This window comes from Bidens hawaiensis, unplaced genomic scaffold (genome assembly GCF_021521415.1).
Source record: "Bidens hawaiensis isolate Kalapana, Puna unplaced genomic scaffold, B.hawaiensis_p1.1 tig00008877_1, whole genome shotgun sequence".
NCBI classification, from domain to species: Eukaryota; Viridiplantae; Streptophyta; class Magnoliopsida; order Asterales; family Asteraceae; genus Bidens; species Bidens hawaiensis.
This window is the reverse complement of record NW_027491642.1, coordinates 842,281-911,194: the sequence shown is the minus strand read 5'-3', so window position 1 is coordinate 911,194 and position 68,914 is coordinate 842,281. Positions and strand designations below refer to the sequence as shown.

General features: G+C 35.6%; 4 protein-coding genes and 1 non-coding gene across 5 annotated transcripts; 1 reads left to right on the top strand and 4 right to left on the bottom strand.

Annotated features, from left to right (window-relative positions):
- Nucleotides 1-26,378: 26,378 nt before the first annotated feature.
- TRNAS-GCU (transfer RNA serine (anticodon GCU)) lies at nucleotides 26,379-26,466 on the bottom strand. Its single transcript has one exon. It is a non-coding gene; the product is annotated as a tRNA-Ser (tRNA).
- Nucleotides 26,467-36,323: 9,857 nt separating this feature from the next.
- Nucleotides 36,324-38,822, bottom strand: LOC143530250 (AIG2-like protein D). The gene is made up of 5 exons (XM_077025840.1): nucleotides 38,634-38,822; nucleotides 37,883-37,955; nucleotides 37,680-37,772; nucleotides 37,529-37,612; nucleotides 36,324-36,641 (listed from the first exon to the last, which is right to left on the bottom strand). Exons 1-5 carry the CDS (start codon nucleotides 38,804-38,806, stop codon nucleotides 36,498-36,500), a joined length of 567 nt encoding a protein of 188 aa, XP_076881955.1. The 5' UTR covers nucleotides 38,807-38,822; the 3' UTR covers nucleotides 36,324-36,497.
- An 877-nt stretch (nucleotides 38,823-39,699) lies between these two features.
- On the bottom strand, nucleotides 39,700-42,425 carry LOC143530265 (uncharacterized). The gene is made up of 4 exons (XM_077025849.1): nucleotides 42,214-42,425; nucleotides 40,716-41,704; nucleotides 40,551-40,587; nucleotides 39,700-40,052 (listed from the first exon to the last, which is right to left on the bottom strand). Exons 2-3 carry the CDS (start codon nucleotides 41,528-41,530, stop codon nucleotides 40,551-40,553), a joined length of 852 nt encoding a protein of 283 aa, XP_076881964.1. The 5' UTR covers nucleotides 41,531-41,704; nucleotides 42,214-42,425; the 3' UTR covers nucleotides 39,700-40,052.
- Nucleotides 42,426-51,621: 9,196 nt separating this feature from the next.
- Nucleotides 51,622-57,709, top strand: LOC143530264 (uncharacterized). The gene is made up of 7 exons (XM_077025848.1): nucleotides 51,622-51,969; nucleotides 53,982-54,121; nucleotides 54,490-54,738; nucleotides 55,004-55,138; nucleotides 56,116-56,298; nucleotides 56,393-56,554; nucleotides 56,977-57,709. Exons 1-7 carry the CDS (start codon nucleotides 51,660-51,662, stop codon nucleotides 57,385-57,387), a joined length of 1,590 nt encoding a protein of 529 aa, XP_076881963.1. The 5' UTR covers nucleotides 51,622-51,659; the 3' UTR covers nucleotides 57,388-57,709.
- Nucleotides 57,710-58,646: 937 nt separating this feature from the next.
- Nucleotides 58,647-59,837, bottom strand: LOC143530249 (uncharacterized protein At4g15970-like). Its single transcript, XM_077025839.1, has 2 exons — nucleotides 59,430-59,837; nucleotides 58,647-59,194 (listed from the first exon to the last, which is right to left on the bottom strand). The coding sequence occupies exons 1-2, from the start codon at nucleotides 59,748-59,750 to the stop codon at nucleotides 58,703-58,705; spliced, it is 813 nt and encodes a 270-aa protein (XP_076881954.1). The 5' UTR covers nucleotides 59,751-59,837; the 3' UTR covers nucleotides 58,647-58,702.
- Nucleotides 59,838-68,914: the final 9,077 nt, after the last annotated feature.

Below are 68,914 nucleotides of genomic sequence, written 5' to 3'. Positions count from 1 at the left end.
AACATTATAGTTAGAAGTTTCAAGGAATGTATACATCTTAGGAGTTATTTTAATTATTTTTATTAGATATTAAATTAAATTTAGGAAAAAATAAATCCAGAATAACTCAATTTGATAACATGAGTTTAATGAATATCGCAAGAGACATTATGTTTGACTCATCCCATTTTTCATGCTCTAGGTTTCTTCTTTATTACTATTATTATAAAGAGCAAAGAAATTGTCATGTCTTGAGGATAATCAAACAACGAGAAGAGCTAAAATTTAATTAAGCTATTTATGAAGCAAAACATATTTGGGTTTAGTGAGTAATGTTATGAGATATTAAAATAATACAGATTAAAATTTATGATCATTAGATTAATGAAGAATGATTTAATGTGAGGATCATTATATTTTATTGAAGATGTGATTTGTCTATTAATAACATCAAACTAATAGACTATAATTAAAATTTCTACTTAAATAAAAAATAAATCACCTTTGGACAGAATTAAAAATTATTTAAGTATGTGTGCAAAACAACTATAACACATCGCCTTTGGGCAAAAGTGAGACAATTATTTTAATTATGCAAGGGTTAGTTTTGCTATATATAAATGTAACGCACCACCTTTGGGCAGAAGTGAGATGGTTGGATCATGTCAGGCAAAACTAACAAAAGCTTAAGTTAGACCTGTATGGTGATGGTTGGTTAATTTGTATATAATTAAGTTTGTTTATTTATTAGTTTTAACTGTTTATTGTGTGAACTTCGATACTTCATACGTGTTTATTGTATTTCATGTCATAGACATTAAAGTACCTAATTTGGACTTATGCGAGCACGAGATGAAGATCCGGTTTGATGTGTGATAGTGTATGATCAAAACTGGAGGATCTGGGTAAAAGTTGGTTTAACATATCATTTGTTGAAATTAGAGTATCTTATGCTATGTAGAGAAGCATCGCACATCAGGAAGTTTTAAAGTATGGTTTGCTGAATTAGAGTATCATACTCTAAAGTTAGAGTACCATTTCTTGAGCCATAGTACCATTTGTTGAAGCTAGAGTATCATATGCTGGACCAAAATAAAACTACGGGAGTCGCTATTTTAAAACCCTATATAAGGATAAAGTTAGGGTTTCATTAAGGGCTTATGGCTGGCAGTTTACAGAGCTACAAGAGGGAGATTCCACCATTCCGATTCATATCGAGATAACATACATGTTCCATATCATCATAATTGAAGATTCCATGATGTCGATGCTCGGCTAACTTCTCTGAATCATACCCGGGATGTAAAGTTTGTATTATTTTCAGTTTTCTCATGTAACTAAGAACGTTTATGTATAATTGTTAATGGTTAATCTATGATTATTGATGTTTAGTATTTATGTGTGTTCAATCGGTTTAGGTTTACGTTGACCTGAAGGATTAGTTACCAGTTGCTATAATAATTGATCATAGGACTGCTTGATTAGGTTGAATACCATAAAACATATGATTTCCCTTAACTGAGTCACACTGGCAGGGACTGTTTGATAACCAGTTCCGTGTGTAAAGCGATTAATGATATCTAAGGTTTTGTTTAGTTGATCAGTCTGTAGTTAACCGTTAATGATTAATCTGTTAGGTTGCATGAGATTACTGTAAGTTACTTACTTGAACCCCGGGTATGATTTGCTTTTATTAATTGATTGAAACTTGTTCACTTTTTCGTTACTTAATTCTAAATTAAAACTAATTGCTTGTGTGATCAGCACTAAAATCTGCTACTTCATAATATTATAAATCTGATACACGATTACATTGACCACATACTCCTGGTGGATACGATACCTTTATTTACCCTATCTACTTAGGTTATTTAGGTTTTTGCATGACTCAAACGACGGTCATCAAAATGGCGCCATTGCCGGGGAGTTAGTGCGATTAGTGTCTTTCGTGTTAATTGATTTTTTGTGTTTATTTTAGTTAAAATTTAGTTTTTAATTTTTAGTTTTAGTTTAAATTTTATTTTTCTGTATTTTACGCGGGTTGTGTTAGTTGTGCAGATTACAGGTTTATGCGCAACTGCCATTCGGGCCGATAGTCTCCATTAATTTACGAGCCCGAAATCGAGAGGTTAGCTCGGCAGAACCGACTACAAAACAGAAATTTAGAGATGGAAGACTAGAACCAAAACCATAACCAAAACGAAAACCAGAACCAGAACAATAATCAAAACCAAGACCCACTCCCACAAAATAACGCGTTTCACCCAGACAACATACTTGACCCACCAAACTTCAATAACCAAAATGACCAAAATCACTCAGCTCGTGCTTCCAGAACCCGAAACCTAAACCTCAACTTCGACCAAACCGGACCATCAGTTCCAAATAATAACCCCAACCGCCGAGTTCGGATAAATATCAATGATTTTCAACCGAGTATTCTGACAAAAGATAAAGACGAGGGGGAAAATAATAATGGGAACGAGGGTTTTCGGACAGTTGATAACGAGGTAGACCGATGGGTTAGAGGTAATCGGGCAGTTGAGCCCGAGAATGAGGGTGTTGAGCAGGAAGATGTGGGTGATGATAATTGGGACGAAGAGGCAGAAGAACCAGTTAATCAAAGACGAGCTGAAGCCGTTAACAGAAACGAGAGGGGTCGAGACAGGGTGAATTGGGCGGAACCTGAAAGAGTTCAGAATATTCAGGTTAACCGGGGCGGTTTGGGAAACCCCGGGGGGCTTAGGAGGAATTATATGGCCCCGGTTCATGGTTTTAACAGTCGGTTCAGACCGGCTATCTCGGACGAAGCATCCCCATTGGTACCACAGGAACGAGTGCCGGGACAACAAAATTTTAAGTCCCCGCCATCTTACATTAACATCGTTCCTCATTTCCACGGGATGGCTTCGGAAGACCCGTACTCTCACTTGACCGATTTTTTGGCTATTTGCGGGTCTATTGGTGATGGTACATTTGATCAGGATGAAGTCCGGTTGCGATTATTCTAATTTTCTCTAAAAGACAAAGCAAAACTCTGGTTTAATTCGCTACCGATGCACAGTATCAGAAATTAGGCCGAGATGCAACAAGTTTTTCTAAACGAGTTTTATTCACAGTCGAAGGCTAGCGAGGCCCGTTCGGAAATTCACAACTTTTCAAAAATATCGGGTGAATTATTTCATAAAGCTTTTACCAGATATAAGGACATGATCAGAAAATGCCCACATTACCAAATTGAACTGTGGGAACTGGTAAAGTGTTTTGTTGATGGGTTGACATACGAGGACCGAAAGCATCTTAAGGCCTCGTGTAATGGTCAGTTGTTGAATCAGCCTGAGGAAGATGATTGGGACTTTTTAGAGTTTATGTGTGAAGATTCCAAGGCAGAAGCAGCAGCTGAGAGACGAAGACGGGGTACTTCATCCAGGTCAGTTAAGTCAGTCACGAGTGAATCTGAGAGAATTGCTGAATTAGAGCGTGAGCTGGCTGGGTTAAAAAAGGGTAAAAAGAAAGAAGTCGGGAAAGTTGGTGTTAAATTCCCGGTTTGTGAAGATTGTGGTGAACTCGGGCATAAGGCAGAAAATTGCCCCGAGTTTATGATGACGAGGAAGATGATACCGAGGAGGTTAATTATGCTTACGGGGATTCCAAAGGCCAAGGGTTCAATTGGAACACATATCACCCGGGCCTGAGGAACCACCTGAACTTTCGTTATGGGAACGCGTCTTCTCAGTTGAACCCGAACTTTCAGGGATCGAGCCAGAACAGATCGCAGGGTAATTACCGCCAGGGCGGTTATCAGCAACAGCAAGGTTCGTATGATCAGAATCGGGGGTATAATTGAGACGGTAACCGGGGTGGAAATTCATCGTGTAATCAGGACCAGCAGAGGGGGTCCTTGGGAAATGCGGATGAGTCGGTGCACTCAAAGTTGGATGCATTGATGATGTTTATAGCAGATCATAAGGCTGAAACGAAGAAACAGTTTGAGTTACACGATAAGTCATTAGAGGCAATGTCAAAGCAGATTGGTCAGCTCGCAGCAGATATGGCAAAGTTGCAAAAGAGCGCAGATCAACTCCCGAGCGATACTACAATCAACCCGAACCATTACTGCTCAAGCTCCAAGAAGGGGAACAATGTGCACATAAACGCTGTAAGTCTTTTACCTTATTTTGAAATTTCTGTTGTTGAAGTGGATTCACCATCACAGTTTGTTGAGGAGGTGGTCAAAGATGTTAGTGGTGAGAGTGATCATGTCGGTCAAAATGAATCAATTTTCCAAAATGAATCAAAACCAAAAACATATTAAATGTCTTTTTGTGAAAATTGCACATGTGAAAAATGTTTAAATGGTAAATTGACCAACATGAGAGATGAGGAGGTGGAGAATAATACCACCTCAAGTAAACTCCAAGACCCAGGAATGCCGCTTTTATCAATTCAAATTGGGAAATTTAATACTAATCGGGTACTTCTAGATCTTGGAGCATGTGTTAGTATCATGCCCGGTAGTTTATATGATCAATATGAATTTGTACCATTAGGAAGGGTAAACACCACCGTGGTGTTGGCAGACCAAACTCCTACACTTCCCCAGGGCATGGTGACTAATGTAATGGTTCAAGTGGAGGAATTTTTCTACCCAGTTGACTTTCTTGTACTTGACTATGCTAAACGTGTGAATAATACACAACCACAAGTCATATTGGGTAGGCCATTCCTTGCCACAGCACATGCGGTAATTGATTGTGTTAAGGGGGTTTTGGGAATTAAGTGTGGAGATCGTGATAAACGGTTACCATTGTTTGAAAATGCTACTAACTATGTTGTTGACAAGTGTAAATCCTTGAGCAAGGATCAAACAAAAGAGAAATTTTTTGTGACTAACAGGAATGAGCTAAGGAGTAGCATGAATGTGAAAGGATGGAATGAGATGTTGCATGGAGTTAGAGTTGGTGAGGAAGCAACAACAAGAAAGGGAAAGAAGACGAAAAAGAAAGAGGTAAAGAAACCGCCAGAAGTAAATGAAAAATGGCAGGATCATGGCGTGCCAAAAGGTTGGGAGGAATCTCTTGAGGAGCGTGCATGTAACGAGAAGGCTGCACGGGGGCAGGCCAGCCCACCTTGAATGTCATAAAATTGTCAAAAGGGTGGTATTTGTACATTTTGTATATTTTTTTTAGTTTGCATTCTTTTTATATTACTAGTTGTATTTCATTCGTACCATCATAGCAAAAGCTATGTGTGGGGATACCGCACCATGAGAAAAGTTGGGATTTTGATGCGTTCGGTAAAGTTATTTTTTTTCCTCGAAAATGAGGTTTTAGTTAAGCGGCCCTGAGTGCTTTCATGTTCATTTTGCTGTGGTTAATCCAGGTACGTGTATATTATGTTGTAACCGAACTTTGTGGGTGTTTTTCACTATAAACCCTCACGAGACCCCACTCGTCCTCCCGGGCTACTAGGAGGTTTACAGGGTTTGTTGCATACGCTAAATGCAATCGTGATTCCTACGAAAGTGAAGGTCTTATAATCTTTTTAATTAATTTAACAGAATTTATTATGAAATGACTTAATTTGGCTCGGTAATTGTTATAATAAAAATATCAGACAAATCATTTTCATAACTCTTAAAAGACCTATGTCTTACACTTGTGAGAAGCTTGCTTCTACACATCTCGAGATTTTGTAGGTTCGATTGTCAGTTTGGTAATTGGATGAGACGAGAATATACAAGTGTTTATGAGAGTTCACGAGCCGATTGGTCCTTCTCCAGTCCCGTTGATATCAGGTGATTTCATTTTCATAATTTATTTTGTTTTTATTACTTTAAACGTTAAAAGTGTAATTGTATAATTGTTAGTTTAACCGCCACATTTGAGCCCGAATTTTAAAATTTCTTATTAGTCAAAAAAAAGTCAATTTCAACCCCGTCCCTCAAATGTTTATTAATCGTTTTATCTATTTTAACTTTGAGGACAATGTTTAAGTATTCTTACATTGAGGACAATGTAAACCTCAAGTGTGGGGATAGGGAAAATTTGAAAAATTTTAGCCTGATAGTACCTCGAAGAGTGTTCAGAAACCAAAGTTGTTAACTGTTAATTATTGCCATTAATGCCAAGTCATAGGTTTCTGGTCATGGTTGGTTTTTCAGCTTCTCATTAGTCTTACTCACAAATGTTTTTATAACGAGAAGTTGAAAATGGGGTCGTTTAGGCGGGGATAACGAGTCATGGGGACATGTACACATGTTTATATCGTCAACCCTATTCCTCCGGTACGTGTGTGAGTTGACCCAAATATATATAATACACATATAATATATAGTACACGGAGTGCTTTCATTGATGATCATGGATTACGGATCGTAGTTGGCAAAATGCAAAAGTGATAGAGGCAATTAGGTTAAGCCTCGTCTGGATGAGCGCGAGTGTGGGTACTGGGGGGGGGGGGGTTGGGCCTCATACATTATACATATGAGGATGGTTAAGGTGAGGGACGGGGGGTTGGGTCCCTTAGAAAACCTTTCTTGGACTTATCTTTCATTTGTTTAACCCCGACATTATGTTACGAGACGATCCGGCTTACTAGGTTTATTTGTAATTATATTTGTTTTTGATTTTGTATTTGTATTTGTCCATTATTAAGCATCACGTATTATGCTTAAAAAATCAAAAAAAAAAACTATGAGGAAAAAGCCAAAAAGATGTATGTTTATATTCAGTTATGTATTCAGTAGTTTGTTTAAGTTCGTTTATGTAAAAAAAATGAAATCAGTATGTATGTTAGTTTGCGTATTTAGAGGTTGTATAATAAGTCAGTCAGCTTGTATAGTAGCTTCGTTTATTTAGATCTTGTGTAATAAGTCGGTCGGATCGTTTGAGCTACTTAAATATTTCCCTTCCATACCCTTACACCTGGCCCCGTTACAACCCTTTTAAGACCTCTTGATTTGCATTTGTTTAAAGCAGCTTTATGGATGAATATTTGCTTATGAGTGACACTGAGAGTAGAGTGATACTAGCACATCTTTTGCTAGTCCAGATATTAAACCGAGAGGAGAGATGTTATATTGTGAGGGGTATGAGCATGTGTGCCTTAACCGGAAACAAAGTACACTTGTCTGGGCGGCTCTATTGTTTTTATTATAGCACTTAACCTTGTTTGTGAGATATCAATCTAAAAACAGTGTCAGTCTGGGAAACTGGGTATGACTTTAAACCTTACTAGTATTAATGGCGATAATCTACATACCTATGATGGAGGTTGATGTTTTCTTTAGAGTTTGCTTGAGGGCAAGCAAAAGATAAGTGTGGGGATGTGATGGTTGGTTAATTTGTATATAATTAAGTTCGTTTATTTATTAGTTTTAAGTTTTAACTGTTTATTGTGGGAACTTCGATACTTCATACGTGTTTATTGTATTTCAGGTCATAGACGTTAAAGTACCTAATTTGGACCTATGCGAGCACGAGATGAAGACCCGGGATGATGTGTGATAGTGTATGATCAAAACTGGAGGATCTGGGTAAAAGTTGGTTTAGCATATCATTTGTTGAAATCAGAGTATCTTATGTTATGTAAAGAAGCAACGCACATCAGGAAGTTTTAAAGTATGGTTTGCTGAATTAGAGTATCATACTCTAAAGTTAGAGTACCATTTGTTGAGCCAGAGTACCATTTTTTGAAGCTAGAGTATCATATGTTTGACCAAAGTAAAACTACGGGAGTCGCTATTTTAAAACCTTATATAAGGATAAAGTTAGGGTTTCATTAATGGCTTCTGGCTGGCAGTTTACAGAGCTACAAGAGGGCGATTCCACCATTCCGATTCATAACGAGATCACATACATGTTCCATATCATCATAATTGAAGATTCCATGATGTCGATGCTCGGCTAACTTCTCTGAATCATACCCGGGATGTAAAGTTTGTATTATTTTCAGTTTTCTCATGTAACTAAAAACGTTTATGTATAATTGTTTATGGTTAATCTATGATTATTGATGTTTAGTATTTATGTGTGTTCAATCGTTTTAGGTTTACGTTGATCTGAACGATTAGTTACCAGTTGCTATAATAATTGATCATAGGACTGCTTGATTAGGTTGAATACAATAAAACATATGATTTCCCTTAACTGAGTCACACTGGCAGGGACTGTTTGATAACCAGTGCCATGTGTAAAGCGATTATTGATGTCTAAGGTTTTGTCTAGTTGATCAGTCTGTAGTTAACCGTTAATGATTAATCTGTTAGGTTGCATGAGATTACTGTAAGTTACTTACTTGAACCCCGGGTGTGATTTGCTTTTATTAATTGATTGAAACTTGTTCACTTGTTCGTTGCTTAATTCTAAATTAAAACTAATTGCTTGTGTGATCAGCACTAAAATCTGCTACTTCATAATATTATAAATCTGTTACACGATTACATTGACCACATACTCCTGGTGGATACGATACCTTATTTACCCTATCTACTTAGGTTATTTAGGTTTTTGCATGACTCAAATGACAGTCGTCATATGGTAGGTTGATGTTACACATCACCTTTGGGCAGAAGTGATACATTAAAAAATTCATTCAAGTTATGCCTTTTATGTTTTGTAAAAATTTATAATATTTAAGGTTTACAAAACATTTAATTAGTTAATAGCAAAAAAATGTTTAGGGGTAAGGATTTTTAAGTTTTCGGTAAAACCTTAGTTGTCGGAATTAGTTCTCGGGAATTTTGGGTTCCCAGGAGTGGTCGGTTTTCGGCTTTAATTAGTGGGTTTTCGGTATTTGGGAGTTTTCGGTTTGTTGGGTTACGGGTTATGACCCCAAACCATTATAGAAAATTAATAAACACCTAGTATCCATAAACTGTTCTAAGCCCTTAACCCCTGATCTTTACTAACTAAATTAATAATGATATGATTTGATTCAAATATTTCAGTGATTAACATATATCTGTTTTCTATTTTAAGTGGATTCAAATCTTTTAAAAAATAATAAAACTTTTAAGTTATCTAAGATTTAAAAAAATTATTTCCCTAAATAATCATTAACGAATTGTAATCTTTATTTGAATCAAAAAATATATAATATTCAAGTATTATGATGAACACGACATCATAAAAATTCTAATAGTTTTGTTTGCTTACAACACATTCAAACTATATATACACATCTATAATTGACTTTCTTGTGATCAATACGTATTATTAAGTATACAAAGAAAGATAACAATTCTTATGATGACATAAGGAAAAACGGCAACCATCAATAAAAGGTTTTGAACACAAATAATTATTATCTAAACAGTATTAAAAACCTGTCTTTTTTTCATTGATGAAAAAAAAGGTTTTAGAACAACTGAAATTGAAAAGGAAAAAAATAAGAAGTTTTTAGTCCATGCCTTCTCCAGATTTATGAAAAACATGAAGAACTGATTAAACAACATCGCTATGATACCACATGTTGATCAATTCTTCATGGTGATAATGGAAAACATGATAATATGATAAACCCATTAATCATATGTGTACATGTTATAGCATGCAGAGTAGTCTCCGCATCGGAGAAAGATGTAGACGACATAGTTGTCAGCTTCATCAAGTTCCCCTTTAGGATGTATGGTTAAGGATGGTGTTAGGGTTCTTGAGAGAAACCCGATTTAGGAGACGGGAGGCACATAAAATTGTATGTGAATGTGATTAGGTTATGATGTTAATATTTATCTCTATTTTTATATGCACCCAAGGAGAAACCCTTTTGTTGGTACATGATGTCAGTAGTTCAGTATCTAGTGTCTGTAATTGTGTTAGTTGGATTTGTATTAATGTTTTGTTAACTTGTTTCACAAGTTCGCCTCTTATAAGCGAACTTGTGGAACAGGCGAAGTTATCAACAACTTCGCCTAACATGTTACGCGAAGTTGTCGATAACCATAAAAGCTTAGCTGCGGCTTGTTTTGTAAAGAATGATTTAGTACGTGTAATTGTGATCGGTGAATCACGTGTTATTAGTTGCAATACAACGTGTTCTTTGTTTATTGTAACGTGTGTTTGCTTGTGTTTAACGTATATCGATTCTACACTCGTATCGTCTTACGTAGGGATTCCGCACCTACGTAGAACGAGATATTTCCATGTAGATCCGGCTGGGAACCTACAATTGGTATCAGAGCATTTGCTCGTGATTGTGTGGTTCGGGATTATCACACGGGTGTAGAAATCGTTCCGTTCGACTATTCGCGGGACGAGTTTACGTTAATATACCGAGTTTTCGTGTCCTACCCTTCTCCCACCATCAAAAACAACCCATTACACCTTCACATACCTCGCAATACGTCTAAATCAAACCTGCAAAATCGTTGTGTTCATCAGGCGAAGTTGCCGCCACTGTTTGTAGGGTTTAGGCGAAGATATAAGTTTAACCGAAGTTATTAACAACTTCGCCTACCTCACAAGTTCGCTTAACTTAAGCGAAGTTATCTACAACTTCGCCTAATCAGGCGAAGTTGAGAAGAAGCGAAGTTAAGATTTCAGCGAAGTTGTGTAATCCAGCGAAGTTAAGACTTAAGCGAAGTTATCATTAACTTCGCCTACAGTACTGTTCAGAATAAAAAAAATTAATTAATTTTGGGTTTCTTTGAGTGTTTGTTCGTATTTTTTTTCAGCGATGACTTCGATAAACATTACGGAACTGGTGAAAATGGAAGTTGAGGCCGGCTCTGCAACTAAGGCCCTAAAAATGCTAAAGGGTACCGATTTCGTGGCTTGGAAGGATCGGTTTGAACAATATGTTAAATATCAAGATGCTAAGATGTGGGTGTGCATTCAAGATGGATACATCCCACCAACGGCCTTGTATGAGGATCACGAACAAATTAAGAAGTACAACAAGATGGAAGAGGAAGAAAAGAAGATGTATGAGGCTGAAAGCAAAGCTCATGCTGCGATAACAATGGTTCTTCCACAAGAGATTCTTCACACCTTCAGGAAATATAAAACCGCCAGAGAGCTATGGGAAGCGCTTGAAAACCGATATGAAGGTAATGTGGGGATACGTGCATCCAAGATTAAGCTACTCAAAACCCAATTCTCGGTGTTCAAGTATTTGAAGAATGAATCACTTGATGATATCATCACAAGATATTATCACCTGATGACCGAACTCAGCAATTATTCCATTGTTTACAAAGAAGAGGAGATCGTAGAAAAACTTCTTGATGCTCTCCCACCGAAATGGGAAATGTACACTGTCTTGATGAGAGAAGATAAAGAGTTTGCCAACATTGACTTGGAAACAGCAGTCAATAAACTACGAACTTTTGAACTTAACATGGTTCGAAAAGAGACACCAACTGATCAGGTTCAGGATCCGGGAATGTATGGTGCGAAAGTTAATTCAAGTTCAAGTTCAATGTCAGAATCATCTGCTTACTACTCAAAGGGAGACTCGAGCGCTAACTCAACTCATGAAGGTCATGTAACTCTCAACATGGATGGTGATGTATGTTTCGTGGCTGGTGGAACAAATACTTCTAAACCTCAAGCAACAAAGGGTAGTTTTTCCTCAAGTGTTCCGAACAACAAATACTCTCAGATGCCCATGAGTGTTAAATCTGCTGAACAGCAGTTTGCTCTCTATGCATCTTTCATTGCTTCTTATGAAAACTACATCAAAGGTAAAATAGTCGATCCCGCAACTTTGGATGAAGATTATGATCAGATTGATGCTGATGATCTAGAAGAGATGGATCTGCAGTGGCAGATGGCAATGATAGTAAGAAGAGTTAAAAGGTTTATGAAGAAGACTGGTAGAAAATTCGTTGGTGAAAGACCAGGTTTTGATAAGTCAAAGGTACGGTGTTATAACTGTCAATAGAATGGCCACTTTGCTAAAGAATGCACAAATGAAAGAGTAGAACATAGTCAGAACAGGCCAGCACAACCGAATGGGGGAAGTAGTGAAAATAAGGCTATGGTATCTAGACACAATAGTGGGTATAACTGGAATCTACAAGTTGAGGAAGACTTCGAACAGGCAAATTTGGTGAACATCGAAACTGCAAGAAGTGAGAAAGTGACTGGAGAAAATTAAGCTTACATGGCAGAAGTGAACGATCAGCTTTCTGAGGTAAGTTCTAAACTCTCATGTACGAAATGTGAAAATCTGTCTGAACAATTGAAACAATAACTGATCAGTTTGTTAGTTTGGATGCTCAATTTAAAACATTAAAAGAAGATCATCATTACACTAAAACTAGAGAAAACAGTTACTCGGTAAAAATAAAAGCTAGTGAAAAAGATATCAGAAGTCTTAAAGCCAGTCTAGCTGAAAAAATACAAGTAATTGATCTTAGCTATGAAGTGTTAGAAGAGAAAACCAAACTAATTGCTGAAAGGGATAAACAAATAGCTGATTACCAGGTGAAAGTGGTGGGACTAAACAGAAAGCTTGAGCAGTTTAGAAATTCCTCTGCAATACTTGATCACCTCGTAAGTGATCAACGTTCCCCAGTTAAAAGGGGAGGAATTGGATATTCTGAAGTACCACCACCTTATAATCATAACTATACTTATGATCCTAGTAATCAGAAATCTGTTGATGTTGAGATTAGTCAGACAGTTCCTGTCAAAGTTTCAATTAAAAAACCAGAATTGAGTGAAAAAGATACGACTAAGCCTGTTTCGAGTGTTAAGATTTCTGTTCCAAGCTCTGTCTCATCAAATTCGGACAAGACATCCGAATCTAGTGAGACAAAAGAAGAGGTAGTGTTACTAAGACGTGGGGAGGAGTATAAACCTACTGAAAAGAAGTCTCCTCTAAACCCGTATGTCCCACCATATGTTAGACAAACGGGTAGTAATGCTACCTCAACATCAGAAACAACTGTTGAGATGAAAGTTGAACACAGGAGTTGTTTCAGATGTAATCAAATAGGACACCTGATTGCTGATTGCCCTCTGAATCAGAGATTCAGAGGTATGAGACCTCCGAAAACTGAGAATAGAGCTAACAGTAATTACTATAATGGTAAGAATGCAAACTCATCAAAGTTCAAATATTGGACTAATCCATGTTTTCAAAGAAATCGATCTCAGTTTTTCCCTGTTAACAACCAAACCACTAGTCATAATTCATTTAATTCACGAAGGTTTGGATGCCCTCATAGTCAATCTACAAGAAGGTATCCTTTTAGGACTTACAGAAATCATTCTCATACTAACTCTGGACAGCCAAAGTACGGGATGCCTTTTAACATATATAATCGACCCAAGACCAATAGGTCTTGGGTCCCCAGATTTTAATCCTTTGCTTTAATCGTGCAGGAACAGTTGAACAGGGCTGCAAACAATCTATGGGTTGTGGATAGCGGCTGTTCCCGGCACATGACTGGTAACAAGAATTTGTTACACGAATGGAAACCTATTCAGGGAGGTAGAGTAAATTTTGCTGGAGAGAGTGGTGGTAGAATTACTGGAATTGGGAATGTGACTAATGGTAAAATGAAGTTAGAAAAGGTGAATTTCGTTGAAGAGCTGAAGCATAATTTGCTGTGTGTGTCTCAGATCTGTGACAAAGATTACACTGTGCACTTTACCAAAAATGAAGCGATTGTACTGTATCCTGGTTTCAAGATACCAGAGGCATGGATAGTGATGAAGGCTCCAAGGGAAAAGAATACATATGTAATGGACATGAGGTCGACTGAGATGGCAATAGAAGAATCATGTCTTCTGTCAAAAGCAACTGAATCGGAGTCCGAGTTATGGCATCGAAGAATGGGGCATATACATCTTCGAAAAATTAACTACATTGTCAAGAATGGGCTGGTGCTGGGTGTTCCCTTGAAAAATTTCAACTTTGAAGACCAATGTCTATCGTGCAAGAAGGGAAAGCAACACAAGAAATCTCATCACACCAAGAAGGTTAATTCAATAGTCAGTACCCTAGACCTACTTCACATGGATCTCTTCGGTCCCGTGAATGTAAAAAGCCTAGGTGGAACATCATACTGCTTGGTGATAACTGATGATTTCTCTCGATATTCTTGGGTATATTTCCTAAAGACAAAGGATGAAACGGTTCAGTTGGTAATTAACTTGATTACCAAGGTTGAGAATATTATGGGGAGAAAGGTTAAATACATCAGGAGTGACAATGGGACAGAGTTCAGAAACTATCAGATGGAGATATTCTGCTTACAGAAAGGGATAGAGCACCAGTACAGCGCTCCGTATACTCCGCAACAAAATGGGGTGGCTGAGAGGAAGAACAGAACGCTAATTGAAGGAGCCAGAACCATGCTGGCTGATGCTAAACTTCCTGTGGTGTTCTGGACTGAAGCTGTTGCAACAGCCTGTTATATCCTTAATCGAGTTTTAACTGTTAAAAGATTGAATAAAACATGTTATGAACTTATGCATGGTAGAAAGCCTAACTTGAATGGTCTCGAACCATTCGGGTCCCCGTGTTCGATATTAAAGACGAACTCAAAATTTAGTGAGATAGCCGACGAAGGTATTTTAGTCGGATATGTTGTTGGGACACCCAACAGACGAGTCTTTAATCTATCGACCAGCAAGGTTGAGGTGGTATGTAACTCTGACATCACAAGTTACAAATCACCAAAACCAAGCACGGGACCCGCTGGGGCTTTCGACTATGATAAGCTTTTTAAATCTTTTAATTTGCCTTACTTGGATTGTGCAGAAGTTGATGAGAGAATAGCTACGCAGATTCTTTATGATGAGGAAGAAAATTTTGTGCAACGACCGCAGTACGATGAATGTCAACCTTCCTCGTCAACTGCTGTCGACACCCCTGTTGCCTCTACTGAAGACGAATTCTTCAATCCTTTTCACTCTCAACAACAATCGCCCATTGATGAACTATCTTCGAACCTGGAAGACAATCTGCAAGTCAGTTCGGTTCCGACTACAGGAGTTCATAAATATCACCCTTTGGAGAACGTGATAGGTGATCTGTCTGATGGTGTACAAACAAGACGAAGCTTGAATTAGGACACCTGTGTTTACGCAAGTATCAAAGAAACAGGTATCATTAACGAGTGCCTGTACACCTGTTTCATTAGTTAGATTGAACCAAAGAACTATCAAATGGCTCTAAAGGACAGCTCGTGGGTCGAAGCCATGCAAGAAGAGTTAGCCCAGTTCGAGAAGATGGAGGTTTGGAAATTGGTTGCAAAACCGAAAAATGTGCATGCGATTGGCACAAAATGGGTTTTCAAATGCAAGAGAGATGAAAAAGGGATAATTATCAGGAACAAGGCAAGGCTGGTTGTAAAAGGTTTTAATCAGCAAGAAGGGATCGACTACAATGAAGTGTTTGCTCCTGTGGCGAGATTGGAAGCGATTCGTTTGTTTTTGGCATTTGCTGCACACAAGGAGATGAAGGTGTTCCAGTTGGACGTGAAAAGTGCGTTTCTTAACGGTAAAGTCGATGAGGTTGTGTACGTTGAGCAACCGCCGGGTTTTCCTGACCCAGACTTTCCTGATCACGTGTACAAGCTAAGTAAAGCGCTATAAGGGCTACATCGGGCCCCTCGTGCCTGGTATGCAACTCTATCCGATTACTTGCTTGAGAATGGGTTTGAAAGGGGAAAGATCGATAGCACACTGTTCGTTAAGAGAAAAGGAAGAGACTTTCTTCTGGTTCAAGTCTACGTGGACGACATCATCTTTGCTGCATCAAAAGTAGCCATGTGTCAGGAGTTTGAAGCCGTCATGAAAAAGAGGTTTGAAATGAGTGCTATGGGTGAACTAACTTTCTTTTAAGGATTGCAGGTTGATCAGGAGAAAGATGGGATGTTCATTCATCAGACTAAATATGTCCAAGACGTTCTCAAACGCTTCAAGATGGAGGACAACACTCCATTTGATACTCCAGTTTGCGTCAACCACAAACTGGGTGCTGACTCAGACAGTGATGCAGAAGTGGACCCCACACAATATCGGGCAATCATAGGTTCTTTAATGTATTTAACTGCATCTAGACCTGATATTATGTTTGCAGTTTGTCTTTGTGCTCGTTTTCAGGCAAACCCAAAGGAATCTCACATGAAAGGAGTGAAGAGGATATTGCGGTATCTCAAAGGGAAGCCTAAGCTGGGGTTGTGGTACACGAAAGGGGGAGACTTGGAGTTGGTCGCTTACACTGATTCTGACTATGGAGGATGCAATCAGAATCGGAAGTCGACAACGGGTGGATGCCAGTTTCTTGGAGGCAGATTAGTGTCATGGCAGTGCAAGAAGCAGACCTCTGTCGCCATCTCTACCTGTGAAGCAGAGTACATGGCAGCATCGAACTGCTGCTCCCAGGTTCTTTGGATACAACAGCAGTTACGCGATTACGGTCTGAATTTCACTCAAACTCCTATTTGCATTGACAACACTGCAGCGATCTCAGTAACTAACAATCTCGTAAAGCACAGTAAAACTAAACACATTGACATACGTCATCATTTTATACGGGATTGTGCTGAGAAGAAATTAATAATACTAGAAAAGGTTGATTCGTTAGATAATTTCGCTGATTTGTTTATTAAAGCGTTTGACAAAAATCGTTTTCAAAACCTTGTTGAGCTAAATGGGATGATCAATCCCGAGTAACCGTGTTTCTCGTTTTTAATTAAAAAAAAACGTCACTATCGCTTAGAAGTATGTCGGTTGCTTCGCTTTGAAGGACATATCTTCGGATATGTTTGGTCCTCATTTCTACCTGTAGAGTATGAGGATAGCCATTAACCAGATGACTGAAAGTGACCGGGGCGGTTTATGATGTGTTTTTATTCTTTCGCTGAAAATTAGTCGTTCATACTTAGTTAGAAGGACACATACTCGTATGTGGTCGGTCCGGCTGATCCATTGGATCTTCAGGATAGCCGTTTACCTGAAGACTTTGACTTGAGCGGGGCGATAGAATTTAAAATTCTTTTAAGGGAGATGAAATAATTTTTCAAGTCTACTACTTCGTAAGAAGTTTCTTTACTATGTTTAAAAGAAAATTGATCCAACCTTGGGAAGTGATAGATAAACTAATTCTGTGTACTTAACTAGTGAAGTTATTAGGCCTAAAAGACTTTAGAACAGTCATTGTATGTCATGGTAGCTTTTTATGGTGCGTAAAAGTAGAAGTGATACTAACTAACTCTCCTCGATTTTAAGTGGAAACTCATTAAGAGTTGTGCATGTCTTCATATATATCTTTCCGAATGATAGGCAGAAAAGCGATTACCCAGTCATACACGAGCCCGTGAGTGTTCTGATTCCCGAGAAGATAGTGTGTCAAGAAACTGCAGTGATCCAAATTCGGGACTTGCAGTAGTCTACTGTTTACGGCTATGGAAATGTTTAAAAAAAAATTAAAAAAATTATTATTATTATTTAAGCCTTCTGAAGTTTATTATGTTATACTTATCAATGAAAAGGCAAGACCGAGAACGAGATGAATATCGAGATGTATTTACAGCTTAATCAGACACTACGGGTCGAGGTCAACTCGGGGTGACTTGGGGAAAGCCAAATACGCTTTGAGAATAGATAGGAGACATCACATTCTCTGATGTGTTGTCCATTTATATTTTGAGCTTAATTGAACCTAATCCGTATCATAGAAACGATGAAAACCATGCTAAGTTGTTTACCTGCTTACAACCTGTTTCTTTATGTCATAATACAGCTGAACATGGATCTAAGTGACAGTCACTTAATTAGTATGATTCCTGTTCAGATCTTTTCTAAAACATGTAAGTCCCTGTCAGACTGAAATTTGATCCCGTGTATTATATTTCAAACTTTGATTTTACTTATGTCGTATTATGGTTTAATACCTGGTTACTTGGTCGTTGATCATATTTATTTTAACGCTTTAAAGGAGGTTTTAAAAGTTAATGGCAAAATGTTCAATTTATATGGGCTTGTTGTGTAACTTTTAATATAAGCGAAGTTGTGAAAATATAGGCGAACTTATTAAACAGGCGAAGTTAAGGGGTAAGCAAAGTTAACCCTAACTTCGCCTGTATAATATTAAAGGTATATAAAGAAGTCTTATAGTCAAACTCTTTTTACTTTTACTTTTCATAAACCAGCGAACTTATCAACTGTTAATCCTCGGCGAAGTTATCTTGTGAATCAAACCTTCATATTAATCAATTTCAATCCGTCTTAAGGTGTGTAGTGTTGTCCTAACTTATAATCTATGTCAATGGCGTTAATCAAAGATTGTTTTGATCCGATTAATGACCCCGTTCATTCAAACCCTCAACACCTGCTTTTCAAACTTATTTTCACGTGGTCGTAATCATCTTGATCGTCGTGATCTCCTCAAAAACATGTTTTGTAGAGTCCACAATCATCAAACTCATAAAATTCACGGATGTTCCCGTGGTGACTACCTCATCTTCGTTTGGTATACCACCTACTACATTCCAGCTCTCGGCTCCAGAGATTGTGTCCTTGCCACCTCCATCTCTTACTCCATCGGAGGTCGTAGCAAGGTTTGTTGAGTCGACAGTTGTTGCCACTGCAGGGTTGTCGGTTACGATACCACCTGCGGTTACGTTTCCACCTGTTTCTGAGGTGCCGGTTACATTGGGAATCCCTCCTCCGTACGCTCAAGACATATCACATATGAGGTTTGATTTCGATGCAACCTTATCCGACTCGGAAAGAATAGCAGCGCTTGAAAGGGTCGTGGCAGAACAATCAAGAGTAAATCTAATCCAGACTCATGCTATTCAGCGCCTCGTTGCGGAGAATCAAATTCAGTCGTCCCTCCTGATCGAGCATGGTAAAATATTTGATGCCTTGAAACAGTTCTTGCATCTCAGGGGGAGACGAGCTGTAAGGGTGACGAACTGAGGACGAAGAAGAGAAACGATCGAGACGATGATCCCAATGCATCGAAAGATGCAGGTGGAGAGTTGCCAAGAACTGAACAAGCTCTTGGGACTTCCACATCTCAGGGGGGAGTCAACGAGTGCAGCTGGCGGTTCAGGGGGTGATGATGTGGTGGTTGTGGAGACTGAGGAGGTGTTGGATGATGATGTTATAGGTGATGAGGATGTGTTACCGTTGGAAGAGATTGAGAAGATATGGGCTGAGATCGTGATTGATAGTGAAGTCGAAGAGGGAGAGATTGTGGAGGAGAACGTTGAACATGAAATTCCAGAAGTTGAAAATTCAGATTTGGGTCAAGATACGGGATGTGATGAGACAGAATGGGAAGAGCAGCCAAGATGGAAAGAAGGCTACGCTCAGTGGTTAGTAAAGACTAAGAAACCGGCGGTCCCTACTATGTTCAAGAAAAGTTACAACATCAAGGGTTATGCTGAATCGAAAAAGGGGATTATTTGCTGGTTATATGATGAGCAGTTGAGGCTTTTTTGATTAAACGGTATGATGGGGTTCAGTATTTCAAGAGATTGTTGAGGTCGTTGAATACGTTGCCTGAGTGTGAGGTGAAGGACTTAGCCAGGTTGGGGTTGATAAACAGGAGTGATGATAACATGGCTAGGATCATTGGGAAGATAGTCTGGAAGGAAAGCATAAAGGAGAAAAAGTTCGAGCTGTTGAAACCGCAGAAAGGAAAGCTCGTTGAAGACAAAGACAGAGGAATGAGAGCAGATGGCAAGCCTTGGATGATAATGAAGTATAAGCCGATCCGGTGTCAAAAAGAAGTGCCGATGAAACAAATGCCCAAGGATGTGCTCAAGGATCTGAAATGGTGGTACGTTGATAGTGAGACGGCTGAAGCAGTAATGGAGGATGAAGATGAACAGGAGCTGATGAGAGTGTATGATCCAATGCACTTAGTGAATTTGTCTCAAGCTGATCTGCAGGTGCTAAATGAGAAAAAGATATTTTATATTCCTGCCTGGAAAGAAGAAGCAAAGAAATATCAAAGAGTAGTTTCAGTTTGCGTACGAGAAGGCGTTCATGCTTGAAGATGGAAGATACAAGATTTTTGGGATTACGAGACACGTGTTTGAAGATAGAGATATGAAGCTACTGCCAAGGGGGAGTCTGTTGGTACATGATGTCAGTAGTTCAGTATCTAGTGTCTGTAATTGTGTTAGTTGGATTTGTATTAATGTTTTGTTAACTTGTTTCACAAGTTCGCCTCTTATAAGCGAACTTGTGGAACATGCGAAGTTATCAACAACTTCGCCTAACATGTTAGGCGAAGTTGTCGATAACCATAAAAGCTTAGCTGCGGCTTGTTTTGTAAAGAACGATTTAGTACGTGTAATTGTGATCGATGAATCACGTGTTATTAGTTGCAATACAACGTGTTCTTTGTTTATTGTAACGTGTGTTTGCTTGTGTTTAACGTATATCGATTCTACACTCGTATCGTCTTACGTAGGGATTCCGCACCTACGTAGAACGAGATATTTCCGTGTAGATCCGGCTGGGAACCTACACCTTTATTAGTTAGTAATGGTAATATGGTTCATCAACAATTAGCAAACGAATATATTATAAGGTATAATTTAAATTTTGATCTATTATAATATAAATGATTATAATGGCCATATGTAAATATATATATATATATATATATATTAGTTTTTATCCCCCGTATTACGGGGGTTGTTATATATTATTTGTTTCTAATATTTATTGATTTTTTTAATTTTTATTTTTTTATTGTATGAAAGTTAATAATATACTTATGATTTGATGATAAATTGTTTCACAAATAAATGAGATGTTATAACCCGGTTTAAAAGCTAAATGGGTTTGATAAGACCCAAGAGACGTTTATTTTTTTACTATAAAATTGGTTTTTTTATTATAAATAATATATATCATTTTTTAAATAAATCATATATTAATTTTTAATATATCCCTACTTTATAGGATTTTTATATCAAATATTTGGTGAGATTAGTTTTTGATTTAATGAGATGTTATAACCCGTTTAAGAAATATTTGGGTTTGATAAGACCCATACCCGTGAATTCGAGTTAAATGCATGAGAAACCTTCATTTAAAATTCAAACAAATCAAATCTGGTGACTCCATAAAAAGAGGGAGCGACCACGTCGCGACATATAGGATTTTTATTTTTTCGTTTATATATATTATAGATATATATTATATATTTAATCTTTCAAGTGATTGATTAATAAATCTAACTATCTATATAATTGTCTACCATTAAATCCTATGTGGCACTCTCATATTGTTCCCCCATTTTTCTAGAGCTACCAGATTGCTCCATTTCTAAATGGAGAGCTCTCATTCATTTAACCCGTTTTATAAAATTTTCGAGGGTAAAATAAAACAATCCGATCAAACGGGTTATAACATATTCATGTAACCCTAATTTCCATCATCCATACTCTCCGATTCCACCTTCTCCTAAAACCCTAGCCACCTATAATTGATCCATATCAGCGCCATCTGTATAATATTCAGAGCGAGATGGCGAGTGTTTTTGATCCATCACTTCGTCGCCCGATTAGAGATCTCTTCAAAGGTTTGTTTTCCCCAAATTCAAACCCTAGATTACTTTATTATGTGTTTTGAACTTTTTCTTATCCATCAACGAGCCAAAAAAAAGAAGAAGATGTCTTTGATATTATGATAATATGCTCTGCTATGTGTTAAAAGATTGATTGTGGTTTGTAGGGTAATGAGGCCATTGAATGAAGTAGAGAACTTTTGTGTGATGTAAAATCCATTTGATTTTAATTGTAGAGTTTTGATTATTTGCTAATTGATAATGCTAATCAATTTATGAAGTTCTATTATAATTTCCATTCAGAGATCACATGTTACATCATTTTTTGGAGCATACTCAATTTGTTCCAAATCATCGACATGACATGGGAAAAATTTAAAATGGTTATATTTGATACCAGAATTCGTCCGAATCATCCACACTTTCAAATCAAAGGAAATCAGTAACATATTATTTTATTGCACAATCTACAATTACAACAACTTAACTGGTCTATGAAGCTATCAGATGGTTGGACGATTAACTTACTAACCACGTCTTACGGTGTGTACAATATTAGTCTCTGTTCCAGTTGTTGGTTTTACTGTAACTGTTCATGTATATGCTTTTATCGAATAGGGATAGTATTATGCTTGTGCGATGATTAGTTCATTAGGGTTGGTAATTTGCTTTTTATTTTTTTATGACTTATGCTTTAATTGAGTAGGGGATTATCGATAGTTAGGCTTATGCAAATATTGAGTTTATAATTTTTAGTAGTTTCTAGGTTACTTATGTTGTTTAAGTTTTGTTGAAGATTTATTTTAAAACAAGCTATAATATATTAATATGTCCATTTACAGGCAATAACATGCACCGCTCTTTCAAAGCTCTTTCGACCCTCGATGGGAGTAGCTAAGGTGTTAGAACAATCATCTTCTGATCAGTCCGTTTCTTTTGTTCTGGTTTTATGGCGAAGTTAGTTTTTATTAAATCTATGCTTGACATTCATTTCAATGCAATTTGGTGTCAAAGTTAGTTTTTTTTCTTTGTTTTTTTAAATGCTTTTAGTAGTCGTTGTGATTTGGTGATATTCTTTATAAAACGGGTTATAACATTTGACCAAACTATAATCCATTCTCTAACCCACCACCCTTCATTCAAACCCTAATTGTTCTTACCCCTTCCTCCGAGGGCTTTTATTTGATCCCAGCAAGTGGCGACGAAAGTTGTAATCGGCATCATCGATAAGAAAAATAAACTAGAAGGTGATTTGAATATGATTCATTATATTAATAGGTGTATATTAATATTTTTTATATTATGCATAGGTATACTAATTTATATTGTAAATGCGTAACAGGTGTTGTTGAACTCTTAGCCTCCCGCAATGTTCTAACTCGGAACTGGAAATTAGGTCATTACTACTAACCTTAGCAAATTTGGGGTTTTTTTATGCTATTTGAAATTTGGTTATTATATATTGAATTCTATTGTACTGCTTTTGGTTGAACTGCAGGTTCATATTTAATGATTGTTAGAAGATGTGTTATTGTGTTGACAAAAGTTTGATTTTGAAGAATTGAAGAGGATGGGTAGTTACAGTGAGAGTGAAGATGAGTTTTTTAACGCCCACCAGGTGTTCGACGTTATGTCTGACTCAGATCATTTTTTGGAGGATTGTTCAAAATCTGGGTTTGGGTATGATTATTGGGCTGGGAGTTTGGATGGTGTTGATGCTAGGTCTGAAAAATTATTGAAATTTAAGGGTTTGAGCTCTAGATGGCATGTTAAAGAGATAAAAAGATGGTTTTGTTAATGAGATACGAGATTAAACCGAACCTGTTCTAGATGAGTTCTTGTGTAGGCCATATTTGAATGATTGGTCAGCCAAAAACATGGAGTTGGTAGTCAAAACTATGATTTGGGATAAAGAAAACATGTTCATGAAATCATCACTTGATTTAATTGCAGAGAGTAAAGTGGGTCTTGGTTCATCGAAAATGGACGACAAATAGATGAGTTTGTTAAATAGGAGGAACAAAGTATAAACGGTTGGCTCAAAAGCTAAACGTCAGGCTCGAATCACAAATTCAATTAACCCCAGAAAAGATTGCCATAGTGGACGAAGAGATGATGCCAAGGTCAGTTGCCATCTTTTCTTCCTTTTTTTTTTGTCTTATCTGCCACTAATTCACTTTACTTAAGTGCTCTTGGTGTTTTACTTATTAGCGAACTTAGGTGTACGTTCATTCCTTAAATGTTAAGTAATGGTGATTTTGGTAATGATTTGTGTTAATTACCAACGTTTTTCTTGACATGTCTCATTAGTATTTTGTTGGCAGTTTTATGGTTTTTGTAATGATGGTTACGACATATGTTAAAGACACCTAATATTATGCAATCTTTAAATGGCTTATATTATGGTTAATATAGTATGTACTTCTTTTATATTTGATGTTTGTCATCCAATGTAACATATTGGTTATTCAAATGTTTTTTTAATATTAAAAGATACTTTAATTTAATATTTTAATGTTAGGGTATATTCAAATTGATTTATATTTCGCTTTGTCCAAACTCCATTGGCTGGGTTAGAAATCGGTTTACCAGGCCCAAACCAAACCAGTTTTTTGTCCATCACTATTTTAGACCAAGGGATGGATTAGCTGTATTCATTTTATGTCAGTCAACGAAGAATCATACTTTTTTGCGCTAGGGTTGGCGGGCTTTTTTCGGTTTACATTTTTCAAGTAAATGTAAGCATTTTTTGTAAAGACGAAACATCAATAACACTTGCATTGTTTATACTTATAAAATATGAAATGTCTAACATATGTAGATTTCTTGCTAGGTTCATAAAGTTACCTGCAGACAAGGTGTTGCCTTTTTGTCTGACTCAGATCACTTTTTGGAGGGTTGTTCTACTTCTGGGGTTGGGTATATAATTACTGGGATGGGAGTTTGGATCGTGTTGATGACATAAATTATTGAAATTTAAGGGTTAAGCACTAGATGGCATATTAAAAGAGAGACAGAAGATGAATATGAATCATCTCAAAGTTGTCAAGAAAATTTCCAGGCCAACCCGGACCTGACCCGTTTTGTCTGTGTGTTTATAGATGGTATGTTTTAAGTGGTCGGATATTCAAGCTTTATATGTACAAGCTGTAACCATTGTGTAGATTTACTACTTTAAGAACGGCCATGTTTTCTGATGCTGTGAATTCCAAAATGATTAAGGTGGAAGTTAAGGTTAATAGGATATTGATACGATTTTTGTTATGATTATGCATTTATTGAGTGATCGATAGATTTTGCTAGAAGTTATAGAGTTCATCATTGTTTTTATGTTGTTTGTTTAGATTAAATGGGTGTCTAGATTCAATTTTTGTTCATGTTGTTGGTACATTGAAATTCAGGTATAGTTTATACAGGAAACTTAATGTGAGAATGAGTTTTTACTTATTTATTTATTTGTTTTGTTGATAGCTTTGCACCAAGTTTATGTCAGAATCGAAATTTAGATGATTAAATATTTATGTTAAAAACGATATGAAGAGAGATTTAATTCATCTTAATGTAAGCTATAAGTTTAAAACAATTTGAATCCAAACTAAAACGAAACTAAAATCCAAATCAAAAAAATAAAAAAAAAATGAAACCGAATTGAAACGAAACTAACCAAAAAATCTAACCGAAATGAAACCAACAAACTGTAACTAGATATCGAAGAAACTGAAACTAAAGTGAACAGAAAGAAAAAAAAACCCTAAGTCAAAATGAAACCAAAAATCTAACCGAAATGAAACCAACAAACTGTAACTAGATATCGAAGAAACTGAAACTAAAGTGAACAGAAAGAAAAAAAAACCCTAAGTCAAAATGAAACCAAAAATCGAAAAATGCTTTTGTTGTTATCATATGAATATTCCAATACATACCAGGCATGGTGCGTTTCCGGTAATTTCTTTACCATTAATGGCAACATATCTAAAGAATATCATATCAGAGGTGTACGTTCTACACCTCATAACGCTTTAAAGGTTTGCAAGAACCATCTTCACAAAAGCTCTATCAATATCTTCATACTAAACCATTTTGATACAAACTACATGTTTTTCATCTTCAATATATCATTTTTAAATTTCAAAGAAAAAAGTTATAACTATTTAAAAAAATATAAATTACTATATACGTAAGAAAAATTAAGTATATGTCATTTATAAAAGAAATATAAATATTATAAGAAAACTATGAATTACTATATATGTAAGAAAAAATAAATATATACATATTATTAATATTATTAATAAAAAAATATATTTTCATTCAAAACATTAAAAAAATACATTTCCCGATTTTAAAAAAATATCTTTTCATTCAAAACATTAAATAAATATCGAATAGCCGTGAGAAATCCGGCTCGCTCCATTTCCCGATTTTAATCCTTTTTCCTTTCCGGCAAAATACCTTATTAGCTTAGGGTCGCTTACAACATCTAATTGGGGGTATGAAAGTGATTTCTGGTAATCAAAGACTCTTTTGAAAAATTTCAACTTCACAACTTCATTTGAATTTCTAAACATTCTTTTCTATTTTAGAATTCATTTCTTGGTGTCAAAATAAGATATGTGATATAAAAATGGAGGATCTATTATCTTTTCTTTTCTCTCGTTTTTCTTTTTCAAAAAATGATCTTGGAGGTTGTGTAATGCTTACTCTCAAACTTTTCGTTTACACAGTAGTAATATTCTTTGTTTCTCTCTTCATCTTTGGATTCCTATCCAATTATCCAGGACGTAATCCTGGACGTGAAGAATAAATTGTTTTTCTTGCTTTATTTTACAATTTTCTTCATATTTTTATTTTCTTTTAGCTATTCCACACACTTAACTAGAAAAAAAATAGAAAGTCATCAACGGAAAGAGAGGGATTCGAACCCTCGGTACGAATAACTCGTACAACGGATTAGCAATCCGCCGCTTTCGTCCACTCAGCCATCTCTCCCAATTGAAAAAGATAATTACTATGTTACATTACACATCAAGTAAGGATTAAATTAAGTATTTCTTTCACATTCTTTATCGTTATTATAGAATTAGCAATTCCATTTAGATGCTCGAAAGATCAAAATAGAAAGATAAAAAAAGAAGACCTTCTTGCCTTTATTTTATTTCAATGTTTGAATTGAAGGTTCATACTGTCAGACTTATTTGATCTTATCAAATGTTATCATTTTTCTCGAATAAATCATGAATTCTACATGAATTCTATAAGATACTATTAAAGATCTTATCGAAAACTTACAGCAGCTTGCCAAACAAAGGCTAAAAGAAAAAAGAACAGGGGTATTACTGGCATAACATCTACGATTGGATTCAAAAAAGCATAGGCTTCGGGCAATTTGGCGAAGAAAAGACTACTCGGATAAAGGGCAGAATTAAGACAGATCAAACTAAAGATATTAAGCATAACAGACATTTTTTTCGTCGAGATAATTGCATTTTGATTGAGTTATTGATATAAGGAAAAATGAAGAAAGTAAGGTAGACAAAAAAATCCTTCTTTTTCCACTCAATAAAAAATCCTCCAATTCTCAAAGGAGACTAGAAGAAATCATACTTTCATACAATATCTTAATTGAATTATATGTAATGATCAATAAATTAAGTTGAATTCTAGATATACACATGTCAAAATCCTAGCAACGAATCTATAATATCTATAATAAATTCTATAAAGAAGAAAGGTTTTCTATAGATAGTTGGACTGGAATTGACGAACACTTAATACCAATATTATTCTTTATTAGTATTAGTGTCCAATAAAAATAGAAATGGGGCGTAGCCAAGCGGTAAGGCAACGGGTTTTGGTCCCGCTATTCGGAGGTTCGAATCCTTCCGTCCCAGAGCATATCCCCTGTACCCGAATACTTCTTTTTTGTTCAACAAGGTTCTGTTTCACGGTCTAATATTGGATAGAATAGTATTCCTCTTTCTTTTTTTTATTTTGAATGATTCTTTTCGGAATCATATCTGAATTTTTCACAAACTGAACTAAATCGAGTTCAAATGACATGCAAAAGTAACTAAACCCTTTTGATAAAGATAAGATGAGATGTAGAAAGATTACTTAACCTCAGGTTCAAATATGAAAATACATATAAAAGAGGAAGTGCTTAGCCTATAGGTATGTATTGTTATCAGGTATGTATTGTTATCCTATTTCAGTGACAAAAAGTCTTTCTATTTTTGTGAAAAAGGGTTTTCATACTTACTTAAAAAATGAAAATTGAAATATTTAACAATTATATTTATTTTCATTTTAAATATTTAACAATTATATTTATTTTCATTGTTCGATCTATTTAGATTATTTGCTTTACATCATTGAGAATTCCATTCGAAAAGAAAAAATGATCTTTATTATGATAATCAAATGGAGTCTTTACTGTAAAACTTGGCTCAAATCATGATATAGAAGTAAGAAACTTTTTCAAGTATAAAGATTTGTAATGATTCTTTATGGATTGAATCTTTGGGAAGTTTTGGGAAGTTGGAATTAGTAAGTCTATCTTATTGAGTCACTTGAAGAGGCAGAGTCAAATAGAATTTATTTATTTAGAATTTCTTTATTCGTGTGATTTCTGTTAGTTATGTTATTTCTCTGTTTAGATTTCTGGATATTTCTGTTAGACATTTTTTGAGATAGAGATTTATATCAAAATGTTCCATTCATACAAAAAAGCCGGGGTCTTGCTAATATTTATTCATAAATATATTGATTATCTATGTAGCTGTAGCTAAGAAAAAAGAGAAATAACTATGTCTCTGTACCGACTGAACCAATGACTATTCCTGATTCCATAATTGAATCAATTCCATACCGGTTCGAAATTAGAGGAATGTTATGGTAAAACTTCGTTTAAAACGATGTGGTAGAAAGCAACGTGCGACTTGAAGGACACGATCCGTTGTGGATTCTTATTCTTACATCCACCATTTTATATAGGAATGAAGGTGCTCTTAGCTCGACGTCGTTTTTCTATTCTACTAGAACCCTTCTTTTTTTATTGGGTTGTAATTGTAATGTAAATAGTTTGCGATGGAGCTCGAGTAGAAAGTATTGATTAATTTCTCAGGGGGCAACGATCTAGGGTTAATGCCAATCAATAAATTGGAACAACTTCGTAAGTATATCTTCGATATAGAAATCGAAAGGATCCGATTCGAGCAAATTTTAAACAAATTTGAAAATCCAAAAATTTTTGTTGGAACGGCTAAAACTTTTCGATTCACGGTGTATCGTGCACGAATAAACCATCGGTATGATTCTTTGATAGAAAGAAATCACAAAAAGGGGTATGTTGATATCCTATTTGATCATTGATATTCGAACATTGTTCTCTTTCCTTTGTTCTAGTTCATGATCTGAACGAGTCGCACATACACCCTAGTACATGTTCCTCGGCGCTGAGGGCATCCCCGAAGCGCAGGGGATTTTGTGACATTTCTAATTGGCTGTCTTGTATTTCTAATAAGTTGTTTAATCGTTGGCATGTTGAATCATATACATAATGGGCTGGTTTAGATCGATCCTAACCGGATGATTATCAATTACTTTTATTCAATAGAATAATAAAAAAGATTCCATAGAATACTAATATTCAACTCGGCAGGGTTCATTTCAGAATTGACGCGAAATCCAGGTTATTGTCATTCAACCGCCACAAGATCAACAATTCCATAAGCTTGGGCCTCTGTTGCTGACATAAAAACATCTCTTTCCATGTCTTCGGATACAACCCATAAGGGTTTGCCCGTTCTTTGTACATAAACCCTTGTCAGGGTTTCACGTAGTTTCAGCAGTTCTCCCACTTCCAGGATGAATTCTCCCGTTGCTACTTCAAAAAAAGAACCAGCAGGTTGGTGGATCATTACCCTGATGATATAAGATAATAAAAGGTTTCTCTCTTTTTCATGATGAGGGGAAGATAAAAGAAAGATAAAAGAATAACAAGAAAAAAGATAGAATCGAACAACCGTACGGGCAATATGCATTGCATACGGCTCTACAATAAAATTGACCCTTACCTTCCATCAAAGAAATAAAAAATAGGATCGATCAGACCCCGATCGGTAAATGATCAACTTACCACCCTTCCTTTCGGAGGAATTCAAAAATACTATGATGGCTCCGTTGCTATATATATTTATTATATTTTTTTGTCTGTGATTTGTCTGTCATTCAGCAATCCCAAAGTTGCTTTTTATTTGATCAAATAATAAATAAACTAAGGAAAAAAGAATTTTTTTTCGCTCCATAACATAAATAGAAATATTGTTAAGAGACCTCTGGTGTGAAAAAAGTTTGTGACGCTGAACTGGACTTCCAAAATAAGAAAATAGGAAATACGTTTTTATCATATTACTCTCTCGATACATAAGCTAATGTTGTGAAAACAAAAATTTTTTTTTATATCGAATTCAAAGTGCCATGCTATTATTACTTAATATTCATATTCATATTTCATATGGCGAAGGCATAGTCTTCTCTTTTCTCTCAAATAAATAAAAGCCTCATTGGCGCCAAGCGTGAGGGAATGCTAGACGTTTGGTAATTTCTCCTCCGACCAGGATAAAAGATCCCATTGAAGCGGCGGATCCCATGCATATTGTATGTACATCTAGTTGCACAAACTGCATAGTATCATAAAGAGCCACTCCCGGTATTACCCATCCGCCAGGAGAGTTTATAAATAAATACAGCTCTTGGGTATCATCCTCGATACTGAGATATATCATAAGACCAATAAGTTGATTTGAGATCTCGCTATCAACCTCTTGACCTAAAAAAAGTAATCTTTCTCGATAAAGTCGATTGATTAGGGTCAAATTGTATCCCTTAAGAACCGTACAGGCGCCTTTTAACGCATACGGTTCAAAAAAAATCAATGTGTATATTCCAATACTTTTTCTTTTTTCATAGCAAGTTCCTTCTAACTTATAATAAAAGGATTTTTTTTCACTAAATATGAGTTTGTCTTCCTTTCCTTATAACGAATGTAAAAAAAAAAAAAGAATTCATTAAACTTATCCAATTAACTTCTCATTGATGGATTGTTTCATCGAGATCCAATCCAAATCACGATGTCATTTTCTTGTTCTTAAATGGGCCTCTTTAATCTTTTTAGGTTTATGCTCTACTCCGGGTAAAGATCCGCCCGATTTTGATTTGCACATATAGTACAAATGTTCCCATTACCACTTCTTTTTGTTATCCCCCCCTTTTTTTCAATTCATGCATTCCGTAAAAAAGATTGACGGATTCATGCATATTACTCAATTGATTAACATAATAGTTTGAAAAAAAAATTTCTTTAAAAAAGGAATACTTTATGATATAAAATAAAATAGAAATAGATATATTACCACTTGGTTTTTTTTAACGGAGCCTGGATACTTCAATGTAGTAGTCCAACTAAGACAACCATAAATTCTTCTAATTGATAATAGTAATCCGAATCCCCCCCAAAACGGATCTAATTGCACTTCACGCTCCAAAATTTTGATGATGAAATGAATCTTTCGTGGGCGAAACAGAGGATATCTCGATTGGGGAGAAAACGGGGAAATCCCATATGACCAAATATATCTGACAAGTCGCACTATATGTCAAGCCAAGATGCATCTTCCTCTCTAGGACTTCGAAAAGGTACTTTTGGGACACCAATAGGCATTAAATGAAATAAAAAAGAACTAAGTACTATATTTTACTTTGATGTGGAAACGTAACAAAGCCTTTCTTTTTCTTTATAATATTGTACTTTATCCTAATCAGATTTTATTCAATTCATAAGATTTTATTCATCATTTATGAAAATTTGATAAAGAAAGCAAGAAAAAAAGGGAAAATTATTACGAATAGTGTCCTCTAATGATGAACAAGTATGGGCACATTCGCTCATAGAAAATGGCATTCACTTCCCCATTGCGTATTGGTACTTATCGAGTATAGAATAAATCTGCTTCTCTTTGTTCCTACGAACAAAATTGTTCCATTATTACCAACAGAATAGAACAAATATGAACCCTTGCGTTGAAATAATTTACTAAAACTAAATAGGGGGGTCCATAACATAGTCATAGTATAGTTTTTTACAATGCAATAAAGTTACATAGTGTCTTTTTTCTTTCATAAAGGGGTATTTCCATGGGTTTGCCTTGGTATCGTGTTCATACCGTTGTATTGAATGATCCTGGACGGTTGCTTTCTGTTCATATAATGCATACAGCTTTGGTTGCTGGTTGGGCCGGTTCGATGGCCCTGTATGAAATAGCAGTTTTTGATCCTTCTGACCCTGTTCTTGATCCAATGTGGAGACAGGGTATGTTCGTTATACCCTTCATGACTCGTTTAGGAATAACCAATTCCTGGGGCGGTTGGAGTATCACGGGGGGGACTATAACTAATCCGGGTATTTGGAGTTACGAAGGTGTGGCTGGAGCGCATATTTTGTTTTCTGGGTTGTGCTTTTTGGCAGCTATCTGGCATTGGGTATATTGGGATCTCGAAATATTTTGTGATGAACGTACAGGAAAACCCTCTTTGGATTTGCCCAAGATCTTTGGAATACATTTATTTCTTGCAGGTGTGGCTTGCTTTGGTTTTGGTGCATTTCATGTAACAGGCTTGTATGGTCCTGGCATATGGGTGTCCGATCCTTATGGGCTAACAGGAAAAGTACAATCTGTAAATCCATCGTGGGGTGTGGAGGGTTTTGATCCTTTTGTTCCGGGAGGAATAGCCTCTCATCATATTGCGGCAGGGACTTTAGGCATATTAGCAGGTCTATTCCATCTTAGCGTCCGCCCGCCCCAACGTCTATACAAAGGATTGCGTATGGGCAATATTGAAACTGTCCTTTCCAGTAGTATCGCTGCTGTCTTTTTTGCAGCTTTTGTTGTTGCCGGAACTATGTGGTATGGTTCAGCGACTACTCCCATCGAATTATTTGGGCCTACTCGTTATCAATGGGATCAGGGATACTTCCAACAAGAAATATATAGAAGAGTCAGTGCTGGATTAGCCGAAAATCAAAGTTTATCAGAAGCTTGGGCTAAAATTCCTGAAAAATTAGCCTTTTATGATTACATCGGAAATAATCCGGCAAAAGGGGGATTATTTAGGGCGGGTTCAATGGATAACGGGGATGGAATAGCGGTTGGATGGTTAGGACATCCTATCTTTAGAGATAAAGAAGGCCGTGAACTTTTTGTACGTCGTATGCCTACCTTTTTTGAAACATTTCCGGTCGCTTTGGTAGACGGAGACGAGATTGTTAGGGCCGATGTTCCGTTTAGAAGGGCAGATTCTAAGTATAGTGTCGAACAAGTTGGTGTAACTGTTGAGTTCTACGGTGGTGAACTCAATGGAGTCAGTTATAGTGATCCTGTTACTGTCAAAAAATATGCTAGACGCGCTCAATTGGGGGAAATTTTTGAATTAGATCGTGCTACTTTGAAATCTGATGGTGTTTTTCGTAGCAGTCCAAGGGGTTGGTTTACTTCTGGACATGCTTCATTTGCTTTGCTCTTCTTCTTCGGACACATTTGGCATGGTGCTCGAACCTTGTTTAGAGATGTTTTCGCTTGTATTGACCCAGATTTGGATGCTCAAGTAGAATTTGGAGCATTCCAAAAACTTGGAGATCCAACTACAAGAAGACAAGCAGCCTGATACAACATTTCTTTGGTCTCTTTCGAATCGATTTTCTTTTTATGATTTTATTTTTATATAGGGTACCAGATAAATCTTGATTTGAATCGTCATTTTTTTTGTTACTCTTGCTCTTTCTTTATCCGGAATATGATCCCCCCAAAAATAAACAGGTATGGAAGCTATAATTGTAAACCACGATCGAATCTATGGAAGCATTGGTTTATACATTCCTCTTAGTCTCGACTCTAGGGATAATTTTTTTCGCTATCTTTTTTAGAGAACCGCCGAAAATTTCAACTAAAAAATAAAAAAATGAAATGATTTTTCATTATCGCAATTGAAGTAATGAGCCTCCCAATATTGGGAAAACAATAAACATGTTAAAAGTATTACGTACTAAGTAATTTTCAAATGCTAACAACAATCTCATACAAAACTACTATAAGTACAAACACTATAGTTAAACACCAACCAAACTATCTAACACATGTAAGTCTAAAACATCCCACAACAACAAGCTCATAAAAACATACTAACAACTCACAAACTAAAATCAAACTCCAACTAAAACATCCTCATCTCAATTCAAAGACCCTAGCTACTTGAACTATAACTAACTATAAACATATTAAATACAACTGAAAGAGCCCAGACGTTAAAAAATATAATTAATTAAACAAACAAATATATACATATTATATAAAACCAAAACTCGGTTGAAAAATCAAACAAATAATTAAAAAAAAGTATAATTGTAAGATGATTAAAAGCAAAAATCTAAATAACCCGCGTACTACGCGGGCTAAAAGCTAATTGTATATATATGATGTAGCAACTGGTAGTTAAGGCTGTTTCACTTGCCATACGTGAAATGGTGCTAGTTTGTTTGTATTAAGTTACTTGCCACAGTCTTTTTATTATATTTTTCGTTAATTGTTTGAATTTTAATTGTTATCTGATCAATTTCTACTATTGTTATGTAGATAAACTCGGAGGGGGTTTGTTAAAACTCGGAGGGGGTTACAACAAAATTCTACTCGGGTAGACTGGAACTCAATTAGTAATTACTTTCTGCTAATGTACTGATTAAAAAGTATGAATGTTTTATACAATAAAAGGTTCAACTGGAACTTATAATTTGTTCGTATTGGGTTCAGTTTGTGACTGGTTTGATTTATCTTTTCACTTCTGTATGCTGCTTTAGAAGATTATATTAATAACCTGTTCAGTCCGGTCTTAATCTAGCATGAGTTAGACGATCTATTTTCTACACCTCTAAAATAACCGAATCGATAACTGTTTTTTTAACTCTTAATAGTTCTGTCAGGTCCCAAGTTGGTTTATAGTTTTTGTTGGTTCTGGAATGAGGTTTGGATGTCTCGGGATTAAACTTGGCACCACTCACCTGCTTTGGATGTAAGTTTACGAACCATGAATAGATGGTCAAGTCATATGCACATAAATCTTGTGTCATCCTCAAAGCAATAGACATAGTTTATTGAAGTACATTATCTGCTTCTCTGCTGATCTTTTATCATAGTATTGGGTTTTAAACAAATGCCCTTCTACATAATATATGTAATATATATCGTCTTGTGTATCATACTCAAAGCCGTAAGTGGTAATTTCGTAATTAATTAAAAGTTTTAAGGGTTGAAAGGGGAATTCACCTATTGTGTAAATCTCTACTATATATAAAGCATGAGTTACGGACCCATTAAATTTTAAAAGGTACCTAACTTGTTGCTTATTGTACAACATGCTATGCATATATTTAATAAATTTTAAGGGTAATATTGTCTTTATAGCACAAAATGTCGGTTACTTTAGTTTTTTACATAATAGTTTCAATTTTAGTCCTCTAACTTTAATAAAATTATGTTAATTTATAGAATAGTTACAAATCTACCCCTTATTTAAAATAAACTACCACCACGACTTTTAAACGTTCATAACTTTTTAACACATTAATATTTTTTTAAGAAAATTATTCTATAAAAACGAACATTTTATTCTCTTTAATTTAAGTATGATATTGCTAGAGTTTATTAATTTAAAAAAAATAACATTTACGTGATTGCCAGTTTGTAAAGACAATGGGTCAGGTCGAGCGGTTCGAATCATGGGTCAAAATGAATTAGAGTCGGAACATGTCAATACAAAAGTTGGTTAATTTGGTTTGGGTCAGGATGTTCAGGTCGAAAGGGGTCATGTCAAAAGGGTATCGGGTCGAAAGGGGTTTCGAGTTAAAACGATTTCTAGTCCTGATGGGTTTCGAGTCAAAACGGGTTGGTTTGAAAATCGATTTTTTGAGATTGTTGTCATTTTAGGCATCAGTTCCGTGATAACATTGTTTACACGTACCATACACGATAAACACGTGTCCAACACCACGTAACGAGCATTACCCAACCTTGGTAAGCGCCCAACACCACGTAACGCACAAGTAATCAACGTGAGTTACACAATAATGTCGGTTAAACATGTTTAATGTATGTAACCAGCATTCATTCAAGTGCCGGTTATGCGTGTTCAACTGTCAGTTACACACGTACTGGCTTTGCACGTGTTACGTGTCCAATTTCGAGTTACAAACGCACCGTCATCGGGTTTGCGCACGTACTCCGCAGCATTGCGCGGGCACCTGGCTAGTTTATTTTTAAAACTCAGATTCAACAGTTTCTTAAAACTCAATAACTTTTACATGCTTCATTATTGATTTAAAAAGTATGCAAAAAAACCAAGAATTTGACCTCTATTATGAATACATTTTTCTTAAAATGTGTAATGCTCTGTACTACTGTAGCGTTATATCATTTTACAATGTGGTGTTATATCATTTACGAATGTTATACCATTTATGAAGTGTTGATATTTTTTGTTCTGTGCTATTATGCGTGGTATAAAAATGCGTATGTTGTAATACCAATTACAAATGTGAATGGTATAAACACATCTACATCAACAGACACTATTGCATACACACATTTAACCACTCTTTTGCACGTCAAAACCCTGTTGCTTCCTACACTTCTCACACGAAATCTATTTCGTATTGTATCTATCGAAATCTATTTCGTATTGAAACCAACCCCAATATAAATGTTAGTGTGTATAGTTGAATCCATTTCATATTTTAACTTCAACTACAACCATTTCCAAGTTGGTTTGTGTTCATATGCTTAGTAAACGAAACCGCAAGAAACATAGCCAAATACAGGTTATTTTCAAACCATAAAGAGCTGCATCCAACTGTTGATTTGGGTTTGTTTATCTGGAGAATAAAAATACATTTACGCTCGATATTCTAGCAGCATTCAACCCGAAATCTTGTTTCCATCGATTTGATTATAGTAGGATTCATATGTTTCAACCCTCGGCTTAGATTGAGATAGTTCCTGTTCTTCCACAAACCCCATGGTCATATTCACAAAATCTCTCATCTTTGACTCTTTCCAAGCCTACAAAAATACCAACACTAGATAAACATATATGCCAACACCCTAGAGCTGGTTAATTGAACAGCAAAACGGGTCAAACAGGTAAAAGTTTGGTAGTTGGCTCATGACATTTTTAGGTCCGAGTTTTTTCTTATAATCTAATTTTGAACAAGTTGTTTCCTTTTAGAAAATATGCAAGGATTTAACCATCCGACCCAGGCCTGTAAGCGAACCGAGCGATTTTCGTGTTTGTTCGTTTGAACAAACCATCCAACAAAAACAATTAAACGAACAGGCCTTTCATTTTTGTGCCCGTTCATTAACAAAATGAACATGTTCATGTTCATTTATGTTCGTTCGTTAATAGTATAAACGAATGGTTCAGGAAACGTAAACAAACGAACATAGATGAATGTATATAAGAAAACACAACAAAGCAAACGCCAAAAAAAGGTAAATGTAAGCACCAATCTGTTGGTCCTAAAAATTTAGTAAAACTAGACTATATTGTAAGGGTGATAATTTAGGTTCATAAACTAGACTATATTGTAATGGGCCTAAAATATTCAAATGAATATATAAAAGAATGAGCTTAAACAAACATAAACTAACGAATATAAATGAACGTAAACAAACGAACCGAAACAAATGGTCACGAACATTAATGAACGAATGAGACATGTGTTCATATTTGTTCGTTTAACCAGGAGAACAAAAAGTTTTGCTCATGTTCGTTCGTTTCTCAAATAAACAAAATGAAATTCCCAGCAAACGGTTCAATGAACGCTCAATTCATTTACAGGCCAAATTTGGGCCGTTAAAGATAGAACATAACCCAGATTAAACAAGATAAACGGTCTAAATTGACACATCCAATGCACCAGGTTCCTAATAACAAATATTATTACCTCAAAATCCCATTCTCCATACAAATCGGGGTCGTCTTTGTTGGCCCATACATATGTGTAAGCCTGTAAAATGTCAGAACTACCCTGCAAAAATGGTTAAAACGGTTGGTTTTTTGCATTGTGTACAAGAAAAACAGTTTCAGGTACATACCAGCAAAGAAACATCAACAAGCTTCCTATCATACTCATAATCCTCAAATTTATCCAGAATATCTAATTCTGGAGCTGTAATATCCAATAAAACCTGCAACAAAAAGATTAAATATACTGATAATCACTGATTCTATATAAACCATATGATATAATATCATAAGATTAAGAAGATAAAATCAAACAGATGATGAACATACATACCCTCCCTGTAACTTTCTTATTTTCTACAGGCAGAATTGCAGGATAAACACGCCCTTTGACGCTGAACCTATGGCTACAGTAAGAACAACAGATAAAACATGCATGAGAATGGGAGGTGTTCGGTTTCGGTATTGGAAATCGGACTCGAAAAACTTGAAATTCGAATCGAATTCGAGTTATGCATTTTATTTTTCTTTTATATACACACACATAATTATATTAATACAAAAGAGCTTCTAATATTCAATCCAATGATCAACCCAAGTAACAATTACACCATATCAATAAGTGTGTAAAATTCTAAATCCACATAATGTAGTAATCGGCTTTAAGTTTCTGTAATTGATTTCTACTAGTTCATTTAGCTTGTACTTCTTTCAATGGTTTGTTATTTGATTTTGATTTCTAGATTACTTAGTCAAGTTTCAACGTTCAAATCTGACTCGAAAAAATTGAAACTCGATTCGAGTTCAGTAACAGAACTTTGAAAATCGAATTCAAATTCAGCTTCAAAATTTCAAAATTCAATTAATTTGAGTTTTCGAAATTCCACTCGTTGAACACCCCTAATATTTGCAAGCTAATTGTTCATGTCCTGTAGCTATCAATTTATGTAACAGAATCACAACCAAATTAAAATTAGGGATTTGAATAAACGGAAACGTAAAAATAAAATTAATATTAACAGGAAATAAAATTGAATCTAAGAGACGAAGTTATTTAATTTAACGGAAGACAGAGAGAGACTGACTAGTCGTTATGTGTGGCAGGAGAATTCTGAGGGATACGACGGAGGAGAGCACGAACGACGTCGTCGGCTAATAAGCTGCCGTAAACAAATACACTGCGAATATTATTATTATTATTACTGCCGTTTGTATTGCCTCCGCTGCCTACTGCTGTGACAGAATTAGCTGACGCCATTATAAATCGATGAAGATGTAATTTGGAAGTTGGAACAATTGGCCATGGTTGATTGGCTTTGTCATACAGTTTATTATCAAACAAATAAATTAATATCTTTGAATAGTTAGTTGCACTAACTACCCTAAAGTTTCATTTCTCAAACTTTTTCCACCATTTTTAACAAACTTTTTTAAATGCTACTAAGAAGCCGGGGCCGGGTGAGAACAACAACCCTGGTTTCACCCGGCTAGGTTTTCAACGGAGTCTATGTGAAGTGTATTTGGTTTTCCGTGTATAAGTGAAGAAAAACAAGAAGAAAGTGATAGATGTATGGTAAAAGTTAGGGGAAATGAATTCGGGATCCCTCCGTGTTATATTAATTTAAACAGCGTTTGCTAAAGTGAAGAGTTAAAACAAACTTGAAGTAAATAAAAATGAAGAGTTAAAGATATAATATTATTTAAGCCGATGTTAACGAATCCATTTTATATCTCGTTCTTGATCTTCCTTTGGTCAATAGTATGTTCATCTTCACTAGCTTTATTCTTGAAAGAAAGTGATTACGTTATGCAAACTTATACGTTTGTTGATATCACAAAAGGCTTCTTCTTTAATAAAAATACCATTGGTATATTTCTCCCTAATTTAGACCGTACGGAGGCAAACTTATTTGCCAAAATAGAACACAAGTTAAATGGTTAGAAACTTTAGAATCATTAAAAATGTATATTAATTTACAAAAGAAAAAGAAAAGGAAAGTAAGTACATCAAATTATTAAATAAAGTTAAAAATCATTTAAAATGTATATTAATTTACATAAATATCTAATTTATCATATTTACTTTAAACATTCAAGAGGATGAAAAAAAGACAGTAAAAAGCATCAATTTTTGTACATATCAGATGCTACTTTAATCCATAATTATTTTTTATATGCATTAGTCATTAAAATATCAATATACAAAATGATTATTTTGTGGTGCTTCTAAATTTGAAAATCGTATTCAGATTGCATATAGAAACAAGAATTCAACTACAAGAAACCCTTGCACCACAACCAAGATGGTTATGTTTTTGCATTTGTTTGACACTAGAAGACAACAAACGACTTCGTCGATTCAGTGATCCACGACTCGAACATAGGTAGAACATGATACCATGAAAATAAATTCAGCACTACACCGGATCACAACTGTCTTCGCGATCCGAAGGCTTGTCTTCCAACAGATCATCTTCAAGCCACCAGAAGACCGACTTTGAAATCTGACAAATATAAGATTATGTTAAAACTTAAAAGAGTTCAAATGGGTGGTAGGATTGTTTTGGGTTGACTTGAAACATGTTTTCGTGCAGATTCTTCTACATCATTTTATCAAGATTCAGTGAGTTAAATATGATCACGAAAGGTATATAACCAACAATATATGGTTATCTAGTTTCTTGCATAAAAGTGATTTAAGAGAATGTGTACATCCGAGATAGTAAATACACTTTGGGTGACTTTCAATATGTTGACCCACTTAACCTATTTGACCCGTTTCCTTTTTACCTACATATATATTCTAACCCGGTATAAATAAAACATAACCCAACTCAAACTCATTCATAAGCAATGAAAACTTTAAACGGGTCTTCATGTATTTCAAGTTTTAAAAGGTCTTATTGTGCATTGCTCATAACATTATGCAACTTGTATGCATATGCAAACACTATAACAATTAACAAGGGATGCACAATACACACACGTGAGAAGTCGCGTACCTAATTATCATTGAACCGAGAAGGACGTCTTCGAGAACTGTTGCATAAAAAGGTAACATATAAGAACTGGAATTACAACATATATATATATATATATATGTGCATATCAACTGTTTTAACATCCAAGCCACCCAATATAAAAGCAAACGGGTCAAAAATGCTGACCTGCGATGACCTGTCCTGCCCCTGAATATGCTACTCCTAGTCACAAACTCGCCTTCAGCCTCATAAGCTCTATAATCTGCAAACTCTGCAGACACCACCGAACCGTCATCAGAAGTTTCAAAACTCAATCGACGGCTACCTCGCCTCGATTCACTAACCCGAGCCCGTCTTCTATTTCTAGAACACCTAAAATTAACAAACACTTTATACAAAATACAAGAAGTCCACCAACTTTTATCTTCACTAGAAAAGGCTTCATACTCATCACCAGAAACATTATCTCTATATTCTATAACATAATCTCCCAAAACGACCCCGTGTGGTACTTCTGAATGTATAGTGGTTAAAACATCAATAATATCAGATGACTGTTGAAAATTATCCCAATCTTGTTGTCTTGCAGGATCAATCTTTGATGGGCACGCGTGAGGATGCTCCACCTCAGCATGCTCACTAAGTTCCATATATGTTCCTGTAAATGTGCATTTTTCTTCTTCACAACATCGTTTTTTACCATCCAGCTTAACTCGGGCTTCGTTTACAACAACCCAACCGGTAACATCGCCTCTACAAAGAGGGCATAATGGTTTGCTAGTAGCGTCAGAAGTCAAAGGCGGGTTTGACCCGGGTGATACTGATATCTTGTTTGCTATTTGGAAACGGTGCAGACAGTTTGAGTGTAAGTGACCAGTGTCGCACACGAAAGGTCTGCATCCTTTTTTGTAAGAAGTGCATTGAAGAAGAACACAGTTGTGCGGGGAGGATAAGCATATGGGACAGGTGATATCTTCCCATTTGATATGAAAACCGTCCATAACGAGTGTCAAGTTGGAGCTTTGTGCAGTTGATTTGTTATGAAAATGTGTGTTCAATTTGTCATTCTTTTATTAGAAGTTGTATTACTGGATTAAATGATTATAACCGGTAAGGAAGACGGGTAGCAGCAACAAAGAAGCTGATCTTAAACAGCATAAGTAATTGTATTGTACCTGGTGAAAGAATAATAAGAAAATAAGCAAGTCATAATTTTATACTTGAATATCTCTAAAAAAGGATATATATTCAGTGCTAAATCCACATGTGTTTCAATAGCCAAATTGCATGAGCAATTACTCATCACATGGTCAAGCTTAATTAGTATTGAGCCCACGGGCCCAGTTAGGTGTCTAGAGTTTGTATGTGTGGCGTGGCGGAGGTGATATATAGCTTAGGGTGGCTCTAATACCTACGAAATGTTTGGTTGATTATTATTGAATCAGGTGCCAGACAAAATATACATATCGGAAGGAAACCCGAGATAGCTAATCGGCCCCGTAGACGCAATACTAATAAGCCCTGATATATGCTCCTATAACTCCTACTCATTGTCTTAAAACCTAATAGTAACTCACATGTTAATTTATTATATATACTAATTCTCAACAAAGAGGCTGACTACAAGTCCTGCATATACTGAAAACAATATCTAATCACCCAAATTACCACAAAACGGTGGAACCTGATTATGCTACAAATCAACAAAGCGGAATAATCGACTAACGGAAGCAATATCAAGGCTACAATTGACCAATTAGATATGAACCACCATGAAGTTGAACAAATTAGATCTATAAAGCCTAAAAGGAACAAAAAGCCATCAGTAACGTACGATGCAGGGATCAAAACCAGAGGAATTAAAGCAAATTGATGTGAAATGAAGTGAATCTAATCTAACCTTGGTGATGATCGATGCAAGTGGAATATTATTATAATTATTATAATCTGTAAGTGAATCGATCGGAAGAGGAGAAGGAGAGGACTTTGGGATGGTGAGGTCTGTCTTAATCACAAGAGATGATAATGACACGCTTATTATTATTATTATTTATTTACAATATTTTATAACTTATGTCACCTGCAAGTTCATCGGAGGCAGAGGGGTTTTGGAAAAAAAACGAGGGATAGAAAAAATATGTGGTGTTTTCGAGATTTATTTAAGAAAGAAAATTTAAAAAAAAGGTGTTCTTGAGTTTCATTCAAAGAAAGAAAATGAGAGGAGATAAGACAAAATGATGAGTAAAATAAAAAAATTTGTATCTTTTTAAATTGAACAAATTTGAAAATAAAGAGAAGATACCAGAAGAAAAGATAAGAAAAGAAAACTTTCTTTTCTTTGCATTTCTTTTCATAAATGAACTCATGAGCATTGCGTCCATTAATCAAACACAAACACTCTTTTTTGAAGATGAGATATTAGTTCATACTACGTTTTAATTCTGAATCACCCAGGAATACAATCAAGAAAAAAACCAACTACTCTAGGATAATTCTCTTAAGTTAGGTTTCAAACCTAAAATCATAACATCTCAAGTCTTAACCATCATCCTCTTGTAATTGAACCAGAATGTCAACTACAAACACAAGTCGATTTAATTGATTGTTAGGGTCTCGCATATAAGTGAAAAGACTAATAAGTAAGTCTTTTCTTAAAAGAAAAATAGTAGACTATACATACGTTAACACACTATCTATATAGAAATAGCAGACCATATAGTAAGATCTATTTTATATGACCATATTGTTCCAACAACATGTATGATATGTAATAATGTTACAAATACTTGTACGCAAATATAATAAGATCTTATAAAAAAACGTATGACATGTGAATAACGATCCATGTTAATGTTTTAAAATAGTCTATAAAAGTTATAAGATAATTTTACTGAAATTGATTGATGTGACATTGACTTGTTTTACATAATAAGAAATGTGATCAACATAATCTTGATAACATTCAAAAAAAAAAAAAAAACATAATCTTGATAGTGTCCACGATTCTATGGCTTCATCAATCATCAATTAAAAAACATTTTTATTTCCGTAAGGGACTCAAAAAGATGCGCACCAATGTGCACGTAAGAAGTGGGTCTAATGTAGGAACTTGTGTAGCTATATTTTAACCAAGGGCGGAGGGGAAAGCTACGTCTCCAAAATAATATTAAATTTGATAGTAAATATAATCTATCTATCTATATAATAGTAATATATATAAACGAAAACCCAAAAATCCTACGTGTCGCGATGTGGCTGCTCCCTCTTTTTTTGGAATCACCAGATTTGCTTGATTTTTAAATGGAGTCTTCTCATGCATTTGACCTGAATTCATGAGTATAGATCTTACCAAACCCAGATATTCCTTAAACGGGTTATAACATCTCATTAAATTAAAAAGTATTCTCACCAAATTATTAATGTAAAAATCCTATAGAATAGGATATACTAAAAATTATTATATGATTTTTTTAAATATTATTTATAACTAAAAAACAATCTTATAATAAAAAAAATAAGCGGGTCTTGGGTCTTACCAAACCCAGATAACTTTTAAACCGGGTTATACCATCTTAGTTATTTGTGAAACATTTTTATCATCCAACTCTAAGTATATTATAAATTTCATTACAATAAATAAAATAAACCAAAAAAGTATATAAATATTAAAAACGAGTAATGTAAAACAGCCCCGTAATATGGAAGATAAAAACTAGTATACTGTATTGTATATATATTTTAATGACTATTGTGTGTATCTATTTCATGCATCCAAATTATTAGTATTACTTTATTATTTTTAGACTTCAGCTGAAACTTACTTCAATCACACTAACTTTTGGTTGTAAAATAAAATAAAATATATACTTTTTCGGTGGTGGTGGTGGTGGTTAGTTATAGAAGTGGTGCATTTTCAGACTTGCAAACCTAGCTTTCAATTATATGTGGTACGTTTGGCCTTTATTTAATTCATGTTTTTAACATGTTTTTAGGCTTCTTCATGAGCAGAATAACTACTATACATTTGTCCCATTGGCTTCAATTATAACTTTGAAATCCTCAAATAAAATAACTATATTTAAAATCCACGGGCGTTGTAAATTGTTAAACTTATGTATACATAGGGAGAATAATTTGGACTATTGATTATGTATGTATAATCAACTATAGTTTAACAGGAAAAAGTTAAAATATAAAGAGAGATAAAAATGAGAAGTGTGAGAATGATTTTTTTTACTACATAAAAACCCCTTAAAAATAAATTCAAAAAAATAATAAAAAAATCATAACTCAAAATATAAATAAAAAAAGAAAAAAATTAAAAAACTAAAATATCTCCGCCATCATTCCCGTTCAAAAAAATTAACAAAAAAATTTACTAAAAGACACAGTGCCGAGATCAAAGACACATGACGGAAATGAACAAAAGACACAGTTATAACTAAAAAAGACACAATTGTTCACAAAATATACACAATGTCGAACAAAATATAGCACAATGTTGAAAAATATAACACAATATAAAAATAGACACAATATCAAGTAAAAAAGATACAATCAATAACAAAAATAAACCCAAAACACAATTATAAACAAAAAAAAAACACGACGACTTTTTTCATTTATCATTGTGTTTTTTTTAGTTTTTTTATAAATTTTTTTTATTTTTTTATTTTTTTTAGAACGAGAAAAACGATGGAAACATTTTTATATTTTTACTTTTTTCGTTTTTTATTAAATTTTGAGTTATGATTTTTTTTTAAAAAAATTAAAATTTTTTGCGTGACTACAAATCCTTCTCATTTTTGTTCTCCTTGACAGACATATTAATACAAGATAAATATGCCAAGATTCCAATGAAAATAAGGGTTTCTGGAATGGAAGGGTCAAGCTAAACGTACCCCCCTTGTTGCTTGTCATACCCCCCCTCCCCCCCCCCCTTTAAAAAACCAACTTTCATATTACCCCTTAAAATCATATAATTACCAAATTAGCACAAAAGTAAGTATTTCATTATTTTTTTTTACAAGTCGCGTTTTTTTTAGGATTTCGGATTTAGAGTTTAGGGTTCGGGTTTAGTGTTTAGGTTTTCGGGTTTAGGGTTTCATGTTTAGGATTTATTTTGTAAAAGATAAAGAGGTAAAATAAGGATATTATAAATATATATACTATTAAAATGATATTACAAATATTTACAAAATTAATAATAAAAGATAAATTAATAGTTATACTTGATAGTTTTTAATTTGATATATGTAGTGGAGATTATTAAGTAAAAAAAATGTTGTAAGGACTGATATGTATATAAATAATGTTATGAGGTAATATTAATTAATCTAATAACTTCACGGGGGTGTATATTTAGTAAAAATTTTGTAAGGACTGATATGTATATAAATAATGTTATGAGGTAATATTAATTAATCTAATAACTTCACGGGGGTGTATATTTAGTAAAAATGTTATAAGGACTAATATGTATATAAATAATGTTATGAGGTAATATTAATTAATCTAATAACTTCACGGGGTGTATATTTAGTAAAAATAGTGTAACGGGGGTATGTTTAGCAGCACTCTTTCTGAAATCAAACATGACTTATTAATAGTATTTTTTTTAAAGATAAACAAATATATATTCATAATTAGCCAGAGGCTAAATCCAGTATATTTGGCATATACAACCATCGGGTAAAACCATCAGAAAAAACAATCAATGAACTACCATATACAAATATCAACCAAGCCCCCATCACATCGTTAGAGTTTGAATGTTTTCCAATCTTCCCACAAAACGTTAGGCATCCTCGATCTATTTCTCACCCTTAGGAAACTAACCACCTTAATCTCTTTCACCAAGTCCGTTAACCGAATCACCACCCTTTCATGTACCACGGTATTACGGGCCTTCCACAAGCTCCAGACTATAATTAAGGTAATTGCGTAAAATGTTTTTGCCTTCTTCTTCGGTTTACTAGTTTATGTACAACTCAAGTAAATCTCGGACTCTAAGCCATAAATCGTTGTAACCTTACTCCAGAACGTAATGACCTGCCACAACTCCTACACAAGGCTACACGAAACAAAGACACAAAGAAGACACAAAGCTGATGGGACCACTAATCTAAATCCGATCGCCACATTTATATGTAACTATTACTAGTTAAGAGTTACAAACCAATTTTAAAAGATATTTTTTTTAAGATTTACTTATATTTTTAATTTCTATTTTAACTACAAATTTCATTACCACAAGCCAAAAGCCCCTACTAACAAGCTCGCACGCAACGGCACAAAGAAACAAATGACAAAGCCAAAATTTTTCATCTGGTCCAATCTAAATCCATCCTTCTAGCTCTATTGTAATTCACAAGTAACTTAACACCTTAATGTCATTCAAAATCCGCTCAATCTTAATCGGAATATTAGAAAAAGTACATTTGTTATGGGCTTTCACTATACACAAACACGACACCATGACGATTGATCGCACCATCTTTCTTTTATGCTCAATGCCAAGGGCATGTTTATGCGGATCATACACATCTTGGATCGAAAACACATATACTTGGGGAATATCACACCACAAATTAATGTTGTACCAAACCACGGATCAACATAACAAGACGTTAACATGTGATCCATTGTTTCACCCGACGCAAAGCAACAACTACAATTGTCCGGACTTGTAATAACTTTTCTTTTTATTAAATTATCATTCGTCGGAAGTCGGTTAAAAAGAGCTCGCCACACTACCATATTCACTTTTAAAGGCAGTCAAGAGTTGCATTTTAAAATATTATTATGAGGCAACGATTCAACTTGATACCTTAGCTTTTTCACCAATGCCACCGAAACAAGCCCGAGCTACCGCCACCCCATACCCATTTGTCATTGACACATTTGAATCTAAAACTGTATAATTTCTCCAACTCCATAACTTTGTTAACTTCTGATCCATACCTCGGTTGTCTACTCCAATTCCACTTAAGCATTATAACCCCATCTCGTTCATCACATCGATCCGCCACCAAACAACCCTTTTCCTTCTCCAAAGCAAAAGGTAGGAAATGTGTTTTTTAGCGAACCATCATCTAGCTATACATCCAACCAAAAACGAATTTTCAAACCGCTAAACAACTCTTCTTTAATTAGCTTAGATAAAGAAACATGAGAAATTGCAAGGAAGTTATCAAATATTCTAATTTTTTTTGCTTGAATTCTATTGTTTATTTTACCTTTTTCAAGACTGAAATAAAAAAATAACAACTTAAAAAATGGTTTGTAAGGGCACAAGATCTTTGGTTTATACTTTCTAGGTTAAAAAACTCCTTCAAGAACATTTACACGTAAGAGCATAAGAAAAGGGGGGGGGGGGGGGGGTTCGATCATTTTTACGACATTTGGTGCTTCTGGAAAATGAAAAAAATAATACATTGTTTAACAAGAAACGAGTACCAATTGATAGACTTAAAAAAGACATCAAATGAAATTTCTTCTTATGGGTTAGATGATAGAGGTCTTAGATTGGGAGGAATGGTTTAGATTCTCGTTTTGATTTTATTGTATTGATGCATGTACTAAAAGTACTAAAAGGTGCAACAGTTTGTTTTGGGTTTGTATTTTTGGGTGGTGAGTGGCTTGCAAGTTTCCCTAGTTATATTTATAACAATTATCGAAGACAAGTTCTCTCACAAACTTATTATTCACTTGATTTTGTGCTTAATTCACTTGTACCACATGCTATTTTATTTGTTCTAAGATAAGTTTTAAAAATGCCCCTTCAATGTCTTGCAAAATCTAATAACACCCCTCTAAGTTTTGTTACATCACAAATAATTTTATTTATTTTTTAATTTATACAACCAAACAAAAGGTACGTGAATGATTTTGTATGCTAAGAAATCTAACTTCATGTGCTAATCGTCTTAATGGATTAAGGGGGTGTTTGGGATTCCTTATTTTTCTCAACTTATAACTTATAAACTTTTTGAAAAGTTAATAAGATGTATAAGGTGTTTGGCCCCATAAAAACTTATGAGTTTTAACTTATGGACAAGGCAAAATAAAGAGGTTTTGAAAAGTTAAAAATATATAACTTATTAACTTAATGAGGTTGGTTTATCTATTACACCCCTCTAACCCTCAAAACCCATTATTCTCCTTTTAAAAAAGAGTGTTATTTTTAGTCATTTTGGTTTCCCCCAACATATAAGCTAATCCAAATATTTTTTTAAAAACTTCGTTTAAAAAAAATCATAAATTTATAAGTTCTTTTAGCAAAAAGTCTTTTTACACTTAAATAAGCAATCCCAAACACACCCTAAAATGATATGAGTTGCTTAGTCATTCATAAACTTTATTGACAAATCATCTATATTTAAATAATTTTATCAAAATATTTATTATATCTAATAATAGTCATAGTATAAATTAAATTAAAGTTAATGGGTTTGTGTAAAGGTTTTATTATTTATATAGAGTTTAGATTGATGTAAAATGCATGTCCCTTTTTTTTTACATATTGCCATTTTATTTTGGGTTTTCTTTTTTGATTGTTATGCGAGTTACGGTACTATAACGAGCTGAAACATCAATTTGGTATGGTTTAACGTCACCGCCGTAATGCGTGGGTCCAAAATACTAGTATATATACAATTTGCAAAGTTTGTTGGCTTTGCAAGTTATACATTGTGCTTTGCATTTTAAATGTGTATTTTATAACATGTACTTCTTGCTTAATAATTTGTACATTGCTTTTCTCTACACAACTTTACACCAATATTCATTCGTCGACGTCCTAGCGGGTTCTACTGATGTATTTACGGGGAGCTGTTGTGGGGAGTCGGTTTTTAATTTTAGTAGACGTCAATATACAATTTGCAAAGTTTGTTGGCTTTGCAAGTTGTACATTGTGCTTTGCATTTTAAAAGTGTATTATATAACATGTACTTCTTGCTTAATAATTTGTACATTGCTTTTCTCTACACAACTTTACACCAATGCTTATTCGTCGACGTCCCAACGGGTTCTACTGATGGATTTACGGGGAGCTGTTGTGGGGAGTCAGATTTTAATTATAGTAGACGCCAACGAATGAAGATTGGTGGCGGCAACAGGCGGTGGTGGGCGTTTGAGTCGAATGATTATTTATGGCAACGTTATGGTGAAATAATGGCGCATCTGGTGGTGATCCTAATGAGGAGTTACAGTAGCTTTACGGTAATAAACAATTAGAATTCTAAAATGATGTCATATGGTGTCTCCAACCCAACCCAATACTTGGTGGTTACTAATTGCGATGAAATCACTATCGACACCACTGTTAGCTCTGTCACTACCTCAAGCCACACCACCGTTAACGTTTAGACTTCCAATTGTCTATGCGATAGGACGTTGATATTGTGTACCATATTTAGCTCTGGTGTATTAAAGGCTATGACATTCAAGACTCTTTGATTCCTATCCTTAATGAGTTAAATAAGAGAAAGACCGTAAATAACTTAAACAAGTTAGTTTTTTTAAACTATTTGACGCCCCCCGCCGCAACGCGGGGGTGCCAATGCTAGTTCATTATTAAATTTCAGATGTTTAAGAAACAAAAAAGAAATTAGAAAAACATTTTTTTAACGATCAACAAATAGAGAATTGTTCAGGTACTTTGTACGGGGTGAGCCAAAGGCAAAAGACCACCGCCAGCTGCCCTAACCTAGCTAGACGAAGTTTTTAAGCGCCTATAATTTATCTCCAGTTATGGCCTATGGGGAAACCCCACCCGCCCACTAATGGTATAGTCCGAACGTTCTCATGATTGAACCGAAGATCACAAAGATCTCAACATTACTTCATTGAGTCACACATACCATTCTCAAAATGTTTTACGTATGAATTAAAACTTGAGTCTCCATTTAAAAAAAGAGTTAATGACCATTTTCGTCCCTGTGGTTTGCTACTTTCGCCACTTCAGTCCAAAGTTTAAAAATTTGTCAATTTAGTCCTCATAGTTTAAAATATTAGCCAATTACGTCTCATCCGTCTAACGACATCCAAATATGCCATTAGTTTAAGGGTTTTTTTGCCTTTCTCTCTTTTATTTTGAGTTAATGGTCATTTAGTCCATGTGGTTTGATACTTAGTCACTTCAGTCTAAATTTAAAAATTTTGTCAATTTAATGCTTACTTTAATTCAATTTTTTTTTGTCTATAACGCTGAAGAACATAATCGAAGCCCAAAACCATCGAGCAATGACCAATACATGTCTGCATTTACTCTATTGACAACAGTAATCATACCCCTCGTACTTAGTTTTTAGACATTTTCTAAACTCTCCCCAATGGTGGAATTCAATGGTAAAGTGGTCAAGGTAATTCCCCTAAACCGAATTGTATAAAAAAAAACTAAAAATCGTTTATTTGATTAATGTATAATAGCTGAATACGACCCAGATGTTCGCTACGATATGTTAATCTCTAAACCCTAACTATTATCCATTTAGCAAAGAAACGATTTTTAGTTTTTTCTGTACAACCGTTTGGTTTCAGAGAATTGCCTTGACCACTTTACCGTTGAATTCCACCATGGGGGAGAGTTTAGGAAATGTCTAGAAACTAAATACGAGGGGAGGGGGGATGATTACTGTTGTCGACAGAGTAAATGCAGACTTGTTTTGGTTGATACTCGATGATTTTGGGCTTGGATTATGCTCTTCAAGGTTATACACACACAATAAATAAATAAATAAATAAACTGAACATTAACTTGACAAAATTTCAAACTTCATACCGAAGTGACAAAAGTATCAAACTATATGGGCGAAAATGACCATTAAGTCAAAATAAAAAAAAGAAAGACAAAAAATACCCTTAAACTAACGGCATAGTTGGATGCCGTTAGACGAATGGAACGCAATTAGCTAATATTTAAAACTATAAGGACTAAATTGACAAAATTCCAAAATTTAAACTGAAGTAACAAAAGTAGTAAATCACATGAACGAAAATGACAGTTAACTAAAAAAAAATCAAAGGCTTCCTACTACATCGCAATGGAAATGACTCAATTATTATAATACAAAGCATCTAAAGACTAAAACTCAAAAAGGAACCGACGAGTCGAACTCGTCCGGAACAATGTCTGGGTTGTGTACGCCACTTGTCGACCACACCAATCTCTTCCTCCATCCCCACCGGACTTCTTCCAACTTCCCACCGTTATCCATTTCCACATCATCTTCTCGCCGGAATCTCACCGTACGTTCATCTTCCAGCGAATCACAGCCGTCAGATTCAGATAACCTCATCCCCGTACTCGCCACTTCTGCCGCTCTACTTTTTCTCAGTTTCGGTAGCTCCGCCTCCTTCGCCGCTACCTCCGGCCGTGTTCCGCCACCTGTAGCTGTATCCGATACCGATACATTACTCGACAATCACTCAGTTCAAGGTTTTATTTACTTTATTGACCTAATTGTCTAATTCCGTCCAGTTGATTGTAAATATTATAATGAAAATTAGGTATGAATTTGTTATAAGTTAATGTAGGTCTACTGTGTAAGTTGGTTAATTATGTCAATTGCAAAGAAGAGAGAGTTTATTTGTGTCAACTAATAAGAGAGAAATGCAGAAAAATATCGGCCAAATGTGTCTTCACCAATTACTTGGTGTTCTCAGAAACAGGGGTCACTCTCATCGTGTGAAGAAGAGTACATGGCGGCAAGCGCAGCCGCGTGTCAGGCGGTTTGGCTAAGAGACTTGATAAGTGAGTTATTCGACAAGGAAATTCAAGCAGTGGTGTTACGTATCAATAATACATCAGCAATAGCTCTCGTGAAGAATCTGGTTTTCCATGGAAGGACCAAACACATTAAATCTAGGTTTCACTACATTCGAGAATGTGTTGATCGTGAAGAAGTTAGTGTCGAGCATGTTAGTGGTGTTAAGCAATGTGCCGATATCTTGACGAAGGCTCTTGGGAGAATCAAATTCAAGGAGATGCGGGAATTACTTGGAGTTGAAGACTTGTCGGTTTCGAGTTCGAAATTCCGGGGGTGATTGTTGGGAATTTCGGTTCAAGGCCGTTACTTGGTGTGCAAGGTTAAGTAATGAGATTTAAGGAGTGGATAATTATAAACAATTAAATGTGCTTAGATTTAATTGTTAGTATAATTATTATGTCTTATTATTTAGCAATCCTAGTTGTAGTCTAAACGTGATAGGTTAGATTATAAATACCCGTGCTTTGGGGTTTAGAGATTGTAATTGGGTAATTGAGTTTTGTGAAGTTTCTCAATAATATAACATACGTGTTTGGGTGCTTAGCCAAATTAACGTGTCTGGGTTTTGAGTTCGTGTTCAATACCTGGTACCAATTCCATTATATACTCTCCTACCATTAACAAATTAACTTTTTGCAACTTACAAAACACTAGCAATCGTAGTAAGTAGGAACTGAGTAAGAATTAAAACACTAGCATTAAACGCTAAAAATTGACAATTAAGAGTTAAAAAACTGATATCGGGAAAATCGTTGGTATATCGGTCCAATATTGTCAATATCGCTGATATATCGGAACCGATATTTTGCACTGATATTTTACCAAGGGACCGATAACGGTGATATATTGGTGATATTGACTACATAGAGTGAGAGAGATCATATGTTTAGAACTCAACTCTTGTTGTTTAAGCTTTGAAGTCCAGATGAATATATGTTAGCTTATGACGTCAGGACTTCTTGTATATGATTGTTGTTTCGCTTGTGAATACATATAGCTATGCTGTCAATATGGGTGCTTTATCGGTTCCCATGTGAAATATTGGTCAGAATATCGGTACCGATAATATCGACAATATTGACCGATATATCACCGATTTTTCCAATATCAGTACCGTTCTTTCATTCGTCTTTCTACTTATAGTTGCTATTAGTGTTTTAAGTCTTACTTGCCAATTGTTAGTGTTTTAAGTCTTATTCAGTTCCTACTCGCTACAATTGTTAAGTTGCAAAAGGTTAATTTGTTAAAGGTAGGAGAGTATTTTAAATCGTTAGTGTTAAATTGCTAATATCTAAATTCTGCATGGTATTAAAATTGCTGATATCCCACTGCGATAACCTATATCTCATATATCGGTCCTTAACAGATATCCAATTTTTTACTGCATTAACTGCATAGACAGATAGCTATAGTTATGAAAATTAGGTATAAATTTGTTATCGATAATGGAGGTTTACTCATTAAAATAGTTAATCAAGTCAATTGCGAAGAAGAGTGTGTTTATTTGTTTAATTTAAAAAGAGAGAGATAGAGAGATCTTATATTTTGATTCTTTTGAAAACAAATTGTTGCTGTTTAAGCTTCAAAGTCCAGATGAATATATGTTAGCTTATAATGTTTACATCAGGAGGCCTTCTTATATATGTATATATTATGAATGTTGTTTCATATGTGAATATAGATAGTGAAGATGTTGGAGAATATGAAAATGACGAAGAACTAAAAGCAGCATTCGAGAGTTACAAATCAAAAACTTATGCTCTTAGTGTTCCATTGAGAATCGTTGCGTTGCGCAACTCGGTCCCTCCGTTATGGATTAAGGTTTAGTTGCTTACATTCTCTTCTTTATTTCTCTTTATCATGTGTATTGTGCAATTGCTCATAAGATTCGGTATTCTTTCTTAAATAACAGAAAGAAGTTAGGTTTGGCTTAGAAATGTGACACAGAAGTGTATCACCTTATAGTTAAGTAACTTAAATGTGTGGATTTGGGTTATCCTTTATATCCAATGGGCCAAATGGGTTAAATTGAACAGTTTAATTTAAACCATTTAACTATAAAGGAAACATGTTAAGTGTATAAAACTTTGGAATTTGCTCTATTAGGATTAAGGAGGAACATTTAGATTTTGTTCATGTTACAGGCTCTTGATTATCATCTTTATTAATTAACTAGTTCATATTTACAGAGTTTCATACAATCTCAAGGAAAGAAAGTGAAATTTCGTCTAGAGTTTCGTGGAACTATTCAGGATATATTTTCAGAACTCTCTACAACAATTGGTAAAGGAGTAGTTACTTCTAAATCTGCTGGTGCTGCGGATATTGTATCTCTTGGTGACACGTGGCTTAATTTTGCCGTTAGTAAGAAACTAATAGAACCCGTACAAGGGGTTGATGATCAAGATTGGTTTCACACATTAAGCGACAAGTGGAAGGTGAGATACATATACATTTGATTATTGTATCATGGTGTTAATTGGGCACCTGTCGTTTCTAACCTGTTAAACACGATAATACCCGAAATTGACAGCCCTAGTATCAGTTGGTGCTAAAATATAACACATATAACGAAACTTAATAAGATAAAGGCTTAATGTACATGATACAAGTAGTTATTACATTCTAATGTTTTGCAAAAGGTTACTCTTGTTTAAATGCAATTGTTTAGTTACTTTAAGGGTTGTCTTATAATAATCTCAGGCGTATATGCGCAGGAGTAATGAAGGAGAATCAGACGTGCAAGGTAAGATATATGCGGTTCCGTATCGATGGGGAAGCATGGTTATAGCTTACCGGAAAAACAGATTTCGACAACATAATTTGGCCCCTATACAGGTAACTTTTTTAAAATAGATACATTTGTCAATGTCAACCGTTATATGAAAACGGCTCAATTCAGTAGCTGGCAAACATGTAAAAGAAAGCTATCTATAAAGGAAACATGTAAAATGAATCGAGCGAGCCAAAAGTCACTGAAGTGTATTCAGATGCTCACAACCATCTAATCATTTTATAAAAAGAATCATTATGCTATTATTTTAATATTATGCTACAGTTCACACATAAATTATTTGTAAGCTTCAAAAAGTGAGAACAAGTAGGCCTGTAAACGAACCAAACGGACATGAACAGGGCTTGTTCATGTTCGTTCGTATAATTTTAACCAGACAAACGATCAAAGACGATCAATTAAACAAAATGAGTGTTCCTGTTCATTCGTTAAGAAATTGAACGTGTTAGTGCTCGTATATGTTCGTTAGTTAAGAGTATAAACGAATGGGTTATGAACGTAAACAGACATAGATGAACAAACATACATGAGCGAACACCAATTAAAAATAAAAGTGAACATCAATCTGTGGAGCCTAAAAAATTAATAAAACTAGATTAAATTGTAATGGGTACTATTTTATTTTCATAAATTTGACTAAATTGTGATGGAACTAATATATTCAAGTGAATATAAACACAAACAACATTAAACACACGTAATCTAACGAACGAACAAAAATGATGCAAACAAACAGACTTTAACAAACGTTCACAAACATAAATGAATGAACACGACATTTGTTTGTGTTTGTATTTTACCTAATGAACAGATAATGCTGTTTATATTTGTTTGTTTATTAACTAAATGAACATATACGAATAACCCGCCGAACGGCTCACCAACAGTTCACTGAACCGAGACGCTCGGTTCGTTGACAAGCCCAGGAATAAGTGTTGGTGGGTCAACTCAATCCAACCCAGTCTGAGTGTCTGACTCATACTTCAAACATAACTCATTTTGACCCGAATCATCATTGCAGGACTGGTCAGACCTGTGGCGTCCTGATCTTGCTGGAAAAATTGCAATGGTTGATTCACCAAGAGAGGTTATTGGTGCAGTTTTAAAATACTTAGGGGCATCATATAACACAAGCGACATTGATTCTGAAGTTACTGGTGGGAGAAATGCTGTGAAGCATGAACTTGCTTCACTTAGAAAACAGGTATCATGATGAAGCCAAACCATAAAATGTTAATGTACGATGATGGTTCTGTAAATATTATATAATCATCTTTACTGCGATAATGTTTTCGTAGGTTCGGTTATTTGATAGTGCAAATTATCTTAAAGCATTTAATGTTGGCGATGTTTGGGTGGCTGTTGGGTGGAGTAGTGGTATAGTTCCTGCTGCTAAACGCATGTCAGATGTTGCTGTGATTGTTCCAAAATCAGGAGCTAGTTTATGGGCCGATTTATGGGTATGCTTAATTTACATTTTACAGAAACTTTAGTTTTTATTATTTGTGTATCTGTATACTACTTTATATGAATGGGCACGGACATGCTCCATTCCTGTTCGTTCGGTTTGCTTACAAACCTAAGCTTGAGTAGCTCACGAGCGACTCAGCTTGTTTATACCCCTAGTTTTAGCTAAATTGTTTTATTTGACCTGTTTTAAGATAAAAACACAACTCAAGTCAACCCATTTATAAGTAAATTGGTCAAAATTTCCAAAAGAATCAAAGTTCATTATGTGCCATCACTCATTAGAACTACATAAACTGACAACATGGAATTAATTATTTTTTTTACAAAAAAACACGAGTAATGTCAGAAACCTAACACAAGCTTAATAGCAACAAACTATAATCTCATTTGTTTATATAATTTTTGTATGCAGGCAATACCGGCTGCTACAGGCATAGCTAAAGACGAACTTGGAGGGCGAATCAGAGGGCCATCTCCACTTGTGCACCAATGGTTAGATTTCTGCTTGCAAGGTCAAAGAGCTATACCTTTTGAAGAGGAGGTAGTTGCGGGTGCATCACCTTTAGCCATTGACCACACCCCTGTCCCAAAGTCAAAAAGTTTGACCAAAAATAAACCAAAGCTTGATACAAATCTCATTGCGGGAGTGCCCCCACCTGATATTTTAACAAGATGTGAGTTCTTGGAGCCTTTATCGGATTCTGCATCTTTAGATTATCAATGGTTAATGGGTAGCATGCAAAGCGCTAAACGTGGGCTTATGCATAAGTTCCAGCATTTCATATTTCAGGCATCAAAAGTCCTACAGAATAAGGTACTGTAGCTTTACATATGCCTATATAACTGAAGTCTTAATTATTGAATTTTGTTTTCAAATCCTTTTAGGAGGTTGTAACCTGTGCAATTATGAACTCTTTTAACTCATTTAATATGTTTCATTTTAGTATGAGTCTGCAAATAAGATACCGACCCAAGTTATTAGTCTTCACTTGGTTTCAGCTTCTTTTGTTAATTGTTAGAATGCTTGTACAGGGTCAGTTTGTGTCTGAGCTTAGACTGTTTAAAGTTAAACCTCACCACCACAACCACAACCACAACCGACTTACTCGGCCACATTACCATCTACAAGCCTCCCTCTCGTCCCATAACCAAACAAAGTTCACCAGTAATATCAGGTCAACATGGTTTCATTTTTTGAGGTTTAGATCTTATTATAGCAGTTATGTTCTCATTTGTTATTATCATAGTCTAGACTCCTCTAGAGGTCCATGTGTAATATATGATTCTATTATTCTATATATAGAGAGGCATATGCAACCATATTATGCATGCAAATCAATATTTATTCGTCATGGTTTAACTTGTACCAGAACCAAGTTCTTTTAAATCCTAGCAGAAAAAATCTTCTCTACCAAGCCCTAGTGTCACCTCTACAATAGGCAACCACCACTCTCCACTTGGGCAACCAAAAACAATCCGTGAGCTCCTTGCTAGAAAACTAGTCAGATGAAGATGCTATACCTAGAAACATTTCAGGTTGTCTGCTAGGACTCACCAAGGTCAAATGTTGAGACTAAAGAAATAAGGTGTACAAGACTAGACTATTAGATTAGACATTACTAATGTTAATGAATTGCTACCGAGGCACCTTAATGGGATTGAGCCGAGGCCTGATGCACGACATACAATAGTGAAGCCTGTGATATCATTAGTTATAACTTATAAGTGTGACAATACGTTTATTAGAAAGTTAAAAAAACAAAAGATTATAAATTTTACAACAAAATTTAAAGAAAAATGAACCCAGTCTTTGCTCTTGTCAACAGACTCTAGATTGCACCATCATCTGTACAATTTCTGAGACATAAATCATGCATGTGTTTAATTTGCATCCTAAATCTTCACGCAAACAGGTTATGTGGGTTAATGTTGAACATTTTCGAGTCGATCAACTCTTTCTTTACCACCTTTCTTCTTTGTGACACGGGGACGATCAAAAGAACCCCTGGCGGAATTGAAACATGTTAACGTTTAACATTACTGTCATAACAAAGATACATGTCACTAGTGACACGTAACAAATAATTATATTAATTATGATAAATTATGTCATTATTTATAAGTTAATAGTTGGAAAATTACCTGCAAAGTTGAGGAACTGTCCATGAACCCACAGTCCCTTGTGTCAACGTTTGATTCACACGCGATTGTTTATATTTCCGCCAGTCACCAAGCATGATTCCAAGGTCATGAACCTTGTTCTCCAACCCAACACAACAATTGGCATGCATTGTGCACACTTTGTTTAGATCTTGGCTTGTCTGACAAAAACCACCAAAGTACCCAGTATCTAGGAACCGAATTCGTAGCCCAACATTTGCGATGAAAGGATTAAACTTGATCTTATTGAACACGTCTTGATCATGCAGTTGTGGGTATGTTAGCCGCGAGCTGTACCAAAATTTGTAAAACTGAATTGTTTTGTTGTTTGACTTGACATAATTAAAACCTCCATTTGGCCAGTTGTTAAAGTCTATTTGGTTTCCGTTAAAATAATCGCAAGCAATTTGGAAATCGGCGTCCTTATGAAACTGTGAAAACGGGTCTCTAAACCACATTATGTCAGCATCCTGGATATGAGTTGTTTACACATTAAAACCTCCATTTATTTTTCTGTTTTGGTAACTCATATGACTTGCTTACATAAATCTATTTCTTTTTTGTCTGAGTTAATGGTCCAAAAATGTGACAACTTAGATTTTTTCAACAAATACGTATATACTGATGAATTTGGTATTTTAAGTAGACATGTTTAGAAAACATAGTTTTACTTGAGTGAAATATAAAAGGGGAAGTAGTAAGTACCGTGAAGACGAAGCTATACCCTAAATCAAGAACACTTCGTAGAAAATCAATTCGTCTCCACATCATCTTCAAATAATCTGGTGCCATAAAATATGCCTCTTCAGAAAAGTCCGTCCCACGGGTGCTAAGACTGTAACAATGTGGATGTAACTTCAAGCATCGAGCATATGCCTTTTGGTCTAAACTTACAACAATCAAGTGTTTCAAGATCCGCTTTGTTTGATCCCCGATTCGAAAGCTCTCCAAAAGAAGATCGAACATGGAGTTTGGTTCAGCCCATGCATCGTTCAGGGTCGTAATTATAACCGTGTTATTACTCATTGTAGCCTTTTTTAGTATGATTTTCAACTCTTTAAGATTGATATCCTATTGAACAAAGTTTGAAACAATAATTAGAATTAAAAAATGGAAACACATTTTTATAAATTTTTAGAAAATTGGATTTAAATAATCCCAACTATTAAGTACTGGCAAATAACAATTCCAACTAACGAAATGTCTTTTGACATTCTCATATTTTAATATATTTGTTCCCAATGATATGCGACTAACGGAAATTTAACGCCGTTAGTCGCCCACAACTAGAAAAATGAATTTGGTCTTCTTTTATGTTGTAAAACTCAGCCTTTTCTTCCCAAACCTTTTTGTAGAGTCTTAGATCATATCTTTAGAATCTTTTTTCTAGTGAAAACCCCAATTATTTATTTAGGTTGCCATAATGCTAGAACCACTGATGGAGTTAGTTGGTGGTGCTTAAGTGGTGGGTGTCAGCCGTGGTGGGTGTCAACGGTGGTATTCAAGTGGCGGTGGTGGTTAGGTGTTGATGGTGTTCAGGTTGAGTTTTCCGGTGAAAAATGCTGAGTTTTTAGGCCAAAAACGTATTTCCGGTGACCGAGACTAACGACGTTAGAATTCCGTTAGTCGCGGATCGTTAGAAGCAAATACGTTAAAGGATGAAACCGCCAGCAAACATTTCATTAGCTGGATTGTTTTTTTAGAACGACGATTATCTTGTGTTTTTGGTCATCACGCTCCTCAAACTGGTGAGCACCATTGCCCACTCTAGCCAAACTATGTTATCTTAACCAAATCCACGTTAGCTTCAGAGTTTGGGTTGGGCGCTTCCCTGAAAAACCATACCGCTGGCTGCCACTTGACAAACATTATGCCGCCACAAAATCATAACCCTCTAGCGTAACACACGGTGAAACGAAAACCCGTGGGAGCTCGAGATTCGAATTGACAACCTCACATGGCCTAAATCAAATCCTAGATAGGACTCTTATTTGCCAATAGTCAATACTTAGAATTATTTAAATCCAATTTTCCAACGATAAAAATTATTCGTGTGTGTATATCTTAAATCTTAAATCTTAAATCTTAAATATATGTAAACGACACTTCCCTACATTCTCTCAAGCCACCAGATATTTTTATTTGTAAATGAAAGTTTCTCATGCATTTGACCCGACTAGAGGTGAACAAAAAACCCAAACCCGGATCCGAACCTGAAAAAAAAATACCCATAATCGGTTTTTTATACTCGGGTTTTTATTACCCGAACCTGTACCTGACTCTACCCGTAGGGTATGGATATGATATGCATTTCAGTACCAAAACCTGTACCCTGAACCGGAACTGATTTATACCCGGTAAAACCCAAACACCGGAACCGTGATTTTCCAATACCCGAAACCGGGTTTTTCAAATATCCGATCTATACCCGAAAAATATTTGTAAAATACCCGAAAATACCCTTAACAATTGTAACTCCTTAAAAAATCCAATATGTATTCGAAGAATACCTAGATAAAGGCCCGAAAAGAACTCGAAAATAGGGTTTTTTTTAATACCCGAAAATAGGGTATTCAAATGCCCAGTTTTAGAATATCCGGTTTTATACCCGAACCCGAATCGGTTATTGCCAATACCCATTTTTCTAATACGCGATTCCATACCCGGAACCGGGCATTTGAAAAACCCGATTTGTGCACCTCCAGACCCGACTTCACGGGTATGGGTCTCACCAAACCCAGATAGTCTTTAAACGAGTTATAACATCTCATTAAATAAACAATTTATCTCATCAAATATTTGATATGAAAATCCTATAAAGTAGGGATATAATAAAAACTGATATCCGATTTTTTATAAAAAAAGATATTATTTATAATTAAAAAACAATTTTATAGTAAAAAATATAAGCGGGTCATGAGTCTCACCAAATCAAAATAGTTTTTTAAACCGTGTTATAACATCTCATTTATTTGTGAAACTCTTTCATCATCAAACATAAGGGTGACAATCTTGACTCAAACTATTTCAAATGAGTCAATTTAAGTTGTTTTAAAAATTAAATGAGTTGGTTTTTGATCAAATATTTTAACTAAAGGGGTCAAAATGGGTCATTTAAAATCCTATCTTGTTATTTTCGGGTCAAAATGGTGGACAAGTTCAAAGAAATAGGTCGACGTGGGTTAGTGTCCTAAGGAAACGTGGAAGGGTTCGAATCGGAACACTTTATCGCATGAGGCAGGTTTCGGCATGAAACGGGTTTCATAATGAAACGAGTTCGGTTTAGGTTTCAAACCAATGCGAGTTTTCACATGGGACAAGTTGTGTTTTTTTTATCGATTCCGGATTCATTTTTGTTCGGTTTCAATTATTTTGGTTCTGCTTTGATCGATTTTTTCAATTTCGATTGATTTGGTTCGATTTTGGCTTTTTGTTTCATTTTCGTCGATCTTTTCGGTTTCGGTTTGATTTCTCGGTGGCTTTATATATATGGAACGAGGACAATGGAGGAAACCTTTTACTTTTGTTTTTTTGTTTTTAATTTATATTTTTAGTTATGATTTTTTATTATTATTTTTGAACATTTTTTTGAGGGGGTTTTTATCTTAATAGAAAACCCTCAAAAAAAGAATAAAAAAAATCAAAACTAAAAATATAAATAAAAAAAATAAAATATAAAAAAATTAAAATGTTTCGGTCGTTATCCTCATTCCACAAAAAAAAAAAAATCCCGAAACCTGTTTTGACTCATTCCGACCTTAACATGTTCTGACCCAACCCATAACAACCCTTTTTTAATTGACATGTTTTGACCCTAACCCATTCTGGCCCAACTCATTTCGACCCTGACCCGTTAGACCCAACCCAGCCCATTTGCGATACATCAGCCTGATACAGATGGTGACAACCAAAAACATGGTAACAAAAAAATTGTTATTTTCATCTAATGTGTATTTCTTTTAATAATACATTAACAAATGTCAGGAACCGATGGGGGAAGTGAAACAAAATTAGATAATGCCAATCACAATGCTGATGTCGAATTTGATGATGATGATGATACGTATTCACATTTGAGTTTAAAATGCCATTGGGGACACACACGCAGGAACTGGTCGACTTTTATATGACCCCACTTAAGCTGTCTGGAATATCTGCTTACCTACCACCAAAAGAAACAAAGGAAGAAAAGGTGAGACATCCATCAAATCAAAAATATCTTAATTTAATTAATAACTAAATTTTCATTTTACAGTCTTGGAATAAGAAAATAGATAAGAAGATGAAGAAATTTGAAATACTTTGCAAAGAAATCAATGAATTGGTCCGTGAAGGGAAGGAAAAACATCTATCAAATCCACATACCTTTGCTATGTGTTGTGATTGGGAAGACATATTCAATCCAAATGTGGTTACCAAAACACAAGAAAGTGAAACTGTGAAAAACAACACACTCCTTAATTTAGGTAAGAATAGCAATCTAATTCTTAATCAAAAAATATATATATTTGTCTTTGTAAGTTTCCACTTCTTATACAGCTTCCGCAATTGAGTCAGTTCATTCAGATGCAATAGTTGGTTCAGATATTGTGGTTGGTGAAGAAGGTAGTGGTACAATTCTATATACTTATACTATAAACGCTTAACAAACTCTGATATCTAAAATTTGAATCCCAGATATTCCAGAAGTTTATAATCTGTCAGGAGAAAAGAAAAAATCTGGGGAAACTGTTGATGATGCAGGGGTAAGTGGTGCAAGGGGTGGTGATGGAGTGGTAAATACAGATGTTAAGGAGCCCGAAAAAGGTAAATAAATTAAAAACTTCTTTTATATAACTTAAAAGAATATTATTAATAAAAGTTTATATGACAGCTGTCACGGGTAATGAATCTCAAGTAAACAAAGATGAAGAAATTATAGTAACAGAGCTAGAAGGGAATAATAAACTTAATTCAGTTGTCTCTACTGTACTTGCATGGGAAAAAGAAGGTATTAATATGCTTAAATTTATCTTTATACAACTTAAACGCTTGTCAAACACTCGTGTTAATATGTTTATATTTCATATGAAAGATACACAAGTTGGAACGAAAGACGAAAAGATGGAACACACTGTCGCAAAAAGTCAAAAAGAAGCTGAAATTCCAAAAGAAGCTGAAGGTATTGAACGCTAGTCTATATTTTTTTTACTAGTTTCATACAAAAACGCTTTCTAAATGCTCACACTTATTGCTTCACAGTTATCTCACTTGGAGTTGATGTGGTACATGTTCCTACAAATGCCCAACAGTCTAGTGCAATTGCATCAGAGATGATACAAGCGGGTGAAAACAAAGATGGTGTTGATCTCATAACTGATGCAACTATAGAAGATATTATATGTAAGACGGAAAAAAAATTCATTTGGTTTATAAATTTTTTTTTGGTAATCTGCTTTAGTGACTTGAACTTGTTGTTTTTTTCAGTTACTAGAGTTGAAGAGAAAAACCAAGTGAAAATTTCTGTTTGTGATACTGCTATGTCACCAAGTGAAAATTTCAAAACACCGACATTGATATACATGTATTTATACATCTCGAATCCCCTGTAAAGTTTTGTATATTTAATGTTTTGAGTTCGTTTTAGTTCGAGTTTCGTTTATCTTTTATTTATTTAAGTTTTGTGTCAAGTATTGTATGCTTTTCATGTTTTAAATCTTTTGGTGTCTTTCACGTTAAACTTAATTCTTTCTATCATTTTATGAGAAGTTTATGCTCGTTTTGCTCGTCATTGTAGGTTCCCAGCCGGATCTACACGAGATATCTCGTTCTACGTAGGTGCGGAATCCCTACGTAAGACGTTACGAGCGTAGAAGACGATACGAGTTAACACGATCGAACACACGTTACAATAAACAAATACTCGTTATATTGCAACCCTAAAAACGTGATATCAATCACTGATTACAGGACTCGTAAACACGTAAACTAATAAACTGACTGAATTATTCAAAACATAAGCCGTAACTTATGTTTATATAATCACGACAACTTCGCCTGGCATGTTCAGGCGAAGTTGTCCCTAACTTCGCTTAGTTCACAAGTTCGCCTGTATCAGCGAACTTGTGAGCTAACTTCGCTTACATACAAAAACACAAATCTAACAAACTCGATTAAAGACACTTGACACTGAACTACTGACATCATGCACCTACAGACTCCCCCTTGGCAGTAGCTTCATCTCTTTATCTTCAAGCACGTGTCTGGTAATCTTCAACAATCTTGTATCTTCATCTTTTAGCATTCACTCCTTCTCATACACATACCGAAACAACTCTTTGATATTTCCTCGCTTCGTCTTTCCAAGCAGGAATATAAAAGATTTTCTTCTCATTTAGCACATGCAGATCAACTCGAGACAGGTTCACTAGATGCATCGGATCATAGACTCTCAGCAGCTCTTGTTCATCTTCGTCTTCCATCACTGCTTCAACTGTCTCACAATCTACATACCACCACTTCAACTCTTTGAGCACATCCTTGGGCATTTGTTTCATCGGCACTTCTTTCAAGCACCGGATCGGTTTATACTTCATAATCATCCAAGGCTTGCCATCTGCTCTCAATCCTCTATCTTTGTCTTCGATAAGTTTTCCCTTCTGTGGTTTCAGCAGCTCGAACTTCTTTTCCTTTATACTCTCCTTCCAAACTATCTTCCCGATGACTCTAGCCATATTATCATCACTTCGATTTATCAATCCTAATCTGGCTAAGTCTTTCACTTCACATTCTGGCAATGTGTTCAACGATCTCAACATTCTTTTGAAATACTGAACGCCATCATACCTCTTAATCACGAAGAGCCTCAACTGCTCATCGTATATCCAGCAAATAATCCCCTTTCTCGCTTCAGCATAGCCTCTAATGTTGTAACTCTTCTTGAACATTGTAGGGACCGTTGGTTTCTTCGTTTTGACGAACCACTGAGCATAGCCTTCTTTCCATCTAGGCTGCTCTTCCCATTCCGTCTCATCACTTCCAATCACTTGACTCATATCTGCATTATCCACTTCCGGAATCTCATGCTCTACATTTTCTTCTACTATCTCTCCCTCTTCTATATCATCATCAATAACAATCTCTTCTCCAATCTTCTCTATCTCATCACTCGGTAATACATCATCATCACATATGAAGTCATCATCCATCTCCTCAACCTCCACCACCACCACATCATCACCACCAGCTGCACTTGTCGACTCCCCTTGAGTTGTGGAAGTCCCAAGAGCTTGTACAGTTCTTGGCAACTCACCACCTGCACCTTTCAATGCATTGGGATCATCGTCTCGATCATTTCTCTTCTTGGTCCTCAACTCATCGCCTTTACAACTCGTCTCCCCCTGAGATGCCAAGAACTCCTTCAAAGCATCTATGATTCTGCCATGTTCTACCAGCAGGGACGACTGCATCTGATTCTCTGCAACTAGGCGTTGAATAGCCTGGGTCTGGATAAGATTAATCCTTGACTGTTCTGCCACGACCCGTTCAAGTGCTGCTATTCGTTCTGAGTCTGATAAGGTTGCATCGAAATCAAACCTCATGTGTGATATATCTTGAGTGTACTGAGGAGGGATTTCCGATGTAACCGGGACCTCAGAAGTAGACGTAACCGCAGGTGGTATCGTCACCGATAACCCTGCAGTGGCCACAACCATCGACTCAATAAAATGTACCACGACCTCCGTTGGAGTAAGAGTTGTAGGTGGCAGCGATACGATTTCCGGAGCCGAAAGTTGGAAAGTAGTTGGTGGGAGGCCAAAAGATGCTGAGGTAGCCACCACGGGAACATCCGTGGCGCTTGGCCTTGTAACTTTTAATGTTGAGGGAACCATTATCATACCGGACAGTGCGGGTGGGGTGAATTGTACCACCCTCGAGCTCTCACCGGCTCCCGATCCTGCATCTGCCCGTTCCCTTCTTGATCTACAGATCAACTGTTGAACTTCTTCTTCATAGTTTGACTCGCTGTCATCATCAGTTCTTTTTCTTTTCCCATGAACCCGTTCATGTGTTACCAACATCCGTCTTGCTTCGGCCACTTCATCATCAGAATCTGAGCCAGCCACCATTGTAGCTGCCCTAGTAACATTCACACCCGAAGCTCGTTCAACTGAGACCTGTACATTCTCCTCTGGATCAACCCTCTCCATGTCAAAAAATCCTTGACCGCCAAACTCTGGGTCAAGGTCAACGTTCTCCTCCGGTGACACAACAGGAGCAGCAGGTATAGCTTGAGGTGCTCCTGCCTGTTGTGGTGCCGGGTCCCTAAACTCGTCCCCTCGAGCAGGCACATACCCCGGGTTGATCAAGTACCCGAATAGTGGAGTATGTCGAGGACGGAGCTCAGGTTTGCTCCTCGCACGGGAGGATCTGCATTGGGCAAAGATCCTTTTTCTCACACTTTCGACGTATCGGATTGGGCGGCGCTGAGGTAGCGTTGGAGCAACATGATTCAAGATCATTTGGAGAAATCTTGGATACATGATAAATCTCTCACGCGCCACCGCTCTTCTTTGTCGATCGATCTCGTAGAAGACCATTTGACTAAAGCTGTAACGCTTGTTATAAGTCAGAGCAGTCATAGCCGACTGCATGGTCGCGCCCATGCCATCAGTTCCCGCCTTTCTTCCTGACATGCATACAATCATGACATGCATGAGAAAGCGCCACAGGTCAAGTAAGAACCCCTTCCTTCTCTGGGTATCTCCCAAGGGACCAGAGTATCCCATCCTTAGAAACGCTCCATCACGGAAAGGAGCCACAAAATCTGTATGGTCATCCCTCGTCTCATCTCCAAATCGTAAAGCCGCCCGGATCTGTTCAGATGAGAACTGAACAATGTGATTGTTGACTGTTGCTCGCATCACCGGGGGCTCGACCCTACATACATATTCCACAGTCTGCAAAAATCCTCAATGTTTGGCAAGGATATTGGAAGTGTTGTCGTAATCGCGTGAAATATACGCGAGCGTAGTAAGAATGTGATGATTTCGCGGAAATCATCAACTCCGCTCGCCTCCGGGTCTAATGTTATATACATGTTGTGACCCGGGAAGAACTGTCTTTGGTTGTCTCCACCGTCATCACCGCCTGCACCACCTACAGCAGCCATATCTGCATCAAACAGACTAAGTTAGATACACGTCAAAGCAAATCACAAGTTCGCCTGTTACCATGAGCGAAGTTGTGATTTATTCTGTATAGGCGAAGTTAGAGGTGGGGCGAAGTTGGGAACAACTTCGCCTCAACTTGAACTTCGCTGGTTAACAGTTAAGTAAAAAGGTCCAGGCCAAGTTAATGATAACTTCGCCTAACCACAACATCGCCTCATAAACTGTTACACAATTAATTATAAGGCGAATTTAAACCTCAGGCGAAGTTACGGATAACTTCACCTAAACTGCAACTTCGCCGAATATGAAACGGCGAAAGATCAGTTTTTCGAACGACGTGATTCGGTCAATTTTGAGCTTGCGGTCAGTTAAGCACATGTTTTAGAGACAATCTGGTCGATTAAAATGTTTACGATCACGTGAAAGTAAGTTTGAGAATCGGTTATTGAAGATTCGAAAAACGAGGTCGTGAATCAGGTCGATACGACCTCTGAAAAACATCAATTGTCAACGAATAATCGATGAATCGACACTACACACCTTTAATCGGAGTTGAAAACGAGAAAGAATGAACACAGAATGATTTAATCGATAAGTTCGCTTAGGGTTTAGTAGATAAGTTCGCTGGGTTTTGAGAATTATAAACTGTTTGACCATAAAACTTCTTTATATAGGGTCAGAATTTTACAGGCGAAGTTGTGGATAACTTCGCCTATCGCAGGCGAAGTTAAGCACAACTTCGCCGATATCAAATTTTCAAAACAAACCCTATAATTTGAACAATTTGCACTCAAGTTTTAAAACAACCTTTAAAGCGTTAAATGATACGATCAAGACCAAGTAACCAGGTATAAAAGCATACAACTACATAAGCAGAAAATTTTAAAAATAAAGTACACGGGATCAAATTTCAGTCTCGATAGGGACTACCATGTTTTAGAAAAGATCCGAACAGGAATCATACTAACTACGTGACTGTCACACAGATCCGTGTTCAGCTGTATTATGACATAGAGAGACAGGTTGTAAGCATGTAAA

Excerpts from the sequence above, each read along its gene's own strand:
- LOC143530250 (XM_077025840.1), bottom strand. The coding sequence starts at position 38,806 with ATGGCGTCAGCTAATTCTGTCACAGCAGTAGGCAGCGGAGGCAATACA. Across the intron at positions 37,956-38,633 it reads CCTGCCACACATAACGACTA|CCATAGGTTCAGCGTCAAAG; the intron begins GTCAGTCTCTCT and ends TTCTTACTGTAG. Across the intron at positions 37,773-37,882 it reads ATAAGAAAGTTACAGGGAGG|GTTTTATTGGATATTACAGC; the intron begins GTATGTATGTTC and ends TTTTTGTTGCAG.
- LOC143530265 (XM_077025849.1), bottom strand. The coding sequence starts at position 41,530 with ATGGACGGTTTTCATATCAAATGGGAAGATATCACCTGTCCCATATGC. Across the intron at positions 40,588-40,715 it reads GGCAGGACAGGTCATCGCAG|TTCTCGAAGACGTCCTTCTC; the intron begins GTCAGCATTTTT and ends TTTATGCAACAG.
- LOC143530264 (XM_077025848.1), top strand. The coding sequence starts at position 51,660 with ATGTCTGGGTTGTGTACGCCACTTGTCGACCACACCAATCTCTTCCTC. Across the intron at positions 54,122-54,489 it reads TCCCTCCGTTATGGATTAAG|AGTTTCATACAATCTCAAGG; the intron begins GTTTAGTTGCTT and ends TCATATTTACAG. Across the intron at positions 56,555-56,976 it reads GTTTATGGGCCGATTTATGG|GCAATACCGGCTGCTACAGG; the intron begins GTATGCTTAATT and ends TTTTGTATGCAG.
- LOC143530249 (XM_077025839.1), bottom strand. The coding sequence starts at position 59,750 with ATGAGTAATAACACGGTTATAATTACGACCCTGAACGATGCATGGGCT. Across the intron at positions 59,195-59,429 it reads GGTATAGCTTCGTCTTCACG|GATGCTGACATAATGTGGTT; the intron begins GTACTTACTACT and ends ACTCATATCCAG.